Consider the following 72,089-nt stretch of genomic DNA (forward strand, 5'->3'; position numbering starts at 1 on the left):
ACTTGGCCAAGAGGTCAAAGTTTGACTCTCAAAGTCCAAAGTCAACATTTTGACTTTTATCACAATTTTGACCTAGTCAACAAATTTGACTTTTGTTGCAATTTTGACCAATTCTATTTAATTTCAAAATTAATTCAAATAATTTATTTAAAATTAAATTAATATTAAATAATTAATTAAACTATTTAATTAATTTAGTTTAATATTAAATCCAACGCTAATCTCAGTCAATATGAATCTTTATTCATAGTCTTGATATTTAAATCTTATTTAAACATCTTTCTCTTTCTCTTTATGTTTAATTCACAATTAAACATTAGGTTAAATATATCAAATACATTTAACACTTTACTCCAAAAATCGAATTCGAACACTTTAAATTTGTTTGTCACATTGTTCTAAGGTTTAGTCTGATATGAGTTAGTAGTGGGACCTTATGAACCTACAGGTTATGGGTTCCAACGATCTGAGATTAATCAGCTAAACTCTTTAACCCAATTAACCAACATTCGTTAACTATCGTCTCACTCCACTAAAGTCCAGTAGTTACACTCCCCTCACTATAGATATATTTTTGTCCACTCGATATAGTCATAATCAGTAAGTCAACCCTTCATAAGTTGTTCGTAATAACGCCTGGGTCAAAAGTTATTTTACCCCCGAGATTACATCTTGCTCCTTAAGTCCCACTGTCCTCTAATGAACAATTAGTTTGTGATCCAATCACCAAACCGAGTCCCTCTCGGACCAATGAGAGGGTGAGGCCCCTTGTTTAAGACCTGGGGTTAGCACTTAAGAGAACAACCTCTCTAGCATCCCTAAAAGCGAGTAGGAGTGAGTTTCATCTTACACTCTATGTCCCCAACTATCTACCCGGTCTTACCCCTGAAATGGGAGGCTGATTGAGCCGGCGCTTTGAGCCAACCCTCACCCATGCAAATCTAAAGATAATCCCGAGTAATAGGAGTTCATAGTTAGCTCAGGATTAAGGTAAAATTACCTAGGTCATTGCTTTGAAATAGTCAGTCTTAAATAGTAAACAACGTTATAAAGTAAGAGTGGCTTATTTCTTTGTCGGTCTTATACAAACTCTTTGCATAGGACACCTCCACTCGCATGTCTTCACATGAGCGATTCAGGATCACATCATTTGTATTAAATACAATGTGGACTGCATCCGATAGTGTCTTCAGAATAAGGTACCCTGCCTTATCCGTACACTATAGACCAGACTATTTACTTAAACTTGATCCACGTTTATATCTCCACATAAAGTCCAAGTACTCATGTAATAGGCATAGATCTTAGTTTATTAGATTTATGTTCTTTCTAAAATGAAATGAGCAATTTATACATTCAATAACAACTTTATTGAATAAACCTCAATAACATCTTTGTTGATAACGAAATAAGTTTATTGTTTACAAACCACGAGTTTTAGAACATAAAACCCAACATAGAGGGCATTAAGTATAAAGTTTGTATTGTTACTAGATGGTTCAAACAAAGAGAAGAAGTTGATTATAATGAGATCTTTTATCAGCAATAGTCAGGCATACTTCTATCAAAGTGTTATTAGTTATGGTAGTACATCAGAATTTGGAACTTGAGCAATTAGATGTGAAGACAGTTTTCTTATATGGAAAGTTAGAAGAAGAGATTTATATGATCCCACTGGATGGGTTCCAGTGTCCAGGTAAAGAATATTATGTTTGCAAGTTGAAAAAGTCTTTGTATGAACTAAAGCAATTTCCAAGGCAGTGGTACAAGCTGTTTGACCACTATACATTTGGACTTGGCTATAACAAGAGTCTGTATGATTATTGTGTATATCATAACAAAGTTGATGATGGTGCAATGGTTTATCTGCTTTTATATGTAAATGATATGCTCATACCTGCAAAGTCCAAGTCTGATATTTAGAAATTGAAGGATCTTCTCAATGCGGAATTTGATATGAAGAATTTGGTGTTGTTCATAAAATTTTGGATATGGAGATCTATAGGAACAAAGATTAAAACAAACTTTTCTTGTCATAGAAAGGCTCTATTCAGAAGATATTGTCCAAGTTTGGTATGTCATCAACTAAGCCTATAGATACTCCTAGCACTGCAAATGCCCGTTTGTCATCTATACTTTCACCACAGTCTGAAACTGAGAAGGAATATATGTCTCGAGTTCTATATGCTAGTACAATGGGAAGTTTAATGTATGTTATGGTTTGTACTAGGCCTGATCTCACCCATGTTATTAGTGTTGTCAGCAAGTTCATGGGTCAACTTGGAAAGGAACATTGGTAAGTTGTTAAAAGAATATTTCCTTACTTTAAAGGTATGTCTGATATTGATCTCGTTTATAGGAATGATATAAAGTGTTTGGTAACCAGTTATTTTGATTCTAATTATGTTGGAGATGTTGAAAGTATGGGTCTGTGACTAGTTATATGTTCACTCTGAGTGATTTTATTGTTAGTTAGAAGGCAACCTTACAGCCTACAATTACTTTGTTTACTACTAAAGTAAAATACATGACCTTGACAACAGCTGCTAAAGAGGGAATCTAGTTGAGAGGGTTTGTTGGTGATTGTGGTTTATATCATGATCAAGCCATTATGTATTGTGATATTTTGAGTGCAATATCCCTAGTCAAGGTTCAAGTTCATCCTGAGAGAACCACATAGACGTAAGATATCACTTCCTAAGAAGTGAGCAGAGTGCTTAAGGTGATGAAACTTGGTACTGCTAATAATCTTGTTGATACATTCACCAAGCCAGTTCCATATGACAAGTTTTGAAATTGCTTGGACTTACTAAATGGTCTGAATTGTTAGTGGTCTCTTCTGGGACACTCTAAGGCATGAGAGAGAAGTATGGATATGTTTAGCAATGTTGTTTATGTTGCATCCGGTACATCTATTATTTGTGAATTCAAATCAAGGTGGAGATTTGTTGGAATGACTTGAATCTGTTATCTGGCACTGCGAATGACCAGATATGTTACATCTGAAACATCGGGTCTCGTTGTCCTATCAACGAGCTGAGGTCCAGGGATGGCCCACCCTAATGGGGTTTCGAGGGCAACGCCCCCGAAACCTAATTTATTTACATATTTGTCATCTTTATGTAATTTACGTTCATAACCCTAGGATTTAGAGCAGTGCACTATATAAACTCTTTAAATCTTAGAGGTGTCATTCATTTTATGTTCTGTAACATTCTCTATAATAAAATTATTATCCATCTGCCCTTTGGACATAGCTAATACACTGGTAGTGAACTACGTAAATTTTTGTATCGATTCTCTATACTTTACGTTTTTTGTATTCTTTATTTGTCGATTTCGTAGCATTTACATTGGATTTTTTGCTTACTCTTTGCATATGTGATTACTCAATTTTATGTTTGGAGATCAATGAATAAGAATAAGATTAAAAAAATTTGATGGTATGCAATAATCAAAACAAAGCTAAGAGAAATTAAAAGTATACTACAACATCAACAAGTTTTCATGCCTCTAAGAAATTGTCATAAAACATAATTTTCAACTCTTTAATTTAGTCTTTGAAGCTAATTAACATCCAAAACTCACCAAAAACGAATTTTGTTCCCAACTAAAAGGTGTTGGAATGAGTCCGACATCAATCTAAGGCTACCAACATAATAGTTTTAAATGTTAGAAGCTTTGTTTTGTCCCTTCAAAGATGCACATTTTTTTTCTTTTTCCTTTTAATAAAAGAAACATTATGGATCGGTTATTTTCTCTTTAATGACAATTAATAATTGGCACGTACCGATGATGCAAAAAAAAAAAAACGTCTTAAATACTCAAAAAGTAAAGAAGTATTTGTCTTTTTCCACCAAAAATGTCTTTTTTTCATTAAAAAATTACCCAATAATGAGTTTACATTCAACAACAATTAACCATAGTCATAAATTAGTGACATTGAAAAACTATCCTTTAAAATTGAATGTGACATCAAATGAAAGTAACGTCAAAACTAGGGTTAGCGATGGGACCGGGGTGGGGTGAGGAGGGGCGGGGAGGGATTCCCTTTCCCATCCCCATCCCCGATGGAGAAATTTATCCCATCTCCTCCCCCGTTCCCGCCATTTGAAGATGGAAATCCTAAAGAGGTCCTCGATTTGACGCTCATCCCCAATCAAATCGAATTCCATGGAAACTTTTGCCAACTCTAGTCAGAACAAGCTACTTTCCCCAATTCCTTTAGAAATGGGTTTGGAATGCCTATATCTCTCAAAAAAACTGTTTAGAGAGGGTGTTTTCCCAACTAGTTTTTATGCATCAAAAAATAATCATCTGAATATCTAATTTTTCTCGTAATATTTTTCCGACCAAAAACATGCATTTTTCTTTTCTTAAAAAATTAATTATGAATTAATTAGTTTCTATTCAAGGATCATTATTCATAGGCATAAGTTGGTGGTTGAAAAACTTTCATAAATTTTCAATAGTTTGAACATCTCTGTCTTTTTCTTTTGCCAAAAATACACCTTTTTTTCTTAGATAAAAAAATATAATTATTTCTATTTAATTACTGTTAATCATTATCGTAATTTGATGGCACTAAAAAACTGTCTTTAACCTCCGTTCTTCCTTAAAAGGTACCCATTATTTGTGACTGTTATGACACTTCTCTTACCTCTTGATTTGGTTTTCTTCATGTGTCATGAAAACTCAATTTTGTTATAGTAGTAAAATACAAGTTTGAAACCAAAGGCCCCAACAACCTTTAGTAATGTGAAACCCAGACTAGACTTTAGCCCCAAAAGCTCAAAAGACAGGCGAGCCCTAGGTTTAATTTTGGGTGGGGGGGAATCCAGCTTTGTCTTTCACTCACCGTTGACTTCACTTCTTTTCTCCTTTTTCAACCCTATAATTTTTCAGCCAAAGTCAACCCATAAAATGAAAAAGTTACATGATTTAGAATATGATTTAGGATTTGTTTGGATTGACTTTTTAGATGCTTAAGATACTTTTTTTTACATCAAAATATTTTGAAAGTCAATCCAAACATGTATCCTTAAGTTGTAGCATTCTAATTCGATTAATTCCTAATCACTTATGTTCTAGTTAGCCATAGAAATATGGATTCAATTGCATATAGTACTCCTAAAAGTAGTCGGAGAAAAAATAGTTCGAATAGGAGATAAACCAAATCCAAAAATAAGCTTTGTAATTATATACTTCTATCATTAAGTTTCCACTAATGCTCACTTTTACTCATTTGTATTAATTTTCTATTTCTTAATTTAAAATAATAATAATTAAATTAGTTTTTACTAATCTTCTGTCACACTAACACTCAAAGCAAACATTGGTTACTTGAGAGTAAAAGTCTAAAATTTAGAAATCTAGGAATCGTGTAGAAATTAAACTCAAAACTTAAGAGTAAAAATGTAATATTTTGAAAATTAATGATCAAAACAAAAAGTCTTTAAGATATAATTTACTCTATATCTAATTTTTCTTTATGGTTCTCTAAGTTCAAATTTTTACTATTTACGATATAATTTATTAACAACAAAAGGATGATATGATGTTATAGTTGTGTGTTTTATGGGATTTACCAACCCTACCTTTAAAGTTATAGTTGCTTCCCTCCAACAAATAAATAAGAAAATAGAGTGACTTTTAATTTTTGAAGGTTTGGTATTTCTTTTGTTCCCACGTTAATAACTTCTTGTTCGGGTTAAATTGCATTACTTTTTTATTGCTAAACTTTGATAAGAGCACAGTTTGATCCGTGTTCGTGCTCCTATGTTCTATTTGGAGCTTATCCGAGATGAACGAGATGTATCTCGAAATAGAAGAGCAAGTTGATTTGGGATGAACTATCGTGTCTCGAGATGAAGAACAAGTAACCCAAGATGAATCGGAGGTGCCTTGGGATTTAGAGCAAGCTCTCATGGTTGGGAGTGAAACGGATTTGTTCAAGGGGAGACACAATTTGGTACTTTGTTCAAAGGGGAGATTGTTAGGAATGCGAACAAAATTTCACATTGGTTAGGGAAGGAAGTGATCGTGGGTATATAAGTGAGAAAAGTAAAGTCATGAGGGTTTGTGCTCAAAGTAGACAATATCATACCATTGTGGTGATAGTTGGAGGGTGGTTTTCCTTAATAGATACGATGTATAAATTATAATCACAATATATCGTTTATAGAATTAATTAATCTCTCTTTTTTCCTCTTAAACTAATAGGGGCGACTCGAGATCATATGAGTCCTTAGGCAAAACTTTGATAGAGAAGCCTTTATATAGAGAATATTATCTAAAATTTATTTTTCTTGCTTTTTGAGATGCAAAATTATGTATTAAATTTTGATGCACCATATATGTCTCAGTATCATTACTAATATCATCATTGTTTTCTCTTTTTTCACTCTCCTCCTCACTCTCTATTTTTTTCATTCAAGTTTATTTGATTATATGCTTCATTTTCAACCATATAATTGTCTACTATTTTTGTTTCATCTTTTGATTTATCTACACCTATCATTTCATCAATTTTATTACTTTTACTTCAAATAACAAATTTATCGAGAGCACCTTTTTTATATTCAATCAATTTTTCTACTCTTCTTTTCTTCTTTAGCTTTTCATGTCCATTCATATTTTCTAGTAGACACATTGATATTCTAAATATGAAAATATAAACAAATTTTAGATGTTAAGGTATTAAATAGTCAATAATATGAAATAGTTTTTTTTTTCAAAAAATGGTAAAAGAATTTGAATGAAAAAAACCTGAAACTTTGAAGTAGTTGGATTGAGTTGAGGAAATGATTTAGGCTCCAACAATTGATAATTAAAGTTGGACTCGTGAGGCACACATAATATTGATGAAAATCTGAGAGTTGAGAGAGATTTAGAAAGAGGGAGAGAATTTAACTTCAAATGAATCTAACCTATCATACGTAATATATTTATGAGGAGAACGGTACGGATTTTAGTTTTGAAAAAAATAAATAAATAAATATGAAATATGAAAGGTCTTCAATTCTCTCAATATAAACTTATTAGAGCTTCCAAGGAGTTATATTAATGCTTGAGACGTTTAAAAAAATTTGAAAGGAATTATGATTAAAAAGATAAAAGGTTAATAAATTCGAAACATCAAATCGAAATTAAGAGAGTTTATGAGTCCATTCATTGTAGATTTTTTTAGTAGTGTCAATATTATAATATATATATATATGTGTGTATATGTATGTATATATGTATATGTATGTATATGTAAAATATGAGGTCTTTCTAAAATGAGAACCTTAGACGATCACCACACTCCCCTATACGTTATGCTGACCCTAAAGCTAAAGAAAATAGATATGTCAAAACCTATTGTGGAAATTGCTAATTTAACTCCAATAATTTGAACCACACTACTATTAAGATCATCATGAAGAAAGTCTTTAGTTAGCTACTTCAATGGAATTGCAAGTTTTTGCATCACATCAATGAATTATAAAAAAATAGGAAAATTTTTATAAATAAGAAAATCTCAAAAAAAAAATATTTCTACTTCTGGAACATTTTTCTATAAAATGTAAATATTTTTTAATATTTAAAAAGAGTCCATAAAAATATTGTTGTGGATGGTTTAGCTGGTCGGAGAATGATTGAGGCTTGTTTTAGCGGTTAGCTTCTATATCATTGGATGTCTCAATTTGCTAATGATGGTAGACATTCTTTAACTTATTTTTGCTAACATTATGTATTTCTAAAAACACTATAAAATAAAATAAAACATTTAAGAGAAAGAAACTCTTAAAGGCTAGGAAGAGAATGACACGTGTGTGGCTGAGGTTTGTAGTTTGCATTAGAAAATCTATGCCTAACTTTAGGACATGGATAACGTCGACCACTCTTTTGTTGAGATTACATCATACCTTAAAATTATATTGCTCATGTTTCTTTACTCATTTTGTCACATATTCCATACTTATACACTCACTTATCTTCTGTTTCTTAACACAAAAATGACCCAACTTCAATATATTTGAATTTACAACCTCTTGTTTCATTTGAACTCTATCAAAAAGAAAAGAAAAAAAACTAAATTGATTAATTTAGAAAAATTTAAAGTTTAAATTGATATAATTATTAGTTTTAAATTTTAATTTGATACAACCCTAAAATCTAAAAGCGTAGGTAAGATTTTATCGTGCGGTCCTTTGTAATGGAGATAGATCGAGGGAGCCTTTACTTGATTCAATTCAAGATTCTTTCACATTCTTTTGAAGCAAGTTGATTGCGGGGTTGAGTGTGGTGGAGGAACATAGCAATTCGCGTGAGGATGGGAGCATGGAGTTGGGGCCGAGTGGTGTGGACCTGCCTTCTAAAGCAATGGTTTCCACTTTCATATGATGCTGCTTGGGACATTTTGCAATGTAAAGGGATATTGGTTGGGTATTTTAGGATAATAAGGGGTGCTCATAATAGCAGGCAAAAGGGCTATGAAATGGCTCTTATTATATATTATGCAGAAGATTGTACGATTGCAAAAGGGCTTCGGAATGTGACTTCGAGGGTGCAACTGTCATTGGTATTGGAGTCGGATTGTGTTAACGTTGTGCGATTATTGATTGGGAAAGAACGGGTGCTTACTATGATTAAATTAGTGGCAGAAGATATTAGGTGCATGAAGGTGCATCATGAGATTCAATTTAGCAGCATTCAACATTCTCAACATATGGTGGCAGATGGGTTGACTTGATGGGGCATCGGATGGGTCTCAATCTTATTATTTGCAAGATAATTTTCTTGTTTAATTGTGTTGTTTGGTTGAGGCTGATATAGCCTCGTTGGTTGTGTAATTGTTAATTGCTTTATTTTTCTAAAAAAAAAAAAAGTAATAATAATAAAAGTCTTTCAGAGATTTCTTGATAAGTGAATATTAGGGATCTTGATTATGGTATGTTTTGAAGTGATTCAGAAATAAACAAAATCATCTTTTGATTTTCAAAATTAATCTAAACATGCATTTAAGTCATTTAAAAATAATTTTGATGATATGAAACTTGTATTTAAAAGTGTTAAATTAAATACTAAATTGATTTTTGGTGATTATAAGTATATTACGAAGTGATTTTGAATAGGAATAAATATATATATATATATATATATATATATATATATATATATATATATATATATATATATATATATTATAACCCATTTAAAACTACACCCATATATGGATAAGATGTTATTTGGGAAGATTTCATATGTTAAAATCTAGTTGACATTTGGTAGTGTAGGAGTTAGATGGAGAGATTAGGTCCTAAATTTCTTAACACTATATATTTTCAATTTCAATGGAATTTTTAATTTTCAATTAAATTTAATTAATCAATTATAAAGATTAGATGGTTGCTTATATAAAGTAATTTTTAACCTAATGATATTTAGGGACTAAACAGTAATTTTTAATCAATTATGTTTGAGAGTAATTTTCACATGATTAAACTCACTTTTACATTGCCAAAAATACTTTTTTTTATATAAAAAAAAAATTGCCAAATGTTAGAAATTGATTTCAAAATTTTTAAAAACTTGGAATTGATTTTTCAACCATTAATTAAAATGTGCTTGTTTGATTATGTGATTGACAGGAATCACCCGACATCGTTTCTTATTGATTATTTTCCTAAACAAAAAATAATCTTTTTTAGTAATTTGTTAATTCTAAAATATCCAACCAAATATTTACATGACCATAGTAAAACAATAATACGAAATCAATAAGAATTAAATCTCTCTCTCTAAGATTCCTACTTGAACTATCAATATCAAACATGTACGAAATAAATATATAAGAATAAACGAAAAATAAAAATGTAGAATAATTTGTGCCGACATTAATATTTTTAATTACATTAAAACAAAGATAGCTTATGGAAATGAAATCATGAGCCAATGACTTGACTTATTCCCTAAATCTCAACGAGGCATCGATATATATTATAAAAGTTTGAAATTTTATTTTATTTTATTTTATTCAAAAGATATTTTAATTACTTTGTTTTTATTATTATCCGATTATAGATAATTTGGACCTTACGAGGTACTCTAAAGCCGGTAATATAAGCAACGACTATTAAACTATGGGTCAAGGTCGGAAATAAGTTTAAATAGCCCTAATGTATTAAAAGAAAAAAAAATTTATCGATAGAAAAAATGTCAAATTATTTAAAAAATAGTAAAAAAAAATATTGATAGATGTTGATGGACATCTATCAACATTTGTATAGAAAATAATAAAAATCTATCATTGTCTATCAATGATAAAAGTTTAAATATGAAATTTTACTATTTTGTGTAAATAGTTTTCCTTATTTTTCTATTTTTAAAAATCTTCCAAATTTAAATTTAAAAAATTAACTATATTAATCTAATCAAAATTAATTCTAATTCACTTAACTCCACCCTCATTTGATAACCAAACCCTTTTAAATTTTGGCTATTACATATTTTCCTACTAACTCATGCATATATTAAAAAAAAAAAAGAATTATCTATTTTATGTGCCATGTCTTGCAAGCTGAGTAGGTTGTATTTGTAAATATAAAATAACAATATGGTGTGGACAATTAACCACTTCCTTAAAAATTTGTTTTGTTTTGTTTTTATAATAGAATTATTTTAACAAGACTATTACCAAAATACTCCTCGATTTTACCTTTATTTCAAACATGCCTCTATTCTTTCAAAAGTTAGCAATATTATCCGTAATATTTCATAAGCATTTCTGAATTACATTGAAGTAAAAATACACTAGAATGTTGGATTTGAAAATGAGATTTGAAACAATGAGGTAGTAACTCAAAACAATATGATAAGATTGGGATCCAATATTTATTCTAAGTGATCATCCTTTTTTTTAATAACAATCTAATTTTTTTAAGAAGAAAAAATAATTAACATAACAAGAAAGTCAAAAGGTATATCAAGCTGTTTTGGTTCCTTCATTTTCATTTTATCTCATTCTTTTCCATCGAAATTTTAATATTATACTTCATTCACTAATAAAGGTGAATCAAATGTTTCATAATGTTTAAACTTTATATTAAATTTTCTAAATTAAAAAAAGAATCAAAATGTTCACTTTTTAAAAGTACAGGCATTAACATAAATATTTTAAAAGTATAAGAACTATAATGAATAAAAAGTTGAAGCACAAAGTTTGAAATGAATAATTTTAGGCCACATTTACCCAACCGTAATGAAAATTGGTATAATCGTAATGAAATTTCATTGATGAATCAATTATAATGAGTCTGAATCACAAATTTAATTGGAATATATATATATTTTTTTTTTGTGTGTTTACATAGAATTATCGATTTTGTCATATTTACTTTTACTATTATTCTTACCGTTACTTCTGAGAGTCAAACAGTAACAATATCAATAAATGTATCAAAATTCATAATTTTTCCTCTGAAACAATAATAATAATGGTAACTGTAACAATACGATATAATTTTCAAATGCAACTGGATTGAGCATGTTCTACTCGTCAATCAACCTGCGTTTTTTAATTATAGATTTGGAAGTATGGCTCATGTGTCAATATGCATGTTGAATACAAGTAAACAGCACAAATGGTAATCAAATGAGGACCATTTTTCACATTACTATTGATTTATTATCTCTTCATTGAGGTAAACATGGCTAAAAGTAAATAAACTACAGCCTATCTGTAGTTTAGGATAAAACAAAATATGTTAAAATACCATTTAAGTCTCTATACTTTGAATTTGGTTCAATTTTAGTTCATATATTTTCAATAAATCTTAAAATTATTTTCTCCGACTAATTTATTATTGATCTTCTTTTGTTGTGTATTAGCATTTTTATAATAAACTTTAAAAACACATTGACATATTGTATTTTCTGGTATGAAAATAGTTATTATTATTTAATTTTAACTTCAATAAACAAATAAATAAATATATATATATATAGTCAAAATAATATTTTAAGGAACAAAATTAATAATATTCCATGTTTCCCTTGCAACTTAAGAAATGTAAAAGACAAAAAAGCAGGCCAAAAGGCAAAAATAGAAATTCCCCAAGTGGATTTAAACAATAATTACACTTCTTCTTATAAAATCCACCCCCATTTTTCTTCTTCCCCAAATCTCCTTAGTTCTTCCCACCATTAATTTTTCAGAATCCTCCAAAATAATTCATGAGAGCAACAAGAAAAGGCTTCAAATTGAGAATCAAGATCTTCAAATGGAGGACCCAATTCTTCAAATTTCCAACTTATTCTAATCCCTTCTCCAAGATTTTTTCCCTTGCAACGGCGTCGTTTTCTCGCCGGGTCGGCTACGCCCGGCTGGACCGCGTTCGGTCTAGGCCGGCAGCGGCGGCGCCGAAAGGGTATTTGGCTGTTCACGTCGGCGGACCGGAGGATGAAACGGAGAGACATCTTGTGCCGGTGATTTACTTCAACCATCCGATGTTCCGGCAATTGCTGCAGGCGGCGGAGAGGATTTATGGGTTTGATTATCCGGGTCGGATTGTCATTCCGGTCGACGTGTCGAAGTTTGAGGAGGTTAAAAATTGTATTGCGGCGGCGGAACACGGCCGCTGTTGTCGGCGTAGTGGCGGCTACCGACGCCGGCCTTGTGGAAAGTAGAATATGTTAATAGTATGAGAGAATTACTTATCATCCTTAAAAGCACGAATTTTTGTATAGATAATCCAAATTTAACAGTATTGTCTTGACTCTAATTTTAAATATAACGATGTCTAACATTTTGTTTGTATAATTCACTCATGCCGATATCCACAATATTTCAATTTTATAAAATTTATTGTTTTTACCCTCAAATTGAGTTATAGATATTGTTTATAATATTTCTATTCATACTATACTAAATAGATTATATTTTTTAGGGCTCAATTGTTGAAGTATAGTGCTTCAAACTTTCAATTGTAAAAATTATACCCTCAAATATTTACAAAGGTTAATATTATATCCTCAAACTTATATGAGTTATAAAATTCGGACCCAAAATGATAAAAAAAAAAAAAAAAAAAAATTAAACCTTCAAATATATATAATTGTTAGAAATTTTACAATTATGTAAGTTTTTTATGGTCTAATTTTAACACTTATAAAAGTTTGAGTGCTCAGTTTTATAATTAAAAGTCTGAAAATATAATTGTCATTATAATCAGGGATGGTCATTGCAATTGACCTTTTTTTTCTTTTTATGTATCATGAGCATTTATAAAGATGTTAGAGATAATCCATAGATATTTGGTATCGATATCGAAATCGAATTCTTTAATTTATAAATATATCAACATGTCGATGGATATCATCATTCTTGCATTCGGTTAATCCAATACAAATTACTCCCACACACTATTCTTTTTGTTTATCTTCCTAATTTAATGTTTGTCCATTTATAAGATTATATTACGAAATTTTTTCTGTTTTGCTCTTTTTGGAATAAAATTTGGGAGGAAATAATGAATTGGATCATGTTAGGCTGGTTACCTTAGCTTCATATATAAAAGTTATTAAAATGATAAATAATTGTTTTTCCTTATTTTTTTTTAGTACGAAAGAATTGTTGGCTAATAATTTAGTAAAATAAATCAAGAAAAAATACCGGTTTGTATCAATTTAAACTTTTGAACTAATAATTATATCAACTTAAATATTTAAATTGTCAAAGTAAACATAACTCAACCAGTAGCTGATCTCTTTTTCTCTTTATTATAGTATTTACTATTTACTAGATTAAAACAGTCTACAACGTATAGTTTGCATCCCAAACCCCCTTAACAAATTTTGACTTTACATTTAAAGCTCAACATTTCTTGACTATGTACTCTTTTTTTTTCTTTTGCAAAGGTAGTGCATTACAAGAACGAGTATATGACTTCAAAGCCTGAGATCAAGATACAAAACAATGTCAACCAAAAAAATTACAAGAAAATGACAATAGAAAAGAAATCAGACTCACCAAACAAGTCCTCAAGTAACACAACTCAAGAAAATAGATTCCTAGAGAAAGACCCTATGACCTGTTTGATAACATTCTCGTTTTCTATTTCCCATTTTATGTTTTTTGTATCTTGGTTTTTAAGAACTAGAAACATAAATATGTTAGATAACTAATTTTGTTTCAAGAAACAAGGAACATAAACTTATTTGATAACTATTTCTCGTTTTTTATATTTTTTTCTTATTATTTTAATTTTCTCATTATTTCATATTTTAAATATAATTAGTTACATAATATAAATTAATATATAACATGCATTAAAATGTATAAAGATCATTATCAAATTCCTGATGTGGTATTAATACCAATAATACAATTGTTTTTATCTTTCAAATGTTGCTCAAATTTGATCTGCAAGAGTGTTTCTCACTCGAGTCATTTATCTAAAATGATGTCAACTTGAATCCAATTCGAGTATATTACTGTGTAAAATGTAATTTTTGTGGTTGTAAAATATTAAAATGAAGATAAATCAATGATTTATTAAAAAAAATTATGTGTTGTGAAATTCAAAACGGTTTCAAATGTAATAAAAATTCAAAATTAAAATAATACATAAACACGTGAGAATATAAAATTCAAAAAAAAAAATTTGAGGGAAAATCCAAAATTCAAACAATATTTAAATATGTAAATTAAAAGTTTTAAATTTGAAATTAAAATAATGAATAAAACAAAATATTGAAAATTTTAAAATCCAAAATTAAACTAGTATATGTAAATAAATCAAAATTATGAAATAAAACAAATAAGAATGAAAGATAAAAAACGAAAAACATAAAATTTTTACCTTACCTAAGATTCAATATCCCAATGTAGGTGCAACCAAAACAAAGGTTGATTTTGATTTCTTTACAAAACGAAAATGCATAGAAGAGAAATAAAAGAGGTTTATTATGAAGCACAGATACAGATATGACTACACGATACGGATACGATCGAATACGACGATTCGTTAATTTCTAAAAAACTAAGATACAGATAAGTCTAAGGATAAGTTACTTTTTTATATTTTTTTTAATATATATATTTCTAAAAAACAAGGATACTAATACGTTGAAGATACATTTTTTTTCTTTAAGAAAATATAGGATATAGATAAATTTAGCAAATAAGTTAATAACAATAGCACAAAATAGAATACAAACACTGTAATACAATACAAAAAAAACATCTAAGATGTTAAAGTACAATAATTAATAAAATACAATAAAAGTGGCTCATATTGCAAAGAAGAAGAGAAAAGATTAGAGAGAGAAGTATGAAGATAAACGAAAAACTTATTGTTGAAGACATCCAAATAGTTTATATTGTGGTGGACTTTATGGAGACTCAAATGTGAAGATGGTGATTAGATGATTCTAGTCTATGGAAACGAAAAACTTATTGTTGAAGACATCCAAATAGTTTATATTGTGGTGGACTTTATGGAGACTCAAATGTGAAGATGGTGATTAGATGATTCTAGTCTATGGTTTGATCCGTTATTTATCTATTTTTCTTTTAGTTTTGGACTCGAGTAGTAAATTTTTTAAATAAGTTACCTAATTTTAGATTGGGAAAGATTAAATAAATTACTTGTCTTTTTTCTTTAAAAAAAGAAAGTATGTATAGAAACAGATACGTCAAATCGTGTGTCAGATACATATATGTGAAGTATCTGGAAGTATCAGTGTCCGATACGTGTCTGATACTGATTCTTTGTCTCATATGAAGTATTTGTGCTTCATAGGAAGGTTATAATTTCTCAAATATTACTTCTTTTTTGGAGTTTTTAGTACAGATGACTCTTTCATAAGGGTCTTTATGATTGATGATTCAACCCACAAACATATGAAATCTAACTTTTTACTCACATCAGAGCATAGTACCACATTTTATAATTCATCACGTTAAGGATGTTCATGGTTATCGTAGCCTTAACGCGATAATCATCTCTATTGATCTTCATATTTTTCAGGAAATTCCAACAAAGTACGAAAAATGGGGAAACACAACAAATATTTTATAAAGTATCGAGTTAGGGATGGTCATGTAGTCCTAATGCGATGGTCAAAAAAATGAGGAAAACACAACAAAAAAATAAAAATTGCAATAAAGATGACTATTGCGTTAAGGCTATGATAGATGTAACCATCCCCAACGTGGTACGTTATAAAATGCGATAGTGCACTCTGATATAAGCAGAAAATTAGATTTCATACATTTGTTGGGGACGAGTCATTAGATTTCTTACATTTGTGAGTGACAACGAGTCATTAATCATATAAGAGGCATGTGAATGGGTCATTCTTACAACAACAACAACAAAAACAAAAACAAAACAAACAAAAAAAACACTCTTTTTTGGAACTATTTCTTAAATTTTAGAAACAAGAAACGGGTACGTTATGAAACAAACCCTACATGAATCCCAAATAAAAGTCACAAGTCAAATAAAACAACTGAGAAACATGTTAAACCTAACAACCTGACAAATCATCTAAGATGGGTGCAAAGTAGCACAATAGACATGAAGGATAAAACATCAAACCACTCTTTAAACCTTGTAGCTAGGCACTTGTTTGCATTAAAATAATAAATTTTGTCAATCTCAATGCCTCATTGAGAGATCCAATGGAAAAAGTCACGCCACATGAGCACATCTCCCAATAACTCGGATAAAAAAGATAATCAAAGAATAAATGGTCTCAAAACCCAACCACCCTTACGAAGAAAAACAAACACTAGAGACAGCAAAATTCCAACGGCCAATATAAGCACAAGTCAATAACTTATACAACCAACACAAGCTAGACTATGAAGAAGTGTCGGGAGATATTACCACCAAACCAAAAAGAGACTATACGACGTCTAGGAACTGGAGGCAGAAAAGACTCCACAACTCTCTAGAACTAGAAAGTCAGACCAAAAAGCTATTTGGGAGGAGAGACACGTTAAGAGAACTATCATCATCTAATTAACCATCACACTATACTGTCAAAGAATATGGTCTGCTTTCAATCAAGGATCAAACCAACAAAACAATATTAGGGACATGAAATGTATAATAAAATTTATATCTATTTAGACCTTTCAACAAACAACAAGGACCATATTAACAAGAAACTTGACTTTACAATTTAAGCTTAGTATAGCTTCTTCACTTATAGAGACTATATATCTTCATCTTAGAAGAACATCTCCATCTTTATTATCATGTTAAGCTCAACTTTCAACATTTTTCTGACTTTGTAGATCATCTGACAGAGAATGAAACTCAATTAATAGAGATTAGCGTAGTTAAACTTTATATTTTCAATTCAATAAAATTTCATCCTAAATTTAAATGAAGTTTCAACAAATACGTTCATGCCTCCGGATGAAAATGCTTGAACTTAACAACAAAATCAAGCACATAAACAGATCTTCAAACGAAGAACTAGTATCCAACCAAATAATAATCGTAATAATAAATAAAATACTAATGTCATCTTTTATTAAAATTTATAGTTCAATTTGATGAGATCAAAATTTTAAGATTAGTACTTTCTCTTGAGTAAAACACAGGATAAACAATAAAATCTTCCCTAAAGTAAAGAAAAATATTGTTAGTATTTTCCCCTCCAAGAAGACCACTTCAATCTAAGTTGAAACCACAAATGAGGAACACCCAAAACTCCGCGTTGTAACCTTGAATCAAAAACATCAAATTGTACCTTTCTTAAAGAATCCAACAGAACCTGAGCAGGCACGGCCTGCAGAAGCACAGGAAGAGCCTCCCTCGGCACTGTCCTGGCCAAGTCACGAGCTTTTTGCAAATGAGCATTGGCTACAGAAGCCATCTCAAAAACTGCATCACATAAGCTCTCTCTCGAATCCAAGCGGATCTCAATATGCCCTCCCTGTTTCGCCAGCAAACCATGATTTTCGGCCACTTTAACAGGAATGTAAGAAAAATGGCGATTTCGAGTAGCATGATATGGTAATGACTTGAGCAACAAGAGCAGCCCGCCAGCCTTACCGATATGAGATGCAGCGTGATCAGCTGCTGTGGACCTAATGCCACCAGCTTGAAGGGTCATGTAGAGTAGTGTTGATGCAGTATCTTCAGCATATTTCTCTAGTTCATCAATGGTTCCTGGAATGTCAGTGTCCTCCCTTCTGGCATCGTTAATTCGAGCTTCGACAGACCTTTTCAACCACAGTTTGCTAATTTTGTTCTCAGATATCACAGATGAAAGGGCCTGTGCTATTGGATGTTCAATCTTTTTACTAGCATATATTTTGTCAATAGCTTCCTGCCACCACACAAGTCGCATAAGACCTATCCTGGGATCGGTAGCAACATCCATGGCTCTCGATGTTTCGACATTAAATGCCCGGAGTGCGAATGCAGCCTTTCGCATCTCAGGGGGAAGTTCGAGGAGGCAGAGGTAGTGATGGTAGTCATAGTTTCGCACTTGCTGTACACAGTGCGAAAAAGCAGCACGTAAGCTACTGGATGCGAAAGCGCCATTCATCACATCCCAAATGTCATTCCACCTGCAAGTGAATAATCATAATATTATCATACCACATGCCATCTGCAACTGATAGAATCTTTGTATTTGTTTACACAAAAAGAAAACTACAAAGTTAAAAGGAGAACTTGGGAGCTTCTTTGTCTCTCCCATTCCACAGGACTCACGCTAGCTAAAAGCTAAGACATTCCATCTTGCCCTCTTACATTTCGATAGTTTTAACCATCGGGCACCTATCAACCACGTGGTAAATCTCTTTTTCAAGCCAGAAGTAAATATGAAATGACTTTCGTACTAGAATTAATGAAGCAAAGATAAATGTTATAAGCATCTAACATATTCTACTGGTACAAATCAGTAGTGCTCGACTCCCCTACTGATCCAAACCCTTCATTCTAGTATATAAGCTTTCTTTTTGTGTAAACAATTCATTAACCTCAGAAATTGGGAACCAGAACGTACGCATCCTTTGTTTTCCAAAAGGTATCCAGGTTGTTTAAGAAGAGAGAATCGTTGGTTTCTTTTAGTCATTTCTCTTTCCTATCGTGACAACTCTTGTTCCCCCACCACAACTACCAAAGTGCACTAAACCTAGTAGAGATCTTTGACCTAACGATAATGGAACTTCAAGCCCATTTAAGAAATCCGCTTTGTACCTTATTGTTGAGCAAACCGGATGCATGCCAGGTCCAAATTCTCTCTCAGTCACCCTTTGACGAAAGGAACATAAGATCTGAAGTTTACAACTTTAACGAAGTTCTACAAGCTTTCATTTTGTGAAATTTTACCTAACGTCATAGGTGTAATAGATGTAATGCATGAAATACATATGAACGTAGGAATAAAGAGACTTTGATACTCAAATTGGAATTTGTAACAACTACAAATGAGAACCACGTTTCACTTAAAAATTGAGAGCTAAATAGGTTTAAAAACACTTTTGGTCCCTGAACTTTCATGAAAATAACAATTTAGTCCTTGAACTTTGGTTTGTAATGATTTAGTCCATATACTTTCAATTTTGTGACAATTTAATTCATAAACTTTAGTATGTATAATTTAGTCCTTACTGTCTTTCAAATTTGTAACAATTTAGTCCCTAATGTAAAAAAATTCATCAAAAGTTTATGTCAATTTTTATTATTTTATGATGTAGACTTTGTAATAAAAATATTGAATCTTTAATTAGTTTATCGGTTTATTTATGTAAGAAAAATCATTAAACCTTCCCATGGGCAAATTTGAAATTATAAGGACTGAATTGTTAAATATTAAAATCCAAGGACTAAATTATTACAAAATTAAAAGTACAAGGACTAAATCGTTACAAATCAAAATTCAGGGACTAAATTGTTACTTCTATGAAAGTTTAGGAACTAAAAGTGATTTTTAACCTTCTAAATATAATTATATTTTTCTCACTTGCTTGATAGATCTGTAAGCTAGCAAATTTTATGACGAAGAACCAAACTTACATTGAGAAAAAGTAAAAGAACACTAGAGCATCCAAAAATATAAGCCCCTAAAATAAAGTCCCACTGAAGAATGCGATTCCATTCGACTAACAAAATACCTAACGAATAATTACAAAAGGACTTTGTCACTAACCTCCAAAGGCAAAAATGGAACCTAGTAGAGGACCAAATATCCCAAGTTTCCCTATCCACCCCTCTAAAAATTAAACATTCTATTGTTCCTCTCCCTCCAAGCCCCACAATATAGATCTGTAAGCTGGCATTTTTCCTGTTGATTTAAAAAGCCCGAGAATATATAGCCTGCGGTTCAAAGGCCTATGTTTTGATAAGGCCTAAGTTGTAGAAGAAAACCATGCATTATAGATAATGCACCTTACAACCTAGGCATTATACATTCCCGTAATTCAAACCTAATAAATAAGTGTCTCGTGATAAACTAATGCTAATGAATTATGAATGTAACCGCAAGTGTAGAAATGTAACCTCTAAGTGTTATATTTAATGGAGTAGGAGAAGACAAACCACTTCTTCATTCTCTGTTCCTGTCCATGCTTTATTTACAAAAATGGTTTCAACATTTTCAGCCTGTAACCTCTAAGAAGTGTTATGTCTAACGGAGTAGGAGAAGACAAACCACTTCTTCATTCTCTGTTCCTGCCCATGCTTTATTTACAAAAATCGTTTCAACCTTTTCAGCATGTAACCTCTAAGAAGTGTTATGTCTAATCAAGTAGGAGAAGACAACCACTTCTTCATTCTCTGTTCCTGTCTATGCTTTATTTACAAAAATCGTTCAACATTTTCAGCCATGCTTAAGCGACTACTTTGAGTTCCAAAAACTAACAAACAATAACTGTGAAGATTACGGGTTAAAGATCTAGGAGAAAAAAGATAGCATTTAAAGAAAACATTGCGATTTGGATGGTGTTAAGGGGTAGAACTCAGTTGGAGGTTTCATTACGAGTCCTCAACCACTAGCTATTTCTGTTATTTCATCATTTAACCTACCTCAAAATCTAAAAAGAGAGAAATAGAAGAGAAAAACACTAGTCACCTAATTTCACTGTATACTGGAAAATCAGACTTCAGAAAGTATATCAACGAAATTAATCAGCTGATCTCTCTCACCATAGGTATGATTAGCAGGTTGTCTAAATGAACCACATGCAGATATTACACAAGCAGAATAGAAAATGTTAAGTCCTTTAGAGTGTAAATAGAAAGAGGGTATTCATAGAACACACCAAAAAAATAATCATATTACTGAGTAGAAGAAGAACAATTACAGCCCTCTCAGATGTTTGAGAGGTCTAATACTCTCCAACATAATCTAAAGCCAAAAATGAACCATCTCCCCTCCTCCTTTCAGCCTTTCCCCATGCAACTATGTAGTAGAATTACAAGTTATGGGTGTAGGAAATCACTTTGTGCATGCATACCCGATATTCTCCCTAATTACATAAAGCCAACCTTTTACTCGCTACCAATTGGTTGGAATCATGATTTTTTCGCCTTGCATATGTACGCATATTGAAGGCCTATCAGAAAAATTGACAAACAACCTAAGAGAAAAATATAAACAGCAAGCAATTCCCAAAAGCTAAAAGGCTACATAGCTGTTCATATCTACCAGCACGGGAAAGCCACAAAAGAAGACACAAAAGCTATACAACCCAAAACTGCCATCACAAATGAAGCTGATTATCATTTATTTTGGAAAAATGAAATGTCATTAAACTTAACTATGAAGAGGACTTAACTTCATTAATAAGATCTATGCATATATGCAGAATGAAAAAGCTCGTATGAAAATAATTATGCACAAGGTAACAATTAACCAAGGAGGCTCTTGGTCCAACATATTAACCTAAAAGAAGGGAAATAAAAATATAACGAAAAATGGCAATGCAGTTCTTCTTCTTTTTTTTTTCTTCTTTTCTTTTCTTCTCTTTTCTCTCTTCTTCTTCTTTTTTTTTTTTTTTTTTTTTTTGTAATTGGAGTATTAGTGGCTCTACTCCTTGCATTTTGCCAATGGCACAACTCCACCAATTCTAGGAGAGGCTTTGCCGAGTTGAACACATGGACATTCCAACACTTATTGAGCACTTGTTAAGTATACTAAACAAACACATAATAATAGAGGACATGAAAAGAAATTGATACATCAAACTCATATTTTAGCATATACATGTATAAACTTGTTGAAATTGATTTTCCTTCTGTTAGAGATGATATATATTTTCAAAAAATATAAATTTTAACAATCGTGTCCTTGTCATGTCTGTGTCCGATATTTTTAAAATAATGTGTCATCATATTTGTGTCATGTCATGTTCGTGTCTCGTATCCATATTCATGCTTCTTAGTTGGAGATCAGGAGACAACTAGGATTTTAATAAGTTATTGGGTTTTCAACATGGAAGCTTGAACCTAGGACCTTATGCGATATATCCAACCATCTCAAACTCTTACCTCTCTTAACACCTAAAGGTAATGCAACACCCAATATCTTCCCTCTAGAACAGCCCTTGGGCACTTAAAGTATTCAAGATCTACTATCAATTCACAAAATGGAAAAGGAAACGTGTTAATACCACCATCAATTAATAAGCTCAATACAGCAATAAAATTTTGTGACTTCAAGCAATGCCAACAATTAAAAAGAAAATCAAAGGAACGTGAATCCCATCTACAGCTGATCAAACAACAAACTCTAAAATGTATACATCAGAAAGAAAGATTGTTTCATTCAGCACTTAAAGCAAACACTTGACATGCGTCCGATAGATTCCATCAACACATCATCTTTCCAAGTTACAGCCATTACCCACAATCCAAATTACGAATTAAAGAGGCTAAATAGAAGATACCATAAAATTTGAGACGATCCATACAAGATTTCCCTAGAAAACTACGAAGAAAAAGTGAAAGAAAAACAAATATTTGAAATAACAGTTACTGGAAAACTTACTCCGACTGGGAAATCGAAGAATGTCTTTATTGACAAAACAAATGAACCATTAGATTGCATTTTGAGAAACTAAAAATCCAGAACAGAACCAAAAAAAAATTACATAAAAAATTAACCCCAAGACAGAAATTTTAGAGAAAGCAAAGAAAAATCTCAAGCACCAAAGTAAAAGAAAACTCCAAGATCAGAACTTAAGGGGAAAAAGGGAAAAAACCCATTACCTCACACATCAGAACAGAACCAAAATTCGTTCATCTCACAAGCGTACACCTGACACTGGAAGAACAGCCAGAGAGTTGGCAACGAAATCAAAGAGAGCTCGAGAGATCAGAGGTGAAGAAAGCGCAAGAGACGGATAGATCTTGAGCGATCAGAAACGGAAAGAACGGTTGAGAGACGAAAGAAAGAAATCGAGAGAGAGGATAGACAATAGAGTGCAATGGAAAGCTTCAATCTGAAGGAGGTGTGAAGAAGAGAAACGGTAGCAAACTTGATAGTTTCAATCAAACCGATTTTTTCGGTTCTCCTAAACCAACCCAATCCAAATTCTAAAAATAAATAAATAAATAAAACTTCATTTTATAACGGTTTTGTTTTTTGTTTTCGAATTTTAGAAAATAAGTTTGTAGACTTTACTTTCACCTCTAAATTTTTTGTTGCTTATATACTTTTTACCTATAATTTAAAAAATCAAGCTAACATTTTAAAAACTAAAAAAAAAATAGGTCTTGTTTGGTAACCATTTCATATTTTATTTTTTATTTTTTAAAATTAGGTCCATTTTTTCGTCATTGCTTAACATAATTTGCATATATCTTAAATACAAGGGTTGAATTTTTAGCCAAATTTCAAAGACAAAAATAAATTTTTAAAAGCTTTGTTTTTAATTTTAGTTTTTGGCTTGGTTTTTTAAACTATTAGTAAAAATGGATAACAAATAAAAAAAATTAGAGGCAGGAGTAGTGTTTATAGGGTTAATTTTAAAAAACAAAAAATAAAAAATCAAATGGTTACCAAACGGGATTGTAACTTTTCAAAAGTTATTTTTGTTTTTGGAATTTAACTAAGAATTAAATCATTGTATTTATTAAAGATACTTATCAATGTAAGAAATTAGATGAAATATGCTTAATTTTCAAAAAAACAAAGACAAAAAACGAAATTGTTACCAAATGGAGCCTAAATAATCTAACAATTATCTAACTCAACTTGGTAGTCCGAGGAGGAATTTCATATACTACGATAATATGGGCAATTTTTCATACTACATGTCAATTTATGGTTTAAATTATATTTTGGTCTCTGAACTGGTCCCTAAACTTTAAAAAAAATCAAATCTAATCCCAATTTTTAAATAGTGCTTACTTTGGTCTCTACTATTAAGATTCTATTAGCTTTTAAATATAAGGTTTAAATGACTTGTATTTTTTTACGTTAGGCTGCCAAATAAGTTAGCACTAGAAAAATTAAGGGTTTCAATTGATTTTCAATAGAAGATCTCCAAAGTCATTTTGCGTCCAAGATTTTGGTCGTTCACTATTTTGGCATCACCTTCATCTTGCTCAACCCATATTATACGCGATTTCATCTTTAAATAGGGTTTATCTTTAAAGAATTAACTTAATCTCAACGATATGAAAAAAAAATACTTGTTAAAAGTTGAGAGACTAAAACATACGTCGTTTTAAAAAGTTTAGAGGAAAAAAACACTTTTTAAAAGTTTATAGGCTGAGTCGCGAGCTCGCTCTGTTTAAGACGTTTCGCGGCTCTGCCCAAGTGTGCAAGCAGGTATGAAAATTGTCACATCGTCCCCGAGATAAAACAACCAAAAGAAACCCGATGAGAAATGTACCATTACCGATCGGAACACATACCCTTTATAAACCCACTACTCGGAAAACTAAAATGGAAGAGGAGAGGAAAATGAAATGAGAAGTGAAGAATGAATGTGTTTTCGAATTGCTGAAGGCTACACCTTTTATAGGGAGCAAAAAGGCGGTGAGCCTCATAATGTGCACGGACGAAACGGACGATGCGTGAACAGGGCGGACGAAGCATGAACGGGAGGACCTTTTCCTTTTCCTTTTTTTTTTCTCAGCTAAAGGAAAAAAAATAAAATAATAAAAATATTTTTATTAAAAATTAATAATCACACGTGCCTCGCCGACCGGACGGCGGCGTGCGGGATGTCCACCAAACCCACATTGGTCTAACTCCTCACTCCCTCCAAAACATGGGTACCCCTTGAGACCCAAACCCAAAACTCGAGATTGGAGTACAAGACTTCCAATACCAAATTTTATAATGTGGGATTCTCCAACCAAAATGTTGGTTCCATCTTGATTTGAAAGTTAAATTTTCACCCAACAATTTAAAGAATAGGTAGAATAGTAAGCTCCAAGCAATATAAAGTCTAGGGATAGTATAAGGAATTGATAAGGTATAAAATTGATATATTTTTCATTAGTGGGACCCACAAACTCTTTAGACCAAACTAGGAGAGGAGTTTACAACTTCTACCATCCAACCCTACTTCTCAACTCCTTAGGCCAAACACCTCCCTGGTTTCTACCACAGCAAGATGATGTCGTTTGGAAGTCTCAACTAATTCCACATGAATTATGGATTGAATGACGTTGTTCAATGCACATTTTAAACACTTATTATGTTAACTTACAACTTTCCATCTTTATAATAGGCTCGTTACATGTTTGAAATTTGTTTAAAAATTAACAGATCGATTAAATATAAATTTGAACGTTACGTCTTATAAAAATTTAAACTATTAATTTTATGTTAAGATAATGACCTTCTATATATTTCAACTCTTGTACTCATGAGTGATGTAAATCATGGTAAGAATTAAGCTTAATTTTTAAAAATAAAAAATAAAAGTCAAATAATTACTAAACAGCATATTGATTTTTTTAAAAAAGACCAAACTTTACTATTTTTTTTTGGTTAATAGACTTTCCTAGTCTTCATTTAAAAAAATGAACTGAATTTTATTTATTTATTTATTAAGTTGGAATCAATTAAGATCAATTTCTAATTAATTAAAAATTAAATACTTGTCACTTTTAATATCTCAATTGCGACGAAATTCAAATTTAAAAAACCAAACAGAAGCCAAATTCAAATTCGACTATTAAATTTTATTTTAAAATTATGAAATAAATTGTTAAATTTAATTTTAAGAAGGAAACTTAATTATTTACATTATTTTAATTCATTTAATATATATCAGACGAACGTCAATTTTTAATAAAAAGTTAAATAAAAAATGTAAATCTTGAAATCTAATAATAAAATCAAAATAAAATTCAAATCTAAAAAATAAAATAGTAACATTTGGAAAGCTAAAATTGAAGTCAGAACTTAAGAGATTAAGAATATAATATTTTAAAATTTATAAACCAAATAAATACCAGAGGAACTAATATATTTCTCTCACAAATTGAATAAAAATAGGTCATAAAAAAAATTAAAACTATGGACTATTATCGACTAATATTTGTTAATAATCAAACAAATATTTGATTATTCGAATAAATGATAAAGTAGCCGTGTTTCCAAACACCCCAACTTTGGAGGGCAATCGAACATTCGAGAACTCCTTCAAAATTCGCAAAACTTCTTTTTCTACTCCGAAAATAAACGACGAGAAGTGTCTCGTTTCTTCTTCTTCTTCCTCAAAATTCTTCATTATATACTCTTCGTCTTGCCCAATCTCTTCAATTTTTCCGCCGGATTCTCTCCGATTTCTTCCCATTCCTGTTGTTAGACTGTGCACTTTCCATGGCCGACGAAGCCAAAGCCAAGGGCAATGCAGCCTTCTCCGCCGGCGACTTCTCCACCGCCGTCCGCCATTTTTCCGATGCCATTCAACTTGCTCCTACCAATCACGTTCTCTATTCCAATCGATCTGCGGCTTATGCTTCTCTCCATCAATATTCTGAGGCTTTGGTTGACGCTCAGAAGACGGTAGAGTTGAAGCCGGACTGGCCTAAGGGTTATAGCCGGCTTGGTGCTGCTCATCTTGGTCTTGGTGAACACGAAGCGGCTGTATCTGCTTATAAGAAAGGGCTTGAGATTGATCCTGGTAATGAAGCTTTGAAATCTGGATTGGCCGATGCTCAGTCTGCGGCTTCCAGGTCGCGTCCGGCGCCTCCGCCGAATCCGTTTGGGAATGTTTTCTCTGGACCTGAGATGTGGGCTAAACTGACGGCTGATCCGACGACTAGGGCTTTTCTACAACAGCCGGATTTTTTGACTATAATGCAGGAGATTCAGAGAAACCCTAACAGTATCAATATGTATTTGAAGGATCAGAGAGTGATGGCTGCGTTAGGGGTTTTGCTGAACTTGAAGTTGCATAATCCGACGGAGGAGGAAGCTGATGTTCCTGAGACATCCTCTCCTCCGGCGGAACGAAAGAGAGCTGCTGAGGCCGAGCCGGCGAAGGAGCCGGAACCAGAGCCAGAGCCTATGGAAGTGGGCGAGGAGGAGAAGGAGGCGAAGGAGAGGAAGCTGCAGGCACAGAAGGAGAAGGAGGCGGGCAATGCGGCGTACAAGAAGAAGGATTTCGAGAAGGCCATCAATCATTACTCGAAGGCATTGGAGTTGGACGATGAGGACATCTCTTTCCTAACAAATCGAGCTGCTGTCTATTTGGAGATGGGAAAGGTAATGGGTTTTACAATGTTGATAACTTTCTTGATTGTTTTCCGTTTCTACGTTATGTTAGGTATGTTATGCTGATACTTGCCTGTCCGTTTCTGAGTGATGGGACTTAAACTTTAGGCGAAGGAGAATTATTTTGGAGAGGGTTCTTTCAGAAAGATTATTGAAAAAGAAATTGTGGTCATCTTTTATTCTATGTCAAATGAGTTTCCTACCTCATTGTTGTTTCTACCCCATGAAAACGTTTCGAATTTCGAGGTCTTAAGTTCTTAAGTTATGCTTGTTCTTTCTCTACAGTATGAAGATTGTATCAAAGATTGTGATAAGGCTGTTGAAAGGGGAAGGGAGCTCAGGTCAGACTTTAAGATGATTGCAAGGGCTTTAACCAGGAAAGGAACAGCCTATGTGAAATTGGCAAAATGTTCAAAGGATTATGATATTGCTATTGAAACTTTCCAGAAGGCTCTAACTGAGCATAGAAATCCTGACACCCTGAAGAAACTTAACGATGCTGAGAAAGCAAAGAAGGACTTAGAGCAACAGGAGTATTTCGATCCTAAAATAGCTGATGAGGAACGGGAAAAAGGTATGTCTTTCACCCCAGCTTTTGTTCATTCTTTAGACTCTTAATTTTAGTAATTGAACTGAATGGATTGAGTTCGTAGATGATCTTGAGTATTAGTATCAGATATTTCTTGATTGAAGCAATTGGCTAAGTTGCAAATTGTAGTAAAAGCATAGTAAGAAAAGAAAACATAACTCTATTACTCCAGGATCTCCTGTATTCTTTAACCTTTGATACATCTTCCAATTAACTTTCTTCATGATTTTGTAAGCATTGGCTATACTTGATGTCTCATATTCTAGTCACTGTTACGCACATTTGATGTCTTATGCTTACTGATTTGTTTATATAGGCAATGAATGTTTTAAGCAACAACAATATCCTGAGGCTGTGAAACATTACACAGAATCTTTGAGAAGAAACCCCAAGGACGTAAAGGTCAGTGCATGAGCTATGCTTTGAACTTGGAAGAAATTAACTCAATCCTTATGGCAAGTTGTGTTCTGATGTGTAATTTCCTTACAGGCATACAGCAACCGTGCGGCTTGCTATACTAAGCTGGGGGCATTGCCTGAGGGATTGAAGGATGCAGAGAAGTGCATTGAGCTTGATCCTACGTTTGTGAAGGGTTACACAAGGAAAGGTGCAATTCAATTTTTCATGAAAGAATATGAAAAGGCTATGGAAACTTATCAGGAGGGATTGAAACATGACCCCAAAAACCAAGAATTGCTGGATGGTATTAGAAGGTAAGCATCATCTATTTGAAGGTAGGATTAGGAAAGAAATTCCGATAACTGAAGCCGAGAACTCTGATTGCAGATGTGTAGAACAGGTTAACAAGGCAAGCCGTGGGGACTTGACCCCCGAAGAACTGAAGGAAAGACAGGTAAATCATGTTTTCCAATAGCTTGTAGAAAGCCTTTAGTTAGCATCGTGTCTCTTGAATTGGACTGACATTAATTTCATCCTTAGGCCAAGGCAATGCAAGACCCAGAAATCCAAAACATTCTCACAGATCCTGTAATGAGACAGGTATGTTTAGATCTGAAGACTTTGGTCTCAGCATATGCATGATTCAAATTCTGGATTGGTATCGTATTTAATCCGTGCAATTGCTTTTCTGTAGGTATTGATTGATTTCCAGGAAAACCCAAAGGCAGCTCAAGAACACACCAAGAACCCAATGGTGATGAACAAAATTCAGAAGCTGATTAGCGCAGGAATTGTCCAAATGAGATGAACAAAGCAACAACCCAATTACCATCACGGGTCAGAAAGATTTCTTAAAATTTTCAAGTGAAGTTTGGTGGAGTGTGTATCGTTCTGAATTATTGACATAGACCAGTTTTTAATTTGAAATAACTTGCATATTTTTTTGGTTTGTTGATGGTTTTGATCCTTAGTTTCCTCATACTGTTCAGTTTGAAGAAAGCATCCCTTTCCCTTGCACAGTTCATTGGAGTTCCTTGTTTAAATCATGAATTAACTCTTGGCAGTAGCTCATGTGAATTGCTGTATCATGTTAGTTTAAAATTAGGGACTGCAGCCTCTGATTAATCATACATACTGATTAGCTTTATGAAGAAGAACTTGGACATGATGTTTTGGTGTTTCTTCTTAGCTTTTGGTTCAAAATTCAAGTATTTGCTGCAGATTGTTCGTTCTCCTCTGTTTTTTCTCTTTTAGGTCTTCCATCCTTTAACCATCTCTTTTTTAAAAGAAAAAATATGGTTAAATCGTAAATTTGGTCCGTCATTAGTAGTCTTTAGTATAGAATAAAGGCTCATAAGTAATATGAAACCATAGGTACTATTTATGAAGTTCTATGGATACTATTTATGAAGTTCTATGGATAGGGGGTTTCATAGGGGGCTGAACTTTAACTTTTTCTAAACAAAAGGGATTAAATTTTGCAATTAAATAAAAAAAATTAATGTTTTTGTAACCTTACGGATTTTGTTGGACAAAAAAAAAAATTATTTTTATGTGAGTTGCAATTCGACTTCTCTAACTTGCATACAAAACGTCAATCTCACCGTGAGATGAAGATTAGAACAGTAAGGTTGATGAGTACAGTTTGGTTTTTTTTGGGTTTTTTGAACTTGTCTGACAGATCTTCATGTGTAATTGGACAAATCCTATATGGATTTACGTTGCAGTCATAGGTGGATTATTTAAATCCCCAAAAGGAAAGGATTGAAGTTAAGGGAGTATCTTGAGTTTGATGTTTTTCTAGGATCAATATTCAAGCTTTTTGCAGTATTCTTCCTATGACCCATATTCTTGTGTTACAAAAAAAAAAAAAAGAAAACAAAAACCAATATTCTTTTTGCTTATTCATTTATTTTCATCTTTTTTTTTTTTGTTTGAATCAGTCTTTAATCAATGATCATAAATATAAATGTACGGAAATAGAGTTTCTTTCTTTTAATTTCTCTTTTGATTAACAATCTTGTTTTGGTTTCTTGGTTTTGAAAGTTGGGTTCTTTTCTCTTAAATTTGTTTGGTTAGTTTTCACCTTCTTTTATTCGAGGGAAAAATACCTTGGTTCCTAGGCTTAAGATTTAACTTCTCTTTAAGTTTTTAGATTTTAAAATTTTATATTTTTTATCTTTAAATTTTGAATTTGGTTTCAATTTAGTCTCTTAAGTTTCAAAATGTTGCAATTTCATCTTTGATATTTGAGTTTTTTAATTTGATCTCTAGAATAGGATTTTAATTTTAATTTTTCATTAAGTACTCATTTTCAAATATTGAAGTTAATGTCTATTAATTAATTTAAAATAATGATGTAGTAAAGTTTTAATTTTAATCTTGAAATCTGGGGGAACAAAATTAAATAAAACTCAATTGCAGTATTTTGAAAATTTTGAAATTGAGATAGTAAATTAAAATTAAATCTAAAATTTAAAGACTAAATGTGTAATATTTTGAAGTCTAACAATCAAATAAAAATTAAAATTTAAGATAAAAAAAATTCTATTCTAAATTTAAAAAACACGTTTCGATTTTGGTCTGGACTTAGATTTTGGTGGAGCGTATTCTATTTTGAAATTGTTTGATAGGTTGGAACTAATTATCTGTTGCTCTCACAAAAATCTGAAAGATTCAAGTGTTATGGACTAATTGTCTTAGACATGTTTTTTTTTTTTTTTTTTTTTTTTTTTTTTTTTTTTTTTAAAAAGGAAATTATATTAAACACGAGCTCTATAAACTTTTATTTCATTTTAGATTCATTGGAATCAACGTGAATTACGAAAGTAAAGAAAAATATGGTTCGATTTGGGGTTTGGAATTGGTTTTGGTGGAGCAAATTCTACTTTGAAATTGTTTGACATGTCGAACTAATTATCCGATCTCAAAGAACAAGTTTTATGGACTAATCGTTTTAAACACGATTCTTAAAAAAAAAAAAAAATTAAATTAAACACGAGCTCTATAAATTTTTATTCCATTTTAGATTCATTGGAATCAACGTGAATTATGAAGCAAAGAAATAGAGAGATACATATTATATATCCATCTGTATTCAAATTAATCGATATTCAACCTTTATCTTTATACAGTACAATTTTATACACCTCAATAACAATAATAGATAGTACGATAGAAGGATTTATATATTTTTTTCTACTATACTATCGGATCTCATAAAATACTTCTCTTGTAGAATATCGATAATTCTAGTCCGTCAATTTTATTTAAGACACGGATGTGTAATTGGACTTTCTTTGTAAATTTAGGTTTTGTGCTTTAAATATTCGACTAATTGGAACATACACGTTTCGTAGGTCTTGTCTTTGTTCGTATGCTTTTTAAAACATCTTAATATAGAATTTATTCAAAAAAATATGTATCATAATATATGTAGTCAATTCTTTTTAAACCTTGTTTAACCATGTTTTCATATTTTGAGAATCTGTTTGAACGTTACATATGGTATTCTGAAATTTGAATTATTGTCATTTTCTCAGAAAGAAGCAAAATGAGATTCTTTGAGTCCACAAAAAGACAGTGGAATTATTGTGTGAGTAGGCAAATAATATCATATTGATTGAGGTGTAAAGGAAGATTGAATGCATCGTCTTATTTTTTAAATAATTTCCTTTTCTTTTAATTATGAGATAAAAGAAAACGCCTATGAAAACCATTTTATTCCAGTTTCCAAATGAATGATTTTAATTCTAATTCAAATTAGACAAAAGATAATTTCACTTTTTCTTTGGGTATCATTTTTTAATTTGAAATTGAAAGAAGAAGAATCTATGGGTAAGGAAATAGATTTTGAAATTAGACCATGCTGTGTGAAATCCAAATAGATATAATTTGTTAGAAACTGTTGGTTCATTACTTAGTTATTTTTACTCAAATTGTAAAAACCACTCCTAGAGGTGACCGTTACAACTATCCACTCAAACTTTCAATCGTAAAAATTAAACTCTCAAACTTATAGAAATGAAATTTGACTTTCAAACTTACATAAAGGTAGAAATTGTAATAATGGTATAAGTTTGAGGGTTCAATATTTATCGGTTGGAAGTTTAATTTTTACAATTATTATAAGGTTGAGGGTTTAATTTTAATACGTGTAGAAGTGGGTCTAATATTTACAATTGAAAGTTTCAGAGTATAATTACAATTACCGTTATACTTAAAGGACGATTTTTGTAATTTGACTATTTTTTTAAATAATTAAATTGAGCATAGCTTAGTTGATTAAATATACACATATACACACATATATATAAAAAAATCGAAGAAATCTATTAAAGGAGTTCAAATTAATAATGTTTGTTTGACAGCAATATGTTCGCTTTGTATGGAAATACAAAATAAATAATTAGGTAGTAATCTGGCTTTAATCTTATGACCACATTAAAGTTGTACTAATTTTAAAATACATGTCGAATAAACCTATTATATATTTGAAATAAATCTCGTATATGTATATAAGAAGCAAAATATAGATGAAAAGGAATATTTGTAACAATAATTATATATTAAATACAACTACCAAAAAAAAAATTAGGGATTCCAATTTTTTGGTCAAAATCTAAAATATGTAAAAAAAAAAAAAAAATGAAAAGAAAAACTAATGACAAATTTGTAGCTAAGTGAAAAAAAAATCATTTAAAAGCAAAAACTAAGGGAATAATGTTTATGACAAATCTTGTACTAATGTAGTATAGACTGAATTTAATAAATATCAAATTCGGTTTGAATTTTTAAATATTTTAATTATAAAATAATATGAAACTTTAATATGAGAGAGAACAAACTTTTTCCTAAAATTAAGGGATATATACATATTTGTGAATGAATAAAATAAAAAATCACTAAATGAAAATACACAATTAATGATAACATGTAATTAAATTAATTATTTTTTAAAAAATTATCTTTAAATTATTATTGCTAAAAATATTTTAATTTTTTTTTTAATATTTTAATTACAAAATACAAACACTTAAATGAGAGAGTGTATTACAAGGTTAAAATTGTCAAGAAAAAAAAAATAGAAAATCTAGTTATAAAATACAATTGAAGTTTAAAACATTTGTAAAATATTGTTCGTATTTGTAATAATTATACAAAAAATATTAAAAAAAATTATGGAATGAAGGATTGAACATCCAATGCGTAGGAATTAAGTGCATGCCAATACTATAGAGCCAAACTCACATTAGCAAATTCAATATTTAATTGATAACTATAATTACAATTACTTTATATATATATATATATACATATACATATATATTATACAAATATATTTTAAATAATTATTTAAATTGAAATTTAATTTTTGCTATCAAATATATATTTGAAAATATGAAATAAAAATTTTGTTATAATTGAATTCTTGGTTTTTATTTATGCTTTTCAAATTCCCTATCAACCAACCCTTAATAATCAACTTAATTAAAATTTTGGATGATCGTGTTATTTTAAAATTTCAATTCCCATCATTTCTAAAAGTTTTGTTCTTTCAAATCTTGCAAAAATGTTTGATAGGGCAAAGTGTGATTTTGCTCATCCTTATTTTTTATGATTATCTCACTCTTGTGCCATTTTAAGTCAAGTTTAATTATCAAATTTTAGTTCAATCATCATGTAATATCAATAATAACTTGAAATTTTGAAAATATAATTAAAATTTGAAAGTTTACAATAAATTACTTGAAATTTAGAGACAAAACTAAAACTTTATAAAATTACAAAATGGACAATGGATTGAATATATAATTAAGTCAAAATAAATATTTCCAAAACAAATTTGATTCACTCACTTCAGCAAACTAACAAGCGAGAGAGCAATACTTGTTAATTGAACAATATCCACCACCAATTTCTTCATCGACTCCTTCACACTATCATTCATGGTGTCACCAACAAACCCGTCCATGCACGTGTCATCGTCTGTCAAAGCAGCACTAACCCACGTTCGAATATCCTCAATTTCGAATCGCATCTTGTCATTATCCTTTAACTCCACTATAGCCATCTTTAACTCTTCAATAGAGTCTCCAAACTCCTCAATACAATCACTTACAACATAACCCTCTCGTGGTGTTAAGACATTTGACTTGGCTAGGCTTTGGATCACCGACGAGGCAGAGCGCGTGCGTGTGAGGGCAACAGTGAGGGCGGCAATCGTCATCAGACGATAGCTACCGTGAATGGTGGCGGCGTCGGCGGAGAGGGAGGAGAGGCAGAGGCTAGGGTAAGGTGTGGATTGACAAGTGGTTTTGATGAATTGGGTGTCATTTATTGGTTGAGATTTTGCAATATTTGATTGGTTGATTAGGATGATGAGGAGAATGGCTTTGATTGGAAGGGGAAGATATGAGGATTCCATTTCTTAGCTCTCTTTACAAATGGTGAGTTTAGAGAGGGAAGATGAGAATCAAGTAATTTTTATAAAGGGGTGTTTTTATTTATTTAATCAAATTTATTTATTTTTATATGTTTAAGATTCTATCATAAACAATGCATGTGTTTGTTGTTTGAAGTGTCAGTGAATTTTGATGAATAAAGTTCTTATGATTTGGGTTTTCTTAAGTAGTTGTGGTTCTTCTGTTTCAAATCCATTAATTTGGGACATATGAAATTAGGCTACGTTTAGAATTGCATTAGCTGTATTAAAAGTCATTTAAAAAAATCTTAATCGTTTTTTTGGGTTTGGTAAAATAGATTTAAATTAAATAGATTAAAATCACTTTTAAAAACTTGTTAATTATACATTTACTTTAAAAGCAGCATCCTACTAGCTTTTAATATTTAGTTTTCAGTTTTATACTAAAAAAAAGTTGTTTTTATATATTTATATATTTCTCACCTAATCAAATCTATTTTCTATTTTTCATGAGTTAAATGCATCATCTTTTTTAAAAAAAGTACACTATATTGATATCTTTTTTTAAATAAAGTTATTTTCCTTTATATTTAATAAAAAATAAAATTTATCATACTAAACAATTATTTAAAATTTTAAATTGCATTTTTTTTTAAAAAAAAATTGATTATAAGTGTATTTTAGTTATTATATCTAAAATAAAATAATTAGCAAACGCTTCAGCCTACTTTTTTAAGTTCAAGCAGAAATTTATCAAATACTATTTTACTCATTTTCATACCTGATTTATCTAAAAGCATGATTGTCAACTATCATTTTAAAAGCTACAACAATCTCAAACGGAGTATAAGAGTTTTGAAAAGATTTATGAGAAATTAATTATTTATGGGTTTCTAAAAACACGCGAGTGGTAGTTTTATCCCATTGTAATGTGAAAGAAAGAAATTCAAAAGTTTATTTTAACCCATGTAATATTGGTAAAAGAAACATCAAGAGAGCTGGGAGCAACCATGTTGAAATAAATTTTTTTAAATCATTTGAATTAAATATTTTTACTAATATAAGTATTGTTCAATTGTCATATAGCTTGTTATATCCACTTCGAGGTAAGAGGTTTGATCTTTCACTTCGCATATTATAAAAATAATAATAATAATAATAACAATAATATTGAAAATTTTCTTGATACCCAAATGTTATAAAGTCAGATGGATTGTTCCGTAAAATTAGTTGAGGTACAAATAAATTAGTTTGGATATTCACGAAAATAAAAAAGAAATAAAAAATTGAGAAATATTTTATATTTCTTATTTTTCTAAAGAGATACTGTCAGAATGATTGACCATGTTTTAAGACAAAAATAATTAGAAAATTTAGAGAATAAGTTAGAGAACAAAATAATTAGAAATAAAAAGATCTAGATGGGTGTGAAAAATATATTAAATTAAGATCATGATTGTGAGTTTAGATCTACCTTATATGATATTTTACAAGTTAATTACATTGTTTTGTAACTGAGATTCTGTCTCCTTTATATTTTATTCCTGCAGCTAAAAAACCAGATTTGAATATATTAGATACTCAAAAAGAATAAAAAAAAAAATTGAATATATTAGATTTAATCATGTTTCACTTGATAACTATTTGGTTTTTTGTTTTTAAAAATTTATGTTTTAGTTTTTATTTTTTAGAAAACAAAAATCATACATTTTATTAATTTCTATCTTTAAAAAACCAAAAACCAAAAACACGTTATTTTTTAAAAAAAATTGAAAAACTACAAGCATATTTGATAATTGAGTTTTTGCTTTTTGATGTTGAAAATCAAAATAAGTTTTAATGACATTTTTTAGTTTTTTTAATATAAAAATATCAAACTTTTTTTTTTTTGCAATATTTTCTCTTTTGGTGTACATAATTATAAAATTATATATTTATATTCTTAACTATTTTAAAAGTTTCATATTGATAATACAATATAGATATTTTTAATGTATTGATTAATCAAAATAATATAAAAAATTAAAAAAAAACAATAAATATATTGACAAAATATAAGTAAATATTTTCATTTTTGTAAAAGAAAATCATAGGAGGAGAAGAGAATAACATAACAATTAATTCGATCTAATGGATTCACAATGTTTTCTTACGACAATTTTGTTCCCTCTACAATGTGTGAATAATTGCAAATAAAATAGATTGAGATTTGGAGAAATAATTCTCTATGTTTTTATAAACTATTTGTGACAATGCAAATAGTAACATTTCTTGATATAGAATTGTCTTTTGAGAAAAGACGCATTCTTTCACTAAGGTTGTGTCATACAGAAAAATAATGCATTCCTATGAAAAGTTGTGGTATTCTAATTTTGTTTTTTTAAAAAAATTAATTAATTTTGTGAATATTTTTCCAAAATTTTAACTTCAAATTTTGAAAAATTGGGGTTATTATTGGTAAAATAAAAGAAAAATGGAAAATTGATTTAGATTTGAAGTATATTTACCTTCGATTTCATTAAAAAAGGGGGAAAAAAAGAGAAGAAAGTAAAATTTATACTGTAGGTAGGATTTGAACCAATGTCCCCTAGGTTGTTTAACTCACACTAAAGACGTTGGACTGGCCGGAGGTAGTTCTTCGAATTTACTTTTTGTACTAAACGCGCACGCATATTTTAATAAACGGAAAAAGTTTTTAAAAAACGGGTTTTTATTTTTTATTTTTTAAATTATTATTATTATTATTATTATTATTTTAAAAAAATTTAATTCTATTTAATTCTATTTTTAGTTTTCAAAAAACAGAAAAGTGAATTGTAAATTAAACAAACCTGATTGTAAAAAAGTAAAAACTAAAAATAAATACCCTATTGGTTATCAAACACCTCCTTAGTTTTTTATTTTTAGTTTTTGAGAATTAAATTTATTTCCTTTCAAATTCTTACAATAATTTACATTTTTTTAATTAAAAAACTTTAAATCCTTAGCCAAATTTCAAAAATAAAAACTAAATTAAAAAACTTTTTTTTTTTATAGTTTTCAAAACTTGTCTTAATTTTTTAAAATACCGATAAAAAAAGTAATTAACAATGCAAGATATTTAGAGATGAAAATGTGTTTATAGCCTTAAATTTCAAAAGCTAAAAATAAAAAACCAAATGGTTACCAAACAAAGCCTTAAATTTACAAATCAGTTTTTTTTTATTTATTTATTTAATGATAGTTGTACTTCTTTGTTCGTCGTGAAAGCTGATTGAGATAAATTTATTTGTGATAAGCAATATTCGTTATAATGAATCATAACCTGTAAGAGTTGGTTCCACCAATGAATTGCTAATAGCAAACATGCAATAATTACTCTATAAGCGAAAAAAAATCAAAAATCATATATTTGATCAAGAAGTTAAATATTCAAATCTCTATTATGTTGGGTTAAATATTAGAATCAAACATCTAATCTTGAAATTGATATATACGTCTGTTATGTCAGTTGAACTATATTTACTTGACGATATTAGTCTAAAAGTTAAAATTTTATTAAAAATGAATATGATATTTAATAATAGAGACAGTATTTCTATAAAAATGAAGAATGCAAGTATCTTCCCATAGAGGACTAACGAAATGGTGTATTTTTTTTAATGAAAATATATCATAAACTAACAACTCAGACAAACTTTAAAATTTATTGAAATCATAAAAACTAAATGTTATCATTAGAAAATATAAAAAATAGAATAAAACAAGCCCCAAATAAAAAGACCATTAATTGAACTAAAAAAAAGAAGACTATATTCTCTCTTTAACGTAGAAAGTTTCATACTTTTCAAACTTCTAGAAGAAGGGAAAAAAAAAAAAAAATTGTCAGTTAGCTATCAGATATTTTTAAAAAAAAACTTTATTTCAAGCCAAGTATTATTATGTCTTTTTCTTCTTATTTTCTCCATATACACAGAAAAGAAGGGTATGCTGTCCTTTAATTATTTAATATCTCATTTGATCCAAATTAGATAATGTTTATTTTGATGTAACTTAGAAACTAGTTTTATATATTTAGAAGAATCCCCCAAATAGACCTTTTTCTTTATTGAAAGCTTTAAAGTTGTTTTTAATTTTTTTAGAAGAAAAATTGTTTTAGTTTTAATCTATTACTACTATTATCTTACTAATTGCATCCAATCTCCAATCTTTTTTGGAAAGAAATTTGGGCAATTTTGAAATTAAACTTTATGCTATACCAAAAAGAAGGGAAAATGAAATAGGAGAGCTTAGCTTCCTTGCGCAAGTTGCATTACTACCTATACGCTTTAGAAAATATTTTAAAATATTTTTTTTATTGGTTGGTATAGTCATTTTTTTTCATATTAACACTTCTTTTTTCCTTCGTTTGTCCAATTTTTATGAGTTTTTTTTTTGTACGGATGACCTTCTCTCGCACGCCTTTATGTTTTATGATCTGACCCCACTATCTTATGAATTATAACATTTTTCTTATATCATAGGGCACTTTCAGTCTTACCAAAGAACTCGCGCTCGAGATGAGATCTCCAGTCCGACACCTTTTTCAAAGCCCAAACCCGATGCTATCATAATAACGCGATGAAAAATTTTAAGAGGAGACCTGACGACCTAATGATATCGGGTTGGGGATGACTGCCATATGTTAATCGTGAAGGACGATCACTTGGATGCACTAGATGTGGAAATCAAGGACACAATCGGGCAAAATGTAGCCAACCATTATAAATATATGTAGTGATCGGCAGAGATAGAGGTAATGTACATACTGTATTTGATTTGGGTTACGCCTTTTCATTCTGATTGATAAATTTGAATTTCAGGCTTTTTATTTATTATCGGATAGAGCTTTAGAAAAGGCACCTCGGGCTGAGACATTCACCACTGTCGCAATGTTACAAGTAATGTCATCCAAGTTTTGGATTTTATTCAACCGGGTTACATATTTGAAATTGGGTTAGGACTTCGGAAAAGAAATCAGATTGGTGAATTATCCCCAATCTGATATCATTAAGCCGTCGAGTCTCCCTTTAAATTTCTTCGTCGCGTTATTATGATAGCATCATATTCGAGTTTTGAAAAAGGCGTCGGACTGGAGACCTCATCCCGAGTGCGAGTTCATTAGAAAGGCTGAAAGTGTCATTTGACGTAAGCAAAAGGTTATAATTCATAAGATAATGGGAGGTGGGTCATAAAACATAAAAGCATGTGGGAGAAGGTCATCCGTACAAAAAAAAAATCCAATTTTTACACTAATTTTCTAAGCAGTCAAATAAAACTGAAAACTTCAAGTTAAACATAAAATCTTCCAAAATTTCAAAATCAAGATCTCCCCTCAAAATTCAACAAAACAATGAATTGTCAAATACAAAGAATATCATCTTCAATCATGAGGAACCTTCTTAACTAATCTCAACAAGTAAACTAATCTATACTACAAAAGGAATTAACAAAGTCTTCATCGCTTTCAAATTTGGTAATGCATTTGTCTTCTTTATTTTTTCCCTTCTATTGGTTGTCCTCAAAACTATAACTCAAATTTTATTAATGCACACCCAACTTCATACAATTTTGTTAAGCAAATAGTTGGTAATGATAGGAGCTGGAGCATTTAATCTTTACTTCTAAGCTAAGATTCCTGCCCGTGGTGAAGAATTACAACTTTTCATGCATCTAAATGCACATTTTCATCCAAGAGTCTTAATGAATCTAAAAATTTAAATTCATTTACATTATTAATGTTCTATGTATCTATTTAATTTATGTATTTGCATTTATTAAAGATGTGTATATTTAGTTTATAGATGAAAGGTTGCATCCTTTCATAATGCCTTTTCATTTAGTATAAATAATGTTGTATTTTTCACAATCAAGATATAGAAGAAGATTTCGAAATGTAAAATCTTAGATTTTAAAACCTTGAAAGCTTTCAATTTTTGTTTCTTGTGTGTTCTTATGATAGAATGCATGAATATTTGGAGCATTCAAGTGAGAATTGATTTGTCTTGCTCGTGAAATGCTTTAAAGATCAAGGGTTAATGGGAGTTTCTAACTTTGTCTGATCCTTGGTTCCTGGTAATGAACTATCATCTTGATCATCTAAGTAATCTGTCATCTAGTCTATCTTAGGGGTTGAGATCAAATTGATTATGGGGTCTGTTGGGTTGAGTTCTTTGAGTCTTGTTTTTCAACATGGTTCATAGATTCGACGTCCAAGGGTTCCTTAACATCTTGTATGAACTTCTTGTGACGAAGGGTGACCTTCGTTTGTGGTGTCTTCAATGAATCATTAAAAACACAAGGGACAAAATTGGAAGAACATTAGTTGGAAAATAAATCCCACACTCATGATTTTTCTCATTTGAAGGTTTCTTTATGCAACAACTCTTTTTTGTTTTTTTTTTTTTTTGTCTCACTTTTCTTTCTTGTTTTAGCCTCTTCTCTCTCCCCAGTCTCTTCTAATGTCTTAGACTCCACGATGTCTTCACTTTTCTTTAGAGAATTAGTTGTGATCTCATTCTCTACACACACTTCAAATATTTGCTCGCTCTCTATAAAGACTTTACCTTTTGATTCTTCTCCCAAACTGTGATGAACACTAACTTTTATCTTAACATCATCATAGTTGGAATCTTCCTTTTTGACTCATGGATGAACTCCATCATTCAGAATTGATTGATTAATTTTTGGCAATGAACTATCATCTTGATTTTTAATGGCTCGCGCGACATGATTCTTTCTTGCTAGCTTTTGCAACTTAAACGTTTCATTTAATTGACCTATATAATTAATGGATTGGTGCAACTCAACCAAACTCTCTAAGACTCTTCCAAAAATTACCATAATTGTCGTCGCATGAAAATGTCTTTTTCAATGAGACATATCATAAGACTTCTAGTATCTCAAACTTTAGCAAATCTTATAGTATTCTTATGAGAATCATGCAAGAAATTCCAATATATTATATAGAATGCGAAAAGTCATAAAATCTCAAAGGTTTTTTTAAAAAATATATAGATGCAAAATACAATTTTTTTTCTAATTTTTCTAGCAAGTATATTGAAATATGAAGAAAATAACAAAATTTGAAAAGTCACAAGAAAACAATAAATCACTTCTTTTTCTCTTTTTTCTATTTTTATCACAAACTTTTTTTTCCAACAAGCACAAATAACGTATGAAGCAAGAAAAATGAGAAGATGAAGAGTTATAAGTAATATGAAAATAGATGAAGTTAAAGAAAAAAAATGGCATGGAAAAGAAAACAAATAAGGATATAATCTGTTTAGAGCCAAAGCTCTGATACCAAATGATGTTAAGGAACATTGGGCGTCGGATCTATGAACCGTGTTGAAAAACAAAACTCAAAGAACTCAACCCTAAAAGATCCCATAACCAATTTGATCTCAACCTAGGATAGATAACAAATTACTTAGATGATCTAATGAACCAAGAATTGGACAAAGTTAGAAATTCCCATCAACCCTTGATCTTCAAAGCACTCCACAAGAAAGACAAATCAAATTCACTTGAACGCTCCAAATATTCGTGATTATATCATAAGAACACACGAGAAACAAAGCTTAAAAGCTTTCAAGGTTTTAAAACCTAAGATTCTATATTTTGAAATCTTCTTCTATATCTTAATTGTAAAAAATACAACATTATTTATACTAAATGAAAAGACACTATGAAAAGATGTAACATTTCATCTATAAACTAAATATATGAACCTTTAATAAATACAAATACATAAATTAAATAGATACATAGAACATTAACAATGTAAATGAATCTGAATTTTTAGATTAATTATGACTCTTGGATGAAAAGGTGTCTTTAGATGCATGAAAAGTTATAATTCTTCACAATGGGTAGGAACTTTAGCTTGGAAGTAAAGATTAAATGTTCCAGCTCCTATCACTACCGATTATTTGCTTATCAAATTTTGTTAAAATAGTTTTACTGATTGAGGAATGGAAGATGGAGAGTAGAAGAATATTGGAGAAGAGAGAGAGAGAGGGGAAAAATAGGAAAAATAGAGAACTAGTAGGCCATCGATCGAAACATAGCTGAGATAGAAAATTGAGGAGAGAGGTGATGAGATGTATATAAACGATTTTTGTCCATAACCTAACGATAATAACGTTTTAAAAACTTTTTAAAGGTTAGGATATTATTGAAAAGAGGAATCGATAGTTTTTTTTCATATACTAATGATAAGGGTACATATATTTTATCTTTTTTCTTTAAAAAATTATTTAAGGATATTATTGAAATTGAAATGTAGTTTTGAACTTTTTCAAAAGTTTATGGGTACATATTGAAACATTTGAATATTTAAATTATTTTTTAAACGAAGTATTAATTTTTTTCCATCTAAAACGAGTCATGGTGATATTTTTTAAACCTATTTTTGAAAAATTAGGAGTATTGGTAAAACTTTAAAAGTTACAGAATATATATTACACAAAGTATAAAGCTCACAAATATTTTCTATATTCTACTCTAATTATTTATTAGTTTTTAAAATGCATTAACTTTGAAGAATGGTCAAAGTATGCTCCGTTTGAACTCAAGTTTCAATTGATTTGATTTTGATATGCCAAACTTTTTGTTTTATATAATCAACTTCTGTTTTTGTTTTCTATTAATTTTTAAATATGTAAGAAATAATAGAAAATTCAATAAGAAAAAAACTATTGTGTGGTTCTTAATTAGATCTTATCGCGTTAAATTATATCATTGAGATATTTCAAGGTGCAAGAAAAATAATTGACTTTTCATAACATCTCTACGTAATAAGACAAACTATTTTTTTTTTTAAGGTAAAGACAAAAATCCTATACATGATTTAATCTTTCATTCTAACCATTTTCAAATTTAATAATCTAATAAAATTAATATGATAAATTTTCAAGATAAAAAATTGACCCAAAAAATAGACTAGAGTTTTTAATGACATAATTATATTAAATTTAAGGCCTTGACTACTTATAAAAAATTAAAATGGATTGAAATAAAAAAAATTAGTATGAGAACGTTGTTTATAGTTCTCCAGAATCAACATCAGAAGCTCGTTGATATTTTTAATTAGATATTTACAAGGATCATAATAGAAATAAAATAAATTATTGTTACTAAAAATATATGTTAATGTAAGATAAAATTAAAACAATAATTACCAATAGTTTTTTTTTTCCTTTTGCGTTTTTTATTTTGAAAATGTATTTAATATTAAAGATAACTAATTATAATAAAATTAATTAGTATAATTTTTAGAAGAGCAACTATCATACATAGAAGATAAAAATTTGTTATACTGATAAATTTTGGTGTTATGATATTTAATACTAATGAATAACAGTTAAATAATTTATTTAGTATTAACAAATAATTATTAGTTAAAATAAATTGTGGCTACTAAAAGAATATTAAAATTATTTTTATTAGAAGAATATGGGCTAATTTTATTTGTACATGATATCTAATATAAATTTTTTATTTTAGCAAATTAATAATGAATAATAAATTATTAAAAATTATCACGAGAAAAATTATTAATAGTGTAAATAAGAGTGAAAAATTTTAAGATAACATTTAAAAACATTGTTGGTCTAATTTATAGATGAGAGAGGAAAGGGTAAGGATGTAAAACTAATTAATACAAATGTGGACTTTTTATTTAAGTATTACAACTTGAAAAAATAATTAATGAAACGTGGTACTTTTAAAAGTATTTAGAGATTTGTAAGAAGTTCAAGAGTAAAAGTAAAAATAAAAAATTAAGTCGAGGGTTGAAATCTTGACTTAAAGTTAGTCGATGGTTGAAATCTCGACTTAAAGTAAGTCAAGGGTTGAAATTTCGACCTAAAAAAAATTAAAAAGCAAGTCGAGGGTTCAAAAACTCAACCTAAATAGATCGAATCTTCAACCTTCGACATACTATTACACTAGTCGAATCCCGTCGCTCGCATGCGCCTGCTATCTCAAGAACCTGCAAGCCGAATTGTCTCCTCGTTTTAAAGCCTTTGTAGACCTCAACTTTAAAGCCTTTGCGCTCCACCCATGGGTCGAGTTTTAAACACTCTATCTATTGTTTTTTAAACCTCATTCTTCACCCTTCTCATATCACAAATAACACACTTTTACTCTCTACCTCTTACTCCTCTTACTCTCTTCTTTTCTTTCGTGTGAATCCTTTCTCCCCTCACTTCACCCTTCTTCGATCACAAATTGTACATGTTTGTTCATTCACTCTACTAAATTTCTATTTTTAAAATAATTATAAAATTTGTTCCTATTCTCATATTATTATTTATTTATTTTTAATATAGTTTTTATTGTTGTTAGGGAAACAAAGATTCAAAAAGAGGTATACGTTCACTCAACTAAATTCTTGTTTTTCTAATTAAAAAATAAGTTATAGATTCTAATATTATTCAACCTTATCAAATACATTAAACCAAACTGATTTTTTTATACAAATTTTTAATGTATTTATCTTTAATATTTTTTAATACAATATTTTATGTTTAATATTATTTGGGAGCCTTACAAAGCTGTCATGGATAATTTACCTAATTTCTATACAAACAGTGAAAATATATGGTAGACGATAATTCATCTCATAGGTTTTCATATTGGTGAGTAGCATCTTCCTGACAAGGTAATGAGACAATTCAGTTTCTAGCAGGATGTCTCATCGCTTTGTAATACTAAACCTCTACTGCATGATATCGACATAAGAACTAGAGATTGGTTTGAAAAAGTTGCACATTTAGTAGTGTGATGGTACTATCGTGCAAAGTTTATTGCATTGGGGTTTCTATTGGGCAATTTGATAGGGATGTCACTCAAAATTACATCAATTGGTACAATAATATTACAAGGCACTACGTTACTCGTTCGAAGCAATTGTGGGTCATCTGGTACATAAATAAATAGTCTAATTATTTTTAATTTAAATTTATTTTAAATATTATCTAATTGTTTTATAATTCACAGAGATCGAACACCAGTAGTCTCCATGTTGTAAATGATCCAAACCAAGTTATTGCTAAATATAGTAACAACGAGAGCTATATGGAGGAGACACATTATATGTAGGATATACTTATTGCTCCTCCACCAGTTCCTAGATGTTGGGGACCTGCTCGAGTAGAAGAAGATGAGTTTGATGAGGTTGCTCACAATGTGAAATAATTGCCTCCTATGACGCAGACACAAAGCCAGACTAGTTGTGTTAGTAGCATAATGGATATTTATACTATGAAGGGCCTACAGAGATACCAGAGCAACACTAAGAGAAACCAGAGCAATCTCAAGTTTAGAGTCGACGACGACAACCAGCTCGAGATCAACAACGTCCGCCTTGTGGAACACATTGATTTTTCTTTTATTATTTTTAAATGAAAGAGATACATTAATTGTTGTATTAGTATGAACATTTTTATTTACATTTTATTATTTTCAAATCATGGAAGAAAAAATGAATGAGAATTTATTTTTTAAAATTATTTTTAAATGAATGAGATACATTAAGTCGACGACGTCATCCTTTTTGTAAATTATTAAAAAAATATAATAATATAAAGTACCTTAAACAAGGTAAGAGAATAACATGTTGGAAAGATGATATTTTTTTTAGAAAAATGATGGTCGAGACTTGAATACTCGAAGTGCATTTCTTAAAAAAATAAATTTTCAAGTCAAATAGAAAATTAAAAAAAAAAAATGTACAAGTCAAAACGAAAAACTACCATATTTCTTTGAAATTATAATATTTTGTTAATTAATTTTAAAAACTACAACATTAATCAAATTTTTCCAATTGACACACAGAATAAAAACCGAGAAGGAAATTAACGAAAATTTTCTATAGAATTAAGTTATGCCAAGGTAGAGTTCCGAAATTGGTGGTAAATCCTATCATTTGATTTCATTCCTATCATTTTCAATTTTATATCTCGAAAAATTCTAATAATTCTTTAAATTTTTAATTTCGTATAGTTAGATCGTTGAAGTTTCAATTTTATGTTTGACACAAAAAATAAAAAATCCAAATTTTATTAGTTATAAAATTTAAATGAAAATTACATGTTTGTTCATATATGTTTTTTTTTCTTCTTCCTATTTTTTTTCTTCTTTTCTAAAAATTTTCATAACTTATTTAATTTTACATACATTTCTTATTTGGTGTGAAATTCGAAAAGGGAGAAAGTGAATCTCAAACCAAGAAACACACCATTTCTAGGTTTTGAGTATAGTTTTCATTTAGTCTTTAAGTTTTAAAATATTACACGAGTTTTATTTCAATTTAATCAGTAGATTTCAAAATACTACAATTTTACTATTAAGATTTGAGTTTTTCCTTAACTTGGTATTTAGGTTTCAAGACTTATATTTTCAATCTCTTTTTTTACCGAATAAATAATTTAACTCTTTAGTGTTAATGTTTATTAATTAATTTAAAATAATTAGAATGAATTAAATTTCACTATTTTTCATAATTATTAAATTTAATTATAAAATTTATTTCATAATTATTTTAAATTTATTAATATATATCAATGTTAAAGATCGAAAATAAATATTTAATTAAAAAAATTAAGTTAAAAAATGTAAATTTTGAATTAAAAAAATGAAATTGAAACAAAATGTAAATTTTTAACGTAAAATTGTAACTTTTTGAAATTTATAAACTAGATTATAATCATATAAAACTAGACTCGGGATGAATAAATTATTTTATTCCATTTTTTCTCATATTTGTTTCAATTTAAATTTATCTTTTCCAGTTTAAACACAGATATGAAAGTTACGTACACACGCAACAAGTCGATGGTCACCAAATTTTGGTGACTTTTCCCACTAAAAATAAAATAAAGGAATTTATTTATATTTTCTCGCCATTAATTATAGTGAAGGAAATGAGATGAGGGAATTAGGTACAACGGCGTCTTAAATACGTCGGGGACATGCGACTAAGAGGCTGGGTTGATCCAAAATGTTTTCGAGACCAACTCGAAAATTTAGTTTAGTTAGATTTACGATTCAAAAGAGTAAAATAAAGTTTTTAACCCAATTCAATCAAATTCTTAAATTTCGAGTTGAATAAGTTAGATTGTCGTGTTACACCTTATGTTTTTCTTTATAATTAAAAATATGTAAATTCGTCTATGACATATAGCTAATAACTAATTTTTTTTTTTTTTTTTTAAAATAAGCCTATAGACAATAGCTATCACTTCCAAATTTCTTCATTTGTTATCTACTAATCACCAATAGTTTAAAAAATCAAGTCAATTTTTTAGAACTAAAAAAACAGCTCAAAGTTTTTTTTTGTTTTGTTTTTTTTTTTTTAATAAAAAATTTGGCTAAGAATTTAATCATTATACTTACAAAAAAGATGTAAATCATGGTAAGAAATGTAGATGATATAGGCTTAATTTTCAAAAATAAAATGGTTACCAAACGGGGCCTAAAATCTCATAAAATACAAATGTTAAATACCAAATATATTTGATATTTATTACAAACTTTAAACATAAACAAATACCATAACAATTTTAAAAGAAAAATATTAAAAATTCATGAATTTATCAATATAAAGTAATCAAACTTTAAACAAATAGAAATATATTTATATAATTCGGGTTGGGTTGAGTCAACCCAAATCTTGTTTTAGCCAACCTGCAATCCAATATAACAAAAATAAAAAAATTTTAACTTAACCCAAGTTAAGAACAAAACTAACTCAACCTAACCCTTATATTTTAGATTGGATAGTCCGATTGTTAGGGTTGTTAAGTCAATTGAACACCCTTAGTCTGAGGATTCATAATTGAACGAGTTTGTATTGTGACGATGTAATCCAAAATTAAACGTTTCTTTACTTGATTTGTAAGATCAAACTCATTCTGCTCCTACGTTTTTAACTCAATCTTCTTTCCTACCCTTTCATGTTTCACAATCTCATTTTTTTCTTCCTTCGATTATTCGAGCATTCTAATATTCAATTAACTTTTAATAATCCTAATTATATTCCATTATCACAATCCATCCAACAGGCAAAAAATCATGAAAAGAACGTGGAGTACACGCTCTAATAAATCGTGTGAGCATTCCGTTTCATTTCCCACAAGCAAGTCAATTTCACACATCTGTAAATTAGGAATAAATTTTGCTTTTTCCATTTCTATTTATAAACTCCGAAAAATTCACAAACTCCGAACACAAAAACCGTCGCTTAATAAAATGGCTCGCAGTGAGGTTTCCGTCGCCGTCGCAGTCGTCGCGGTGGTGGTTGTACTGGTGGCCGTCAGCTTCGTGGAGGCGCAGTTGCCGGACTGTGCTTCGAAGCTAGTTCCATGTGCGGATTTCCTGAAGTCCAATAATCCCCCGGCGACGTGCTGTGATCCGATCAAGGAAGCGGTGGCGACGCAGCTTGAGTGCCTCTGCAACCTCTACTCCTCGCCGGATTTCTTATCGTCGATCGGCGTTAATGTCTCCGACGCTCTCCATCTCACTAAAGCCTGCGGCGTCCCTGTCGAACTCTCCAAATGCAAAAGTAAGATCAACTCAAATTTCTTCTAGATTCTGAAGGAAATTTGAAATTTCGTTCGATTTTGATCTTCTTCTCATCGTTTGATTTGGTTCTGTGACTGATTATTCATTGATTTTGTTTTTGGCTCGCCGTTGATGAATACAGCGGGTGCTCCGGCTCCGCAGCAAGGTGCTCCATCACCACCGGCAGGTAAAATTTTCGAACTCGTACGGTTTTTTTGAGTTGAACAATCTCGTAAGGCTATTTTCGTCCTTTCACTTTCTATTTTTTTCCTTTTCAATTTCGTTGCTTTTTTTTTTAATTAAATATTTCACGTTTATGGCAGCTGGATTTTTTCTCTCCATAAATTTAATGGTGTTCATCTTCCCACCAAACTTGACCTTGACCTTCAGTAGTTGAGTTTCTTAAAGGGAAAAAAAATCAATTATGAAAATTATAATTGAATTTTGTCCTTTATTTAAAGAGTAGTCACAAGACTTTTAAAATTAACAATATTATTCCTAGATTTTCGTAAATGTTCAAAAAAAAAAAAAATCTTTTAGAGTAGAAATTATTAATAATTTTGAAGAAACTTTGTATCACAACATCCTTTTAAGTTATTGTCATATATTTTTAAGTTTTGTTTTTTTTTCTTTCAAAATTCTATTTTTTTATTTTAAAGATAGTTTTAAAATGTTGATGAATATTAAGAGGTAATATTATATCTTTTGGATAGTTTAATTTCTTTAAATAATCTACCTTAAGAAAGCAAAAAGTTTTAAAAATTTAGGTTAAATTCACAATTTAATTCCAAACTATCTATTTCATTTTCAATGAATTAAGTTATATCAGTTTTAATTCTTAATAATTTAATCTTAAATCTTAATTTTTTTTTAATTTTGTTGCAATTTAACTCTGTGATGTGTACACTCTCAAAACATTGTCCAAAATATACTTTTCTTACGCATTCAATGAATTATATAGGATAAATATGAAACTGATAAAATTTTAAGGAAAAAGGATTTTTCTTCCGTTGAAGTTAATGAGTTAGAGCAATTTTGTAAATTGAAAAGAGGGCAATAGTTGAGACTGTATCTAAGTTCTATACTCCTAATTTCTTGTATACAAAAATTATATTGTCCTGGAGCTTTTTCTTAATCAAATGGGATGTGTCCCCGTCTCTTTATTTATTTTTTAGGATTTTTTTCACAAATAAAAAACATGTTAAATTATTTATAGAAATAACAAAAAAAAATATATATATACTGATATATATGGATAAACTTCAATCAGTATCTATCACATAGTACCGTCGATAGATTTCTATTTGTTTCTATTATTGATAGATATCGATAGATTTCTATTAGTTTCTATCATTGATAAATACTAATAGACTTTTATCAGTCTCTATAAAGAAGATTAAATAATGTTATTTTGTGTAATTAATTTCATTTATTTTTCTATTTTTGAACATCTCCATTTTTTAATCACTTTTTTTTCTCTCTTTTCTTTTTGTGGAAGAGTGGAATCCAAACACTTTCTTTTACGCATCTCTTTCTATTTTTTTTATTTGTTTGTTTTTTTTCATATATATAGTTCTTTCTTAGGATAATTGTTTTAAATGGTAAAGTTATTAGAAATATTTACAAATATGATAAAATATCACTTTTTATTATTATCTATCATTGATAGACAATGATATTTCAAATAAATTTACTCATTTTCCTATATTTGAAAACCATTTTATTTTTTAGGGCTCCTTTATGTTATTTTTACTAAAAAAAAAAAAAGCAAAAGAATTCATTGACAAAAACATTAACCAATTTGTTTTAAATGTTATTGTTTTTATTTTATAAAAAAATCATTAACAATAAACACTTTTATTTTTAAATTTTGTTTTTCTAAAATCATTAAAATTTATTGTAGATGTATAACAATGTTTAGTTTAAATGTTATCTTTTAATATAAAGAAACTCATTAACATTTATTAACATTTAAAACAATTTTTAAAAAAATGAGTTTTGATATTAAAAATACCATAACTTTACCACTGTTATTTTTTCAAAAAATAATAAATAATTATAAAAAGAATCAATTACACTAATAACATTTAGCATGATGCACAAACAATTGTTAGTGAGTTTTTTTTCCCAAAATAATCACATTTAAGACAAATTGTCAATAAAGTTTCCAATTTTTACCTGTTACAAAATCTTCAATTTTGAAAATATCGTTGGAAATCTTATTAATAAGTTTATTTTTAAACGTCGTTGAAAAAAAATATTAGATTATATAGTTTTGTTTAAAACTCACTTCTAAGTGTTATCCTAAAGCACAAAACAGATTTTGATTCTCATTAGAAACTATACTTTAGTTAGTCTTTCAATTAAAAGAAAAAAAGAAAAGAAAAAAAAAAACTCTTTCAACTTTCTTTTGAGGGAAAAAAAATCAAATGGAGAAATTCACTCGATGGGATTTTTTTTTTTCAAAGAGAGAAATTAAGGGATTATTGGAATATTAAACTTAATGTGAAACCCGCCTTTTTTTTTCTTTCATTGTATTGTGAGTCTAAATAGAAAATTTATTGATTGTTTAAAGCAAACTAAACATGGGGCCTACTTTCTTATGGTTTTTCACATTAATAGAGAAGTCAATGAAAATAGTTTCTTCCCACCTTTTATTAAGGCTATACCCCCATCTAATATGAATTTTAAAATGAAATTCCCAACAACTTTCTTACCTTTAAATATTTTATTATTATTTTTAAAATTGTAATGCATTTCTTTATAAAATAGTGTATTTTCAAAAGTATCAACAAGAAATAAATATTTTTGTCAAATCGAGCCTAACTCAATTGACATACGAATGTGTTAATAACTACGAGATTCGAATTCTCCAGCTCCTAACTATACTAAAAAAAAAGGAAATAGATATTCTTTTGTAGTTTTTAGATTTTTCTATAATGTTTTCTCAAGTAATTGTTTATTAATAATTATAATTTCTTTTAGGGTTGTTTTCAGGGAAATTATTTTAAATGAAAAAATTGTGGAAATATTTATAAATAATAGTAAAATTATCACAATCTATTTACGATGGACCATGATAGACCCCGATAGACTATACAGATAGATACAGATAATAGTCTATCACGATCTATCTGCTACATATTTGAAAGAATTTTAGTTAATCATTCTAAAGCTAGTTTTAGATAGTCTATCCTTATGGTTGTCCCTTTCAAAAAATAGACAGTTTTAATTTATTATTATTGTTTTTATTTTAAAAAAAAGAAACACTTTGGATTATATACAATCACTCATAAAGCTATATTAAATAAACTTTCAAGTTGGACTTATATAAAAATTACTATTAATTTAAAAATGGAAAATTTTCAAAGATGATGATGATAATAATAATAATAATTAAAATTAAAATTTTTGTATTTTGTATAAATAATTTTTCTATTTTTGAAAATCTCCATTTAAAAAAATATATAAAAAAGTTACTATTATTTCCCCAAGTAAGAAGTGGTTTGAAATAGATATGATTATTATACCTTTGGAAACATTTTGAAACATTCACACTTGATTTTGTTCTATACGCTTCTTGGTTATGAACTAATATTTTGTTACCTTTTTTTGGAACAGTTCCTGGAAATGATGCAGAAAAACTTGTATCGACTGGATTTACATCTATGCTCTTGTTTTTGGCCCCTCTAGTCTTTTACTAGGATCTCACGATATCGGACATAATTTAATTGAATGTATTCGAGTAGATAACATCTGATAAATTTTCTATATATTTTAAAGATTAGAGCGAGTGTGAAATGTTTCGTATTTGAAAAAGATTTGTTGAATTGTCTTATTAGTATGTTTGGTCCCTTTACCACAATATTTATTTGATTGGAGTTATGGTCTAATAGTCTTGGGTAATTTGTTCACTTTCAATATACAATAATGTGTAATACTCTTTGTATTACATTTGAGTTATAATATTCAAACTCCATTTTATTAATTCCAGGCTCATAATTCTTCATTTATTTATGGGATATTATTTTAATATTACATTTGAAGTTCCTAAAAGGATGTACATATCATATGCAAATTAATGTTTTTCTTTCCTTTTGAAAAGGCTAACTAATGTAATTGATTAATAAGATGAAACAAAATATTATTTGTATTCTAAATTTGGGAAAGGATTAATTAAGCAAATTCCATTATTTAGACCAACGGAGAGCAAATTTAAATTAAGGTTAAATTATGAGTTAATTCATGAATTTTCAAATTAAATATATAAAAAAATTAAGGGCCGTTTTCAAATATAACAAACTGAACTAAAATATATAATAGCAAAATTTTACTGTCCAGTTGTGATAGACCGCGATAGACTACTATCTATTTTCATCATAATAGACATTTGTTTTTACTATATTTATAAATATTTTTAACAGTTTTGTCATTTAAAATAAAATTATTTAACGGATTTCAAAATTTTAATCTTGTGTAAAAAAAAATCCTTGAATTTTAAAAATGTCTTATATATATAATTTCTTCAAAATTTATATTTTTAAAACAATAATCATCAATATCTATATTTAGACTACGTGCATGTTTGAAAGTGATTTTGAAATTACAATTTTTCATTCAAAATAAATACGAAAGACGCCTTTAATTACTCAAAATTAATTTACTATTTAATATTATACTTTTAAATGCAATTTTCATATGATTAAGATTGGGGTTGAAGGATTAAAAATATGTTCTAGAGTGATTTGTAAATGATAAAAATAATTCAAGTTTTTAACCATTTGAGAATCAAAACATGCCCTATGAGACTACGACCAAAATACAAAATTTTCGTCGACATGCCGACTTTTTCATTAACGTTTAAAAACGTCTACACGAGGGTTGGTGGAAAAATAAACAAGATATAAGAAAATAAACAACAAAATATGAATGTTGTAAATATAATATAAATTATAGATACTATTAACTCATACAAAATAATAAAATATTTATTTACTAATTTAAATTTATTTTTTATTTTTATAATATTTTCTAAAATATCGGTACATTCTATCGGTATTTCTATCGAAATTCTGTTAAAATTGACTTGGATATACATAGACATAACCTTGCCTTGGACACTTGAGTCGAATCACATTTTAAACCAGGCTCAAAACCAAACCAAGTCGAATCTCGAGGGATAAAAACGTAATTTAGAAAGAAAAAAAAATTAGAGTAAAGGTCGTTAGTTATTAAATTTGCTTGCAGTTAACCACGATTATTTCTATATTGTGTTCCTTTATACAGAAAGCTTTACACTAGGGCTTGCTTTCTCCACATTCCAGCTTTGAATCTGCTGCAGACGGAGCCGTGCTTGTCACCGGTAAGCATTTCATTTTTGTTACTTTTCCTTTCATCTGATAATCAATCGTCGTTTCTTTCCCCCATTTTCTAGAATTGAATTCATCGGTCTTCCTTCTCTTGGTTGCCCTAATGTTTACGCCATTGTTTTGGGATCCATTTTGAAGATTTTGTATATCTTTAATCTACTGTGCTTTCTCGATTTCATTTTAAGACCTTCCATTTTCCAATTGCCGATTTCTGCTGGTGGGTTTCTTCCGTTTAAGGCGAATTCGAGTTTGCTTAGTGGGTTTGTAGAATGGGATGATTTAGGCCCCATTTAATTTTTGTTTGTTTTCACTTGAATTCTTAGTCTAATTCAAAAAACAAAAACAAGTGAAAATTTTGACAAGGTTAATAGAAAGTGGAAAACATAGAAACTTATGGGTGGGAGTAGTGTTTATTAGCTTAAGTTTTCCCTCTACTTGTGGAGCCCTCTGATGTCCAATTTGATTACTACATTGCTCAATCATCAATGCTTACTCTATTGTAGATTATGTGGACAACAGGGTGTGGTCTGTAATTTTATGATATATTTAGATGTACTTTGAGAGTGCATCTGTTTTTTTGGATGTTGGTTTCTAATCAGATTTCGTTTCACTCAGTATCCTCTTTATGCTTGGCATGTTTGTTAATGTGTATATTTAAACCATCATTGGTTGGTCCTAGTGGTTAATTAGGGTCATGGGTATTATATAAATAGTTTAGAGGGAATGAGTTCAATCATGAAGGATTGAGGTTGCTGTTGGATCCTTGTGATCCAAATTGGGAAACAATGTGATTGTTCATTTGTATATTAGATTTGAGAGTCAACATGAAAAGAAAATTGTCCTGCACCAAGTTAATAACTTAATCGTTAAAATGTCTACTATAAAATATTGATTTTCAGCTACCGGACAAGTACTCTATATGAATTGATTTTCATAGGTCCTGCAGTTCTCCTGAAAATACATTAATTGGTCTTTATATAATTCTCTATTTGGTATTCATGCTTACATTGGAATAGGCAGACAGGAATAGTTTTCTTTATCCTTTTGGCTACGGTTTTAATAATTTCTCAGACCTCCTTATTTTTCTTTTCTTCTAGAGGCTTTGGTAGTTTATCAACTCTGATATAAGTCTTCTATGTATTCTGGGTCCAATCTCTCTCTGTGTTCTTCTTTTTTAGGCTTTGGTTGAATACTAGTAATTTGCAATGGTCCACTTAGAAATTAGTCATTTTCTTTATTCATTAATAATGTTTTTGATGATAGAACATTAAGCTGGAGGATATTATTTATAGACCTTTCTTTGTCCTTTCCTTGTATCTCTATACGTGTAATTATTGTGTTTGTGATTGATAAAAAACGAATATGGTTGTAAAACTTTTAAAAGATATTAGCATTTAGTTTGAATCCAACTTCCAAGAACGTGGACTTAGACTCAAACATGGCACGTGGTCAAGATGCATCATTCACATTAGGAGTTAGGACACACAATTTGTTTGGCGAAAGTTCACAGTTGTGTCATGTGTACTTTGTTTAACAAATGCTCTGAACATATCATTACTATGTTCAACAAGTGTCCACCACATGTCTAAAGTGCTTAATGAGCATTTGATACTTTGTCTGATTCTTTACATACACTTCTTTTTTGTTTTTTTGAGAAAGATACGATAAGTATAGGTCAGTTGGTTCATACATACACTTCAAACGTCATATTATTGTTTATTTGCCTATGTTGGATACATTATACGCTTTGGTTTGAAGGAACACCATAATTGTTTATTTGCCGATGTCCTTGTAATGTTGATGAATATCTTGCTGGATTGAAATTTGAACCCTTGCACATATTGTGATACTCAGGCATTAGTGGGAAGTGGGAGGTGTTACAACTCTTTTTCCTTTGCAAAAAGGGACACAGTTGTAGGACCTGTAGCAAATTGTTGATTTCCTTAGAGAAAGAGAAGAGAGAGATAATTTATGTGCTTTTATTGTTTTCGAGATTGATCACTGTGGAGACAATCAGCCCGGAACTGTTACATCCCTGATATGTTAATGGAGATTCGATATTATAGGATGATTGGATATTATCTGAAGTTTGGACTTTCTTTTCTCCTACTAGTGTATTGTCATGCAACTTTTTTTGGCTTTATTATACATGTTTGTAACTTGATTATAATATGACATCTGTCGTGCCTTTCAGGTAGTCTGCCTAGGAGCATAATGGGTGATTTTTCCATTCAGATTAGTTCAAACCTTGTTAATATGTTAATTGATGATACTGAAAAACCGAAACGAAAACCGAGAAGAAATAGATCCAAGGTACCCCAAGAGAGTAAAAAGCCCCAAATAAAGGTTGATCAGAAACATACATCTGATGATTCTGGAATGCTCAAGGGAAGCACAAGTGATGGATGGCCAAACCAACCTCCTCCGCTCTTCCTTCCTATAATTCCTCCGGTTCATTCTGCCAATCCAGAGCTAGACGCAATCCGATCTGTCCTGCAAGAGAGTGAAAGGGTCGTGGAGAAGTTGCAGAAGCAGGAGGATAACATGCTGAAGGAAGTTACTCAAAGGGCAAAAGACCTCCATGACAAGGAGTTCAAACTTCCTTACCAGAAGCCTATGCCATGCTTGGCCGAGAGCCAAGCTTGCTTTCAATGCTATAAAGATCATCCCAATGAGATTTTGAAATGTGCTCGTCTGGTAAAAAATTTTGAAAATTGTAACCGGCAAGCTCGACAGCAAATAAGCTCGGTCGAGAAGTAGGATTGTCGCCCGCAATGAATTTGTTCCTGTACTGAGAATATTGTGATTCCAAGTTCTCACCGAGGGAAAAAAAGGAAAAAAAAAAGAAAAGAAAAAAAACTGATTTTGCCAATAGAAATAACCCAAAGACATGAGTTGGGGGGATGCTTCAAGTCAAAATTGTGTATTGTCTTAAACCGTATTGGCCAGCCTTTCTTTTAGGCTGTTGCAGGACGTGAGTCTTTTTTGACTTTGGTAATGAAAAAGAAATCAGAAATCAGCGGCTTTTATGGATGTAGTTCGAAAATATTACTAAGAAAATATGTTGTTTACCATGTATTGAGTTTCGTGGTTTGCTATCGTAGAAAAGATTTATGAAACAAATGTAAATAGAATATAGTTAACAAAATTTTTTAACTTGTTTAAAAAGCACAAAAGTATTTTGGAAAAGTCATTTTTATTATCGATATTATGTTCACATTTATAATTTTGGTTTTTATTAAATAAGTTTTTGTTTTTTTGTTTTGTTTTGTTTTTTGTTTTTAATGTTATAGTGCATATATAATAATTAACTTTTTGTTCATGTATAATAGATTTTTGAATATTCAATTATCTGTAGCAAATTAGAAACGTTTGGAAGTTGAGAAATTAAAATAGTGCTTAATCTCTCAATTTTGATTGTTATATAAATTTAGGTTCTAAATTTCTAGAAGTTTTACTTATGCTCTAAGCTATAATTATATGCAGTCCCCATGACAAATAAATACTATTAATGACATAAACCTACTTAGCAGCCAATTACATGTACATCATATTTGTTAAGCCTATAAAGAATAACATTGGGTTATTAAAACCACATTTTTTACTCACTCAAAACTAATCCTAAAAATCAGTGAAATTTTCATTTTCTTCTCTAAAAATCAGTGATATTTTCATTTTCTTCTCTCTTTCCTCATCTTCGCCGCTTACTTTTTAGTTTTACAAAAAATTGATATGATGATTTGGTTCATTTTTTTGTTGAATTTCTTCCAAGGACCGATCTTATCTTATGTTATGATTTGGTCTTATCTTATGTTATGATTTGGTTCATATTATTTTTGTGATCTTATGAAAAATGTTACTGTACTACATCACATTCTCACCATCATAATCAAATGAAAGGTAATCCTATATACAATTTCAATTCCAAATATACTATCCATATTATATAAAAATAAACTGTATGATATATGAAATAATAATGTTAAGTTAGCAAGATTCAATATATATATATATATACAATATATCAATTAGTAATTAGGATAATTATCTTTAATATATATACATACAATATACAATATACTAATTAATTGAGCAACAATATGAAATTTATTTTGTTGGTATGTTTTACAGATTGAAGAGAATTAGAATTATTACAGTTTTTTAAAAGAATATATGAAAAATAATTTATTATGTTCTACAAATTGAGAAGAAAGTTGAGATTATCCAGTTTATATCATAAATGATTTGAGAAAATACGTGTATATTTGAAAATTAATTAACAATAGCAAAGCATAAAACTAAAAAATAAAAGAATGAAATAAAAAGTAAACAAAAAAAAATATAACTAATCTCATCCCAAATCAACTCTGCACAACAAACACAGACAATAATTACCAACTCAATTCAACTCTACAAACAAACATAGACAATTTAACTCCCCAGATAATTTAACTCTCCAGATAATAATTGCCAACTCAACTCAATTCAACTCTCTACTTTTATCATGTACCAAACACATCCTGAATATTTTTCATAAACCATGTTATTTTTCTTGGTTTAACTTCCTACTTTCTTGCCAAAATAAACTAAGTTCAATGATAATGACATATACTTCATCTTGTTAACTTAGAAATTCGATCTTTCATTCTCACACTTGGTTGTATTGAAAAAAGAAATTCCTAATTTCTTATACTATTTGTTTACAAATTATGTTAATACAACCCAAACAAATAAAACCCAACTATTGTCCAACAGATTTGCCTTCTTATTTAATGAATAATACTTCCCAAATGAATATCACTCAATTTTTTATTGAAGGGAGAGTGAAAGAAGAAGAATTTTTTTTTTTCCCTCGAGTTGTCAAAAAGAACTTTGATAAAAATTTAGAAGTGGACCACAAGAATTTTTAGGGTGTGTTTGATTCAATTTTTGAAGTGTGTAATTTTAAAAATAAGTCATTTTAGAAACGTTTGAAGTATTTGATAACCACTCAAAATAGTTTTTGAATTAATTTCTAAATGTATTTTAAACTATTTTTATCAAAAGAGTTTAGATTTATGATTTTTTTGAAAAACATTTTTTTTCTAGTTAATCCAAACGGTTCCTTAGTCATGAAATTAATAGAGAAAATATCGTCCTTATTTAATCACAGTTTGATTCAAAGTTTAGAAACATAGTTTAATTTTGTTAAAGTTTAAAGAATAAATAGATACAACACCTAATTTAATGTCTACATTTTTTATTTAACAAAAATATTTCATGAGAGAATGAAAATTGAGAAATCTAAAAGAAAAATAGAAGGTTAAAATATCATTTTGGTCTTATATTTTAAAGAATTTATAATTTTAGTCCCTGTATTTTCAATAAAACTTAAATGTGTTAATTTTGAAATTAATTAGATAATAATAATAATTTTCATGCAAGAAAAAACAATATGTGAATATGTTTGCAAAATTTATAGTAAAAATGCTAAAAGATAACAATTTTTTTTTTTTTTAAAAAAAGTCAACACTAAACTAGCAATGATGCATTTTATTGAAAGTATGGACAAAATTGAACAATTGAAAATACTAAGACTAAAATTGAACAAATATAAGGATCAAAATGGTATTTTGATAAAACCAAAAGAGTGGGTATCGTAAACCCTCTCTCCGCCTATCAAATAATATTTATAATCTCGCAAACTAACAACTTAAACTAACTAGTAGCACAAGTGGTAAGTTCAGGTCGAACCATAGGAAACACGGAAGATCGATTCCTCGAAGTCCATTTTTAGTTAAAGCAATAAATGGGGGGAGGGGAGGGGGGTTAGTGTAGATTGAGTTTGAAATGCATAGAAAATTTAATGCAAGAAAGTAAATGATAGAAATGCAATTAATCAAGACATCTAAGTTTAGAGAAATGGAGTAGCCTAATGCAATGTAGATCATCGAATTATCAACATATGCCTTAACCTTCTTGCCTATGTCTAGCCTAATTGATTAGACATCCAACCAATGGTCCTAAATACCTAATTAGCTAAGAATGCTTAGATGAATCCATACTAAACATAATTAACTAACCACATCATACTCTAGGGCTTGCACTAGGATGAACATTTAACTTCCATCACCTAATGAAATATTCAGTATGATTTTTCCTAGGTCAATAGGAACAATACTCTTTATTATAGACAACAAAAATGCAAGCCTATCTAACCTATTATTTATCAAAGATTAACCCACAATTACATGTCACATATTGTAAGTTAATTAAAAAACATTCAAGTCGTATAATAAGACATTGGTTGTCAATCAATAACAAAATCATGTCATTCATAAACAATAGAATCAAAATGAAACCTATAAATAAGAAATATTCAGCATAATCTCAAAAGCTCCCAAAATTACAAAGGTTTCACCAAATCCTCTAAACTAAGAAATAACTAGATTTACCTTTCTATAGGGATGGAGAAGACAAGATCCCGACATCATCTTTATCAAATATATGAGAGGAAAGGAAGAAAAGTATAAGTAGAAGAGAGAAAAGGGGAAGAAATTCGGCTGGGAGCTGAATGGGAGGTTGAAATCTTGTCTTAAAATCGAAGAACAATATTTATTCAGTCGTAGTAGCGCTACGATGCTATTGCATGCGCGTCTTGATGGGACAGGAGCGTCATGGTGCTGCAACAAAGTGGTGCTTTCTGCCTTTGAGCGTCATTTTCCTCCTTTGAAACCCGGATGCTCAATTTAATTCATGATTGCTCCAAATTAACCCTATACAACTCTTAATGGTTGATTCTGTCTCCTAGGTACCCAAAACCTGTAAAAACACTAAATAAACAAAATAAAAACAGTAACGATATTGAACTAAGAAAAACGAGATAACACATTTTTGGTGCTATCAAACACCCCCAACTTAATTTTTTATCGTTCTTGAGCTAGGTAGAATCACACATTCACACAAAAATATGCTTGCTCAATTACAAGAGTCGTTATTCTAGTCTCAACTGTCTCCTAAGATAAGATTTGCAATAAAAAAATGATATTCAATCACAATCAATCAATGAAGCACATTTTAAGAATGATTCTAAATCTATCATGCAATAATGAGTCCAAATCCCTACCAATTAAACTTACACAACTCAGAATGATTTTATGAGCTCAATTCGTTTTCTCCCTACTCTGGCTCGGAAGCTCAAGAATTAAACTTCCTAGACTCAACAATGCAATGGCACACTTAAGAGAACCAAACTTTGATTCTATTTTTGTCTCTTTCTCATTTTTCTTACTTTACACAAAAGAGAAGACCTTATCTAGACACACTACCTTCGTTTTGGCTTGCCCACATGGGTTACGTGAAAGACATTCAACTACGAGCAACGTCTCCTAGCAAGGTGCTGAAACTTACTCATTCCTCAGGGATACTTTAGCCCAGAGGGAAATTACGGGTGTCATAGCTGCCCCAGGTTAATCGTAACCTTAAGAAAGAGGAGTGATCCCCTTAAAAAATAACGTATAAACTTGCTTTTACTCTACAACATGTTTTTTTTTTTACAAACTTTCTTTTATTTACTCTACACTTGGCTTTTACAATACAAAACAAGAGTTAGGCACAAAGCTTAGGCATGCGTTACTAGGTTGAGCTTTCAGTTACTTAACACCTATTACCTAGGCTTTTCGGTATGACAACAAAAATCAAGCCAAATAATACAATTTTAAGCATGCAAGACCTAATTTCGTTAGAAAAAAGACCTAAAGATGTATGAGAGATAAGATTTTTTTTTAAAACGAACTAAAAATCATGATTAAATCTTCAAACATCATCTCATTCAAGTCTAATCATAAAGAGGGTGTGTCATCAACTCATCATCATAAACAACCAAGCAAATGAGCAAGCAAGCAATTCAAGCACACAAACATTATCCGAGCATAATGCTTAAGGATCCCAAGCTATCATAACATACCCCACCTCGAACTGAAAATGATACATTGTCCCCAATGTATCTCTAATCTAAGTCCAATAAAATAAAAGAGTTAAGGGAATAGAAAACCTCTCCTGGTTACGTTTTCGAGCACGAAGTCTTTGGGATGAAGTAAGAGGGCTCGCGCTTGAATTAATCTCTACAAAAGAAAAAGAAGAAGCTAAGCTATGAAAGCAATAAAATTTAACACCTAATTGCCTTCAGGAAGCGTAAATTTTTAATGTCGGTTGCTCGACATGACCTGTCTTCTGTCAAGGCACAAAGAAATTCTTGTATTTATCTGCTTTCTTCTTTAGATGAGTTAATATAGCCTAGTAAGGCTATAAGACTCTTCATCTTTGAAGAGAACTAGATAGGGCGAGTTTGTATTTTCTTTTTAATTAGGCAAAAAGGGGAAAAAGAAAGAATCAAAAGACTCAAATGATCCAAAAGAGTCGAAAGAAATAAAAAGACTCAATAGATTCGATAGAACTAAAGAAGGATAGTTAAAAAGTATATGAAATACCAGGAGTTAGAACATGGTGAGGTCTTTCACCTTTAACTCCATCACCTGGATGTTTTGGATTTACGCTCTAGATCCTCCTTAGCTTCACAAATTGGCAAGTATATCCTCGTCATCACTAGATAAATAACACTCGTGAGAAATTTTGCCTCCAAGGTACTGGGCTGTTCTAGTTGGCCCTCCATTCTCTGCACGACCTCCATCAGTTGGGCAACATAGGGACTGAAGAGAACTATTAGCAAGTTCAGAAAGTAGAAACTCCAAAGTCATACTTGGGGACAAATCACATGAAAGTAACTCTTCCTCCTCCATCGAGTTGACATGGTCTGACATCGGCTCGTCTGGCCTTCTAATTGAATTTGCAAGCTGAGTAACAAGGTCACTCAGACTTTGCAAATAAGTTTTAGTCTCCACCTCAGGGTAAAGACTTTCCTGCTGAAAGTGCTTAAACTCCTACTGCCTATAGAGGTTGTCTTGTTAAAACTCAAAAGTATTGTCAGCAAGCTCCATAACTAAAATCTCTAAAGACTTACCTGAACTAGAAGACTGAGCATGAGTCGACAGGTGGAGTGATGTGAAATCTTAACTGTCCAAGCTCTGTTGAGTATCTATAGTAAAAGTACTCCTCCCACCTACGACAGTGAGATTCGTTATCCAAATAATCATAATACTCCTCCTCGGCGAATCCTAGCGATGCTAGGTTCCACTGCAACCTCGGGCATGCTTGCATAGGGCGCGCCCCTCGAGTAGGCAACTCTACACACCTCTACTTATTGCGAACTCCTTTTCATCACATGGCCAACCAAAGAAGCTAACTTGGTAATTTGGAAACAAAGCCCACTTACCTCACCGTCAAGACCTGCAACTTGACTTTCAAACGTCCAAGATCAATTTGGAAATCCAACCATGCCTAATTGACATAAAAAGAAAATAAATCAAAGCAAAAAAAAGACATTAACTAAAGATTAACTAAGTGAAACTAATTGGCTTCCCTGACAAGGACACCAATTTGATAGAACCGAAAGAGTTGTTGTCGTAAACCCTCCCTTCACCTATCAAATAATATTTATAATCTCACAAACTAACAACTTATACTAACTAGTAGCACAAGCAGTAGGTCTGGGTCAAACCACAGGAAAGCATGAAAGATTAGTTCCTTGAAACTCATTTTCGGTTAAAGCAGTAAATAAGGGAGGGAGGGAGGGTTGGTGTAGTTGTGTTGGGGTTGATGTCCTAAATCTCGTAGGGTCTTATAGTTTATAATTGTAATGTATAAATATTTTATTTATGTAATAAAATATGTGATGTTTTATTTTAAAAATTAGTTGCATTAACCACAAATCAATAAACTAACATCAAAGATTATCTTGTAGCTTAAACATGTATGTAGAGACATACGGGTGGATCTATTTAAGTGATAACCTAAATGGTCTGTAGTACATGGATACAACTAGATACCTTATCCTAGTGACACTACGAGTATGACCCACTTTGTAGATTTTACAATTATTGTAAAGTGCTTAAAATGATCTAATCCTGATCATTCATGTGAGACATGTGAGCGGGGATATTCTACACAAAGAAGTTTGTATAAGACCGAACCACAAAATGTTTAGTCTCATTATATAATGTCATTCATAATAGAGATTTACATTTCACCAGGATGGCCATAGATAACATGACCTGAATCTTGAGTGAATTGTGAACTCCTGCCCATGAGGGCGGTTCTTTGATTTGTATGGGTGAGAGTGGCCAGATCACCTATTCAATAAGCCTATCATTTTGGGGATTCGTCTGATGGGGAAGCTGAGAACACTACACAAGAAGGAATCCACTATTTCATCAATGTTGGGGCAAATAGATAAATTGCTCTCTTAACGGCTGATTCCGGAGCATAAAATGTGACACCACACCCTTTCCTGGCTCGAGAGGGGTTAGTTGGACTATGATTTATTGTTCATTAAAGGGATCAGTGATACTTAAAGAGTTAGATGTAACTATAGGGGCAAAACGATAATTTTGGCTGAGCTGTACTTACGAGAAATTTGTGAAGGGTCATCGTACTGTTGATTGGTTATATCCAATGGACACAGAAATATATTTGTAGTATGAGAGTGCAATTGTCGGTCTTTAATAGAGTGCTCGACAGTTAACAGATGGGGAATAATTTAATTAAAGAGTTTAATTAATTGTTCACATACCGTTGGAGCTTCAAGCTACAGGTCCATAAGGTCCCTTCGGTAGCTCAACGGGAATAAATGAAAATTAGTTTTTGGATTAATTTAAATTGTTAAAATTAATTGAGGAAAATTATATATGATATAATTAATTTAATTTTAATTATATATGATATAATTACTATAATGTATTTGATGCATTATAATATTAAGTATTTATGAGAAGAAATAAATACTTGAATATGATTCGAATATTAATTATATGAATTGGATTCATATAGTTGAATTTAATATAAATGTGATTTATATTAAAAGCCATTTGTGAGAGAGAATTGAAATTATAGATTATATTGTATTTGATGCAATATAAAAACTATAGGTTATATATTATATATGATATAACATATAGTTATGTATATATGTATAATAAATTAGTTATTATATATATATATATATAAATATAAATTTTTAAAATTAAATTATTTTATTTTATTTTATTTTAAATTAAAGGGAGAGAAATAACTTCCCTGCCCTTTATTCTCTCCATATCATATAAGTGGGTTGTTGGTTCTGTTGGAGTTGATGCCCTAAATCTCGTAGGGTTCTATAGTTTGTAAACCTTGTATGAACAAACTTATATGTGATTAATAATACTTGATATTTTATTCACTTTGTCTATGAAATATGTGATATTTTAGTTGCATTAACCACAAACCAATAAACTAATACCCAAGGTTATCATTGTAACTTAAACATGTATGTGGAGACATACAGGTGGATCATGTTTAAGTGATAACCTAAATGGTCTGTAGAATATGGATAAGGTTGAGTACCTTATCTTGGTAATACTACGAATATGCCCACTTTGTAGATGTTACACATGTTGTAAAGTACTACAAATGATCTGATCCTGACCATTCATGTATTAGATATGCGAGCGGGGATATTCTATACAAAGGAATTTGTATAAGACCGGACCACAAAATGCTTATGTTGGGATTGGTCTCCTAATTCTCCTGGAGTCTCGTTGTTTTGTAAAGATACACATTGTTCAATGAATAAAATAAGTGTTATTTAATTATGACATTTACTCATATCCAATAAACAAAGCTTCTTGGTTATCTTATGTGAACTTAAGCATGTATATGTGATATAATAGTGGATCATGCCTTAAGTGATAACCTAAATAGGTCTATAGTATAAGGATTAAGTTGGGATACCTGATCCTGATGACACTACGGATACGGCCAGCTTTGTAGAGGTTTGCAAGTGTTGTAAACTACTACAGATAGTAGATCCTGACCATTCATGTGGAGATGTACGAGCGGGGGTGTCCTATACAAAGAGTTTGTATAAGACCTAGACCACGAGATGACTAGACTTTGTATATAACACCATTGATACTTACTAGAGACTTGCATCTCACCTAAACGACCACAGGTGACACGACCTCAATCCTGAGTGTTTTGGGAACTCCTGCCTTTGAAGGTGGTCCTTTGATTAGTATGGGTGAGAGTGACCAGATTGCCAACTCAACATGCCTACCTTTTTTAGGACTTGTCTGATTTGGGAGCTGGAAACTAAATCCAAAAGATGGAATTCACTTCTTTCCTAAAGTAGGGATAAGTAGAGAGATTGCTCCCTGAAGGGCTGATTCCGGGGCTTGAACATAGTAGCCACAACTTCTCTTTGGAAGAGAAGACTCAGTCATAGTAGGACTATGACTTATGTTCATTAGAGGGATCAGTGGTACTTAAGGAGACAGATGTAACTACAAGGGTATAACGGTTATTGGCCCAGCTGTACTTACGAGCGATCTGTGAAGGGTTGTCACACTACTGATTGGTCAAGATGGACATATAATATATCTGTGGAAAGGAGAGTTCAGCTATCGGTCTTTAGTGGAGTGCCTGGCAGTTAACGGATGGTGGATCCCGTGACTAAAGTGTTTAGTCAGTTATTCACGTACCGTTGGAGTTTCGAGCTATAGGTCCATAAGGTCCCCTTGGTAGCTCAATGGATTTAGTTGAGAATCAGTTCTTGGTGTTGATTTGAAATGTTCAAATTGACAAGAGGTATTTTGATTATATATAATATAATCGATTTGATATATGAGATACATCTAGTGGAGGATTTATGTAAATGAAATTTATATTAAGTACCATGGAATAAAAAAAGAACTATGGTTTATATGTTTCATGAGATGAAATATTAAAACTATAGGTTATAAATATAGTATGTAAGTTGGTTATCATTTATATTTATAATAATATTAATTATTGGATAATTAATTATTTTTCTTTAAATAACCAAATGAGTGGGTGGTTATTGGATTCATGGTAACCGTGAGTTTAAAAGGAAAGTGGTTTTCCTATTTTGAAATGAAATTTTTTACAAAAGGTTGATAAAAGTTTTTGAGACTTCTCTCGGCGAAAAAAAGGATCTCATGATAGTCGTCAAGTAAATACAGATTTCTAACGATGGCTAGGTGAGCTAAACGATCGTGCAGTGGCGAGCTAAACGATCGTTCAATATTTACTAAACGATCGCATAGTTTTGCTAGACGATCGCTTGCCCTACGTAAACGATCGTGTAGAGTCTGTAAGCGACAGACTGAGCTAAACGATGAGCTAAACGATCGCATAGCTTTTTCTAGACGATCGTATAGCTTTATTTAAACGATGGGGCATCGACCTATACGATAGGTCTCCGCCATCTCCCACTTGCCCAGTCGTGTACACGATCGGTGTTTCCTCCTTCGTCTGCCTCATACCAAATCCGAACAGAGCCCACCCTCTGGATTCTCAAATCAAGAATACCAAGGTAGCCTTGTTGGTGGTGTTATACTGAACTCGACACCGTCGAGGTTTTCTGGAGGCCGTTCGTGCTATTGCTGAGGAGTTCGTGGTCGAGGTGATCGTTGAGGACGAGTGCGAAGAGTTCGTGCTGTGTTGCAGTCGTGTAGATCGAGTGTTTAAGGTTGTTGTTGTTCGAGCCATTGTGCGCAAAGAAGCATGGAGACGCATCTTCAAATGTGCGTAGAGTTTTTATCTTTGTGCATTTGTATTTTTCATGCTGTAATTTCTGTATGAATCGCATAACCGTTTGTTTGAAGTTGACTGTAAATGTATTGTTCATTCATGATTGTGATTTGGAATAATCGTTCTTTCGCTGCTCATGGAAATCTCATATCTAATTTCCTTCAATTGGTATCAGAGCCAGGTTCTCTGATATTCCAAATTACATATCTGAATTGAATACATTTTTTAGTAGCGGTGGGTTTCTGCATCTGTGGTTGCGTTGATGAATGTTTTGGGTTTAAATTGCCGTTTTATTAAAGCTTTTGGTATTACAAAGTTTTGATTGTAAAGGCCCTTATGTTTTTGGGCGAAATTAACATCGCAATCAAGTCTGTAATTCAAAAGTTTTGAGTGTTTCGAGTCGTTCGTGATGAAGCTTCAGCGTATGGCGATGCGATCTCAACGAAGAAGAAGACCAAGCGTTGGTCGAATCATGTAGCCCCAGGTAAACGATCATTGGGATTTAACTATGCAATCATTTAGTAGTTTTTTCTAGATGATCATGTGGTATCTTCTAAACGATCGTTTACCTAATGCTAAGCGATGGGGTAAATCGTTTACCATATTGCGTAGTATTGGTTGCCCGATCACGTAGGCGATGGAGGTAGACGATCGTAGTGAAAGCATGCAATGCTCGTTGTTTAGTAGAAGGCACGCGCTAGCCGATCGTGTAGTTAACAAGCTTTATCGCTTAGTTACTACCTATGCGATCGCAGGTATGCGATGCGGAGACGCTAGCTAAGTGATCGCTTAGGCGATGGTGCTTCGCGGCATCGTAGTCACTTAGACGATCGCGGAAGGCGGGCGTCGTGTGAAGCGCGCTTAGCGATCATGTACTTCAAGCTTCATCACTTAGTAAAGGTACATGATCATGTAGTAATAGCTAAACGATCGTTTGGATTTTTAAACGATCATTGAGCTCTGGGAGCGCTGGTAAGCGATAGAACGAAGTGTTTGTTTTATCGTGTGGATGATCGTAGGGTGCATAGTACACGATGGTTGGAGAAGCGACGCTTTGCCCGAGCGATTCAAGACCTGGTTCGCCTGTTTGAACCAGAGACTCCTTGTCTTTGTAATAATTAGCTTTCCTTTTGTGTTTTTAAGGCAATTTTACCCGGTTCATCAACATTGGTTTTCTTATACATGTGATGTATGGTGTATATGCCAAATTGTTTGTCATATAGTTAAAACCCACCTTAGGTTGTTGATAATGGGTAGAAATGCACGTTATCATAGTGCTAAGTTCCTAAACAATGTTGGATTGTGCTGATGAAATATGTTAATTTGAGTCCATTAAGCATCAATTTCATAATATTGCGGTCACATGCGTTCATCGTATTAGAACAGTTGAATTTTGTATTTTTGTGCAGAATATGCGTTGACGCAATGCAAGAACTACGATCATAGGAAATCATCGGTCAAACGCAACTTCACCGCAAGGCTTTGCGATGATTGTGCTCGCAAACATTCGCCCGAGAAAGATCGCCACAACCTGGTCAGCGCAACTTGGTGGGCGCATCTGGGTGAAAGGCTAATTAATCGCGATGGGACAACAAACTGATGACAGTCGAATCCGAATTAAGTTGACAGCCGATAACAATCACAAAGTACATTCAAATTTTTGGTGATAAATATTTGGCACATCAGTCGGGAATTAAAGCCGTCCCATCTGTACAGTCAAGAGAGAGAAGCCGTCGTTCACCTTGGATGTCTATAAATACCAGAGGCAGCCTTCTGAGAAGGGATTCATCAGTTCACTATTCTTTGTTCCACAAGTTCGCACGCCCTTGTTCATAGTTTTCTTTCATTTTAAGGCAGACACGAGAGAGAAGGTTGTGCCAATAGATCGTTCCGGTAAGCTTGGGAGAGCGCTGGAAGCTTCAAGGACAGAGAGAGGGCCAACGCCTGCAGAAGTAGGAACATCTTTAGAACCGAATAGAGATTACAGTGTAAAAGCCTCGGTCAGCAAGGAATTGTTACCGAACTCTCTACCTTTAGCTTCCATTGTCATTTTGTACTCCACTCATTTATCGAAATGGAATCTATTTCTCTATATCTGTTCACTCTCTGTTATTTACGCATGAGTAGCTAAATTAGTTGAATGAGTTTAGAAGCATTTAGCTAGCACAACTAGGGAATTTTCATGCTATGCGATTATCTTGTATTATGTATGCTTCATTCGTCCATTAGAGATACTGGGGAGGGTAGTCTAAGGACAGGATCTAGACTTAGGAAGGTCATGTTAGAATCTAGGCTCGGGAGAGTCAGATTAGAATGCATAATCAAGAGATAGGAGCTTAAGAATGAGCACTATTTTTTATCAATGCATCGCATGCATCCTAGAGATAGGATATGATTGTATGTGGTCACCTTGCTTTTATGCATTTTGCATCATCGCATAGGACAAGAGTAGAGACTTAGGGATAAGCTCTATGGACACTTTTGATTCAACAAATGTGTCCTAGACTTAGGAGCATAGCATTTGCATTGGAAAATGACTTGCTGTGCATGGTGATAGAATGATCGCATAGTCTGACGTATTCCCAAGTAACGCTAGCTAAAGATCTTCTTAACCCGTTCATCGCATACTCAGTGCATCTATCACACAACTGACTTTTCTCAAACTTGTTGCATTTTGTTTATTTTCTCATTAACGCAATCAACAAAAAACCAACAATTTATTTTTTCGGTTACTGCAAGGCTTTCATAAAAGTTACCAATGCAATCTGTTTTCACAAGTCCCTGTGTTCGACCCTGGACTTATTAGGAAACTCAGAGGAATTTACACTCAGATTCTACTGAGGAAACTTGAGTGCACAACGCAATTTCATCAATGCATATCATCCACATTTCCACTTCATAAAATTAAACATCAAGTTTTTGACGCCGTTGTCCGGGACTTCGGCAAAATAGAGTGCTGACGGTAATTTTTCTGATTTCTTTGCAGACTTTCAATCTCTGACGAATTGTGACTCGGAGATCGAGAGGACATTTAGAAGGAGACTGAGAGACCGCCAACAGCAACCACAATCAGATAAAGAAGAGATGGCGAAGTAGCTTGGAAACAGAGCACCAAATGATAACAATGTCATGGCGAATCCAATCCTGTTGGCAAATAATCGCAATAGACCCATCAGAGACTATGCATCACCAAACCTCTACGATTTCTCTCCAGGAATCATGAGGCCTTCCCTCGACGGAAGATTCGAAATGAAGCCGGTGGTACTGCAGATAATCCAGAATGCAGGACAGTTCGGAAGAAGGCATGGCAAAGACCCGCACGTCCACCTCCGAAGCT

At 30.8% G+C, this 72,089-nt stretch overlaps 5 protein-coding genes and 1 pseudogene across 5 annotated transcripts; 4 read left to right on the forward strand and 2 right to left on the reverse strand.

The window, feature by feature from the left end:
• The first annotated feature begins 12,118 nt into the window (after positions 1–12,118).
• On the forward strand, positions 12,119–12,867 carry LOC150032355 (auxin-induced protein 15A-like). The gene has a single exon (XM_090307463.1). The coding sequence runs from the start codon at positions 12,220–12,222 to the stop codon at positions 12,670–12,672; it is 453 nt and encodes a 150-aa protein (XP_090163589.1). The 5' UTR covers positions 12,119–12,219; the 3' UTR covers positions 12,673–12,867.
• Positions 12,868–17,508: 4,641 nt separating this feature from the next.
• On the reverse strand, positions 17,509–23,531 carry LOC120069215 (Terpenoid synthases superfamily protein). The gene is made up of 2 exons (XM_039020919.2): positions 23,226–23,531; positions 17,509–18,580 (listed from the first exon to the last, which is right to left on the reverse strand). Exon 2 carries the CDS (start codon positions 18,556–18,558, stop codon positions 17,647–17,649), a length of 912 nt encoding a protein of 303 aa, XP_038876847.1. The 5' UTR covers positions 18,559–18,580; positions 23,226–23,531; the 3' UTR covers positions 17,509–17,646.
• A 3,036-nt stretch (positions 23,532–26,567) lies between these two features.
• On the forward strand, positions 26,568–29,636 carry LOC120069212 (hsp70-Hsp90 organizing protein 1-like). The gene is made up of 7 exons (XM_039020911.2): positions 26,568–27,690; positions 27,985–28,273; positions 28,605–28,690; positions 28,778–29,001; positions 29,075–29,141; positions 29,228–29,287; positions 29,382–29,636. Exons 1-7 carry the CDS (start codon positions 26,803–26,805, stop codon positions 29,493–29,495), a joined length of 1,728 nt encoding a protein of 575 aa, XP_038876839.1. The 5' UTR covers positions 26,568–26,802; the 3' UTR covers positions 29,496–29,636.
• Positions 29,637–34,541: 4,905 nt separating this feature from the next.
• Positions 34,542–35,178, reverse strand: LOC120069198 (21 kDa protein pseudogene; annotated as a pseudogene).
• Positions 35,179–49,168: 13,990 nt separating this feature from the next.
• LOC120069209 (Bifunctional inhibitor/lipid-transfer protein/seed storage 2S albumin superfamily protein) lies at positions 49,169–53,688 on the forward strand. Its single transcript, XM_039020906.2, has 3 exons — positions 49,169–49,701; positions 49,843–49,887; positions 53,322–53,688. Exons 1-3 carry the CDS (start codon positions 49,212–49,214, stop codon positions 53,402–53,404), a joined length of 618 nt encoding a protein of 205 aa, XP_038876834.2. The 5' UTR covers positions 49,169–49,211; the 3' UTR covers positions 53,405–53,688.
• Positions 53,689–54,923: 1,235 nt separating this feature from the next.
• On the forward strand, positions 54,924–58,102 carry LOC120069208 (copper ion binding protein). Its single transcript, XM_039020905.2, has 2 exons — positions 54,924–55,062; positions 57,264–58,102. The coding sequence occupies exon 2, from the start codon at positions 57,284–57,286 to the stop codon at positions 57,827–57,829; it is 546 nt and encodes a 181-aa protein (XP_038876833.1). The 5' UTR covers positions 54,924–55,062; positions 57,264–57,283; the 3' UTR covers positions 57,830–58,102.
• Positions 58,103–72,089: the final 13,987 nt, after the last annotated feature.

Source organism: Benincasa hispida, chromosome 11 (assembly GCF_027475165.1).
Source record: "Benincasa hispida cultivar pf3 chromosome 11, pf3_genome.v1.1, whole genome shotgun sequence".
NCBI lineage: Eukaryota > Viridiplantae > Streptophyta > Magnoliopsida > Cucurbitales > Cucurbitaceae > Benincasa > Benincasa hispida.

Bases quoted from the DNA above. Each gene is read 5' to 3' on its own strand.
- LOC120069212 (XM_039020911.2), top strand. From the start codon at position 26,803: ATGGCCGACGAAGCCAAAGCCAAGGGCAATGCAGCCTTCTCCGCCGGC. The intron at 27,691-27,984 runs GTAATGGGTTTT...CTTTCTCTACAG, and splicing joins TCTATTTGGAGATGGGAAAG to TATGAAGATTGTATCAAAGA. The intron at 28,274-28,604 runs GTATGTCTTTCA...TTGTTTATATAG, and splicing joins TGATGAGGAACGGGAAAAAG to GCAATGAATGTTTTAAGCAA.
- LOC120069208 (XM_039020905.2), top strand. From the start codon at position 57,284: ATGGGTGATTTTTCCATTCAGATTAGTTCAAACCTTGTTAATATGTTA.
- LOC150032355 (XM_090307463.1), top strand. From the start codon at position 12,220: ATGAGAGCAACAAGAAAAGGCTTCAAATTGAGAATCAAGATCTTCAAA.
- LOC120069215 (XM_039020919.2), bottom strand. From the start codon at position 18,558: ATGAATGGCGCTTTCGCATCCAGTAGCTTACGTGCTGCTTTTTCGCAC.
- LOC120069209 (XM_039020906.2), top strand. From the start codon at position 49,212: ATGAAAAGAACGTGGAGTACACGCTCTAATAAATCGTGTGAGCATTCC. The intron at 49,702-49,842 runs GTAAGATCAACT...TGATGAATACAG, and splicing joins CGAACTCTCCAAATGCAAAA to CGGGTGCTCCGGCTCCGCAG. The intron at 49,888-53,321 runs GTAAAATTTTCG...TTTTTGGAACAG, and splicing joins TGCTCCATCACCACCGGCAG to TTCCTGGAAATGATGCAGAA.